Source organism: Ambystoma mexicanum, chromosome 3p (genome assembly GCF_040938575.1).
Source record: "Ambystoma mexicanum isolate Mex_15411 chromosome 3p, UKY_AmexF1_1, whole genome shotgun sequence".
In the NCBI taxonomy this organism is placed as follows: domain Eukaryota; kingdom Metazoa; phylum Chordata; class Amphibia; order Caudata; family Ambystomatidae; genus Ambystoma; species Ambystoma mexicanum.
Window position 1 is genome coordinate 581,735,706 of NC_090925.1, and position 72,089 is coordinate 581,807,794.

Sequence of the window (72,089 nt, forward strand, 5' to 3'; positions counted from 1 at the left end):
AAAGAAGTTAAACAGAAACGCTGCTAACGCACAGCCCTGTTTCGGGCCACGTTGGGTGAGAAGAGAATTTCAGGTGACAATTTTCCATCCAAACTAATGCGAACGCGCATAGATGTCTTAGTATGGAATAGGATGATCAGGGACAACAGTGATGTAGGGCAATCATAGGCCTTCAGTTTTCGGAACAGCAACTCGCGATCAACCGATTCGAATGCCGCCTAAAATCAATAAATCCCATATATAGGGACTGTGATCTCTCAGCTTGCTGTGCCTTAATTACCCTAAGTAACATAATATTAGGAATAGTTCTTAACCCCTTCACAAAGCCCGCCTGTAGAGGGTCAGCCAAATTAATTCGCTCACCCAAGCTTGGAGTTCCCTCAGGATTAGTCAGCAATAGAGCTTTCCTGGGACATCAAGCAGTGAGATGGGTCTATAGCTGCTTGGTTCTAGTCTGTACCCTTTCTTATAAATCGGGATTGTTATCGCTTGAGTCCATGTAGAGGGTAGGCTCTGAGTTTCATTTACGGTCATAAAGATTTTATATAAAACCGCCGCCCACACCTCAGGGAATTTTTTAAGTTCAAAGTTTGACAGCCCATCTGGGCCACAAGCTTTTGAATTAGAGGCAGCTTTAATCAGCTCTACAATGTCCTCTAATTCAAATTTCAAATGAAATTGTCCGTGGGTACAATCCTCCACCCCGCCGCCAATCGAACGATCTCGGGCATACAACTGAGTGAAATGGTCAATCCATTTTTGAGTTTGCACACCGATGACTTGAAAACTTAACTGAGAGCCTACGGCAGCGTGATTCATAATTGCCCACGTTTTTGCTATATTTTTCCCTGCTACTGCTTTCAGTATTTTAGCCCCATCCTCCTGAAACATCCTTGCCCGATGCTCTCTCACCCAATTTCTGTAGGTGGTCTTCAATCTAGTGGCCTGGTTCTTCCTATCCAATAGAGAGCCCCGTTGGACCGCTCTGAGATCTCTACGTAATCTCGCTTTTTTCTCTTTAACTTCTCTATCAAAAACATGCAGATGCTGAGAAGTTTGCTTACCCGTACGACCTTGTTTCTGGCATACCTGAACTTGATCAGGCCGTTCATGCTTATCACCTCTTAACAACAAAGAGTAATCTACATGACCTCTGCCTAATTCTCGATCAAGTGTAATTACCTCCTTCTCCGCCCATCATAGCTTATTACCACATGCATATGCAGCACAAGATGCTCTTATGTACTGCGTGTCCTTTAGCCCGCTTAATGGAGCACACTTCCAATGGGTTTCTAATTTGTTATGATCGCTGAAGTCCGCTTCTATGACTCTAAAATGCACTACAGCTGGCCAAAGCTCCACATTCACATAAATAAAATCTATGATCGACTCACTGTCCCCTTTTTGCCATGTCGGAGCTGGTGGGATGTCCGTTTTAAAGGCTCCATTGAGCATATACAACCCTCTAGCTTTTACAAGAGAGTCCCATCTTCTCCATCTCTTTTTGTTTTTACAACTCCCTTCACTCAAACACTTTAAATTTAAATCACCCGCCAATACCAATCCACTTATCGTGGGATTCATGACCACTAAGTCCAAGATGGTATTTAGATCGTTAAAATAGGTGTCATCCGACATAGCAATTGGGTTCCAGTATATGTTTAGCAATGCGCACACTTCCGACCCAGCCATTACCTTGCCCAGTAACATATAACTGTTCGGGGTTGCCCAATGCTCAGAGGTCATACCGCTCCCCTTTTTGATCGCAATCACCAGCCCTGACATAGGACGTGCCATAACTGGTTTCACAGCCGGATTTAGGAGGATTTCATGATCATCCCAAAGAGGCGCTTCCGTAAGCCAAATCTCTTGCAGAAAAACAATATCATATTTGGCCAAGTCATTCTGATCACTGTTTAAAAGGTGCGAAAACCCCCTAGTGTTCCAGCTTACCATTGAGATCTGGTCCTCCCTCCCCCCATTCTCACATTAATTCATCGTGTTTGTGCCAGTCCTTCCGCCAAGCGAGGGGGTCTCCCGGCACGGTTTCTCTTTGGGATTTCTCTGAATCTCCCCCTCACACCATTGGTATACCGGGGTGATTGCTGGGGAGTTAATGCTCTATCGCCCAAAGGCTTGAGGACAAACCCTAAATGAAACAACTCCTCTCTCGCCTGCCTAATTACGTTCTGGACGACTCTTGATTTCACCCACAAAATCACTGCATTCAGATTAGATGGAGATGGAAATTCCACTTGTGACATATCAGCAGAGACCACATCTCGTAAATTAGGGGTCTCCGAAAAGATTGCTAAAACCGCCCGCCTGATGAGATCATATTGAGTACAGGGTGGTCTTCTGCATGATAAGAGTAAGGGAAATAATATGTGTGTATTTCTCAGAGGGGTTTTGTGTTGGTTACGCTTAACTTGTTTGGTATTAATCTGAAGGGGCACTTCTTCTACTTGTGTTTCCGGACTCTGCATTCTCTTCAAAGCCTTCTCTATAAAGAAATAATTGGCCCCGTTATCTGTGTTAAATCACCAATATTATCATTCTGTACCATGACCCCTTACAGTTGACTGACAGGTTCTGTTGGATGAGTAGCTTCAACTTCCCCGCTCCTTTGAGGAGCCGCCAGGGAATCTGACACCAGATTTGGGTTTACTCGGGGGTCAATGCTTGGATAACAGGGCACAGCCTGTACATCACTATCCAGGCTCGATCTATCTTTCCCCTTTAGTACCGAGTCAGTCTGCTTAGAAAGACACAGCTTAACGGGAGGCGGGGGGGAGCAGGAAGTATTGTCAACATATACTCATCCACCGCTTTCCGGATCTCTGCTTGCTGAAGGGCGAGCTGAGAGTTATACCCCTCATCAACTTGCCCGACTTTCGGGGGAACTATTATTGTGGTTTTTTTTTGCTGGGGAAGAGCCTGATCTATACCATTACATGTGATCGATAATTCATCCACCAGATTATCCAAAGGAGGGTACTCTAAGGGCTGACGGGGCCGGAAGCATGCTGCCCCTTTTCTTCTATCAATGGCTCGGGCTCTGTATTTTTATTTTGGAGGGAGTTTCTCTGATTTATTTTTTTGCTTTTCCTCCAGTAAAGCTGCGTCTGACATCTTACGGTGTAATTGCGCTGCATCTATTTCCTCAAGTGTAGCATGGCGGAGCTTTAGACAATTTTCCCCCTGAACCCTGTGACCTCCCTCTCCCTTTGAATTATCATAGATGACATCTACAAAACACGGAATCACAGACTCCACTCCATTTGTTTGTAAGTTCCCGTTTTTAACGCACCCCAATCGTGTACTAGTGTCAACATCATTCTCAGTCTGCACAGCTGCATTATTCATATTTGGTTTCAACACTTTTGATGGCTCACATTTCTCCCAAATTTTGGCTAATGCGTCGTCATTGGCAAGTTGCCTTTTCATAATTTTCTCCATACATTCAGCCTGCCCAATTAATTTCTGTTCACATGCTACGAGAGCTCTAGACATTGTTGTTAATACCAGATTCATAGCATGTAAGGCAATCCCCCATTCATTCTCCCTTTGAAATACCATGACAGATGTATTCATGCTTTGATTGTGGGTTAACACATTACCCGCATTCCCTTGTTGAATTGTCGATACAGGGTCCATTACTGAGCTAGAAGAGGCTATTGTCCTTCCCTCATCACTACTAATTGAGTGAGGGTCATTTCTTGGGCTCTCTGCGAACATTACTGGTGACGCTGATAAGAGGTTGTCCGAAAAAACAGAGTCATTAGCCTCTAAATCAATCACCACAACATCACCTTTTTGAGGCTCACCGTCAATAATATCAACAACCCCCTGGGCCGCTACTCCCGACACAGGCAAAGATTCCAACAAGGCTGTGTCAGAAATGGAACACTGCTTCCCGAGCCCTACCAGTGGCTGTTTTTTTAAAGGGTCCTCTGTTACGATATTGTCGTGAGTGTTAATTCCTTTTTTAATTGACTCTGGCCGGTTCTCCCCACCCAAGATCCCTTTCGCGGGATGTACCTGGGGTGAATTCCCTGCCTGAGCCCGAAAGGCTGAGGGAGACCCATTACAAAATTTACGGATGTCCACATTTTCTAGGGCCAGTGGTTTAGTGCGTCTCCCTCTGGGCGTAGAAGATATAATGGAGGCATCTTCATGATGACTTGAGCCCCCAACACTCCCTCTCATAAGGGATCTATGGGTCGGCATGCCCGATGTTAGCGTGGGACGCATTCTTGCCTCGGGGCGAAGCGCTGTTTGGCAGGGGAAGGCCCCGGGAGCCTCTCCGCCGCTTCGCATCGGCAAAGCGGGACTCACCGGGACTCCTTCAGTTCACGGTTTTATAGGTCCTCCCACAGCGTTTGCACTGCCCAGACAAAGGGATAAGCGGAGTGAATGTTGATAGAAATATACAGACACTTTAAACAGAAAAACTATCCTTCTTGAGCAGTCTTTGAAGTCTGTTCACCTTGTGGGGCTAGCAGTCCTTCGTAGATCAAAGCCGCTACCAAGTCACTCCAAGTACGGGAAGAGTCGTCCGCGGCAAAGCGGGACTCACCGAGACTCCACCGGGACTGATTCCCTTCCCTCTGGGTTCTTTTCTCACCTTAGTTATTTGTAGGGTGAGCTATCCGTCCTGCGTTTCTTGTGCAGAGGCGCTTGACGTTTGTTGGCGAGCTGCCCGAGTTGCTTCACTGTTGCAGTACGCCTTCATTGGGCCCAGGCCTGTTGTGACCCCGATTCTGCTGGTAGGCAGGTAGATTTGTTAATTGTAAGTCTTTGTTCGGTTTATGGTGGGAATTCGTAAAATTTCTTTATCTCCTACTTTCCAGGTGCGAAAGTCTTGACGCTGCCGTGCCAGATGGAATGGCACGTTTCTAGGTAAGAGAAAGCATGACGTGCAGCGCCTTTATTGTCTTTTAAAGCTAACCTGTGCTTTCTTCTTCTTCTCCTCACAGGCCGCTGTGGTGCTGCGAGTGGATGAGAGCGCAATGAAAAACAGGCCCCCGGAATCCGTTAAGGTAAGTACACCACTGTGCAGTTCTTTAGTATTGAAAGTGACCCTGAATATGTCTCTTTTCCTTCGCAGATGTTGCTGTGGTGCTCCGGATGGAAGCATGGCGTACCGCGATGGAATTCAGGTAAGACTGAAGGAATTCGAGGTTTTGGAAGTGTGGGTTCTAATATTGTTTTTCCCTTTCGCGTTATTGCAGGTCGCAATGTTCGAACAGCAGCTGTGGTAGCTGTTCACCGGAAGTCCATAAGCTAGTACTCACAGGTGAGTGATGTTTCGTCTTCTCTCGGTTTCCACAGATTGCAGCCCATTTGAGATGCTGAGTGCTGGATGGTGTTTTCTCAGGTAAAACAGAATAATCTTGTTCTTGATCTTGCAGGATTATCGGAAGATGCTGAAGACCAGGAGCTGGATACAGTGAGTGTCACGCTGCTGGTTGCAGAATAACACGAAGCATGTTCTGCAGTCAGGGTGTGGTTTACATAGCCCAGGTAAAGTAGTACCAGGGAAAGTAGTTCCAGGCCTGCCACACCCAAAACCCTAGGCCGCATGGCTTGGTTCTTAGAACTAGACTGTGTGGGTGCTTCCATGTTCGATTTAAAGGCCCATGTACATAAATGGGACCTAGTTTGAACAGCCCTTCTTTCCTACATATGAGCCTGAAGCCAAAGGCGCCAGGACTAGCTCCATGAGCCCTTTTGTAGTGGTTTTAAGGCCCTCAGGGTTCTGGTGGGAGCCTGCTTGTGGCACAACTTGTGTCCCCTCACAGTGGTCATGACAGCACTCCCCCCCAAGGCCCCTCTCATGGTATCCTTCCTGTCCGGTCCGGGTTTGGTAGGGTTATCCAGGTGAAACCTCTTAATCAGACGTGGTGCATTAATATGTTCACTTGGTTCCCAAGTCCTGTCTTGAGGCCCCTACCCTTTCCAGTCCACTAAATAGTATAGCTTAGATCTGGTACGTTTCGAATCCAGGATGTTTTTAACTTCAAATTCAGGCTCTCCATCAACTAGCACATGTTTTGGTGGTGTTAAGACTTGGGTTCCTGGTTGTGCCGGTTTTACAAGTGACACATGGAACACCGGATGAATTTGCATGCTTGGTGGTAAGGCTAACTTGATGGCCACCGGATTTATCACCGACTCAATAGTATAGGATCCTAGATATCTTGGACGAAAGGTCCGGGTACCTTTATGGGCACATGTTTTGATGACAACCAGACTTCGGCCCTCATTACAACTCAGGCGTTTAGGGTTTAACGGCGCCGTCAGCGCTGTTAACGCTTAACGCCTGATTACAAGTGTCCCTTTGCGTGTTGGTGTTTAACGCCTGCTTTTAGCAGGCGTTAAAATCCAACCCGCGAAGGGACTTTGGAGCTAATTACGGCACCGTAATTTAGGGTGCCGTAATTAGCGCCTTCTCCATTCCCATTATGCCCTATGGGGGCAAAAATGGGAATGGGGAAGGGCAAATGGTGAATGATGAATGGGGAATTACCGCCCCACTCACCTTGGAATGGGGCGGTAATTCCGCCATCCACCATGGCAGAATCGTAACCTTAGCGGCATGGACCATGGTGCTAATAGCACCATGGTCCTTCGCCAAGGTTGTAATGAGGGCCTTTGTCTCCAACTTGGTAATCGGGAGCTTTCTTTCGATGCCAGTCCGAGAATTTCTTTTGTCTGTCTTTGGCTTGCAGTAAATGTTAATTTGCCCTTTTGAAGGCTTGGGTTATGCTTGTGTCTAGAGTCTGTACCGCTGTCAGTTCCAGGGTCATGGGGGAGTCTAGTTTAGAGGCACGTGGATGTCTTCCGTATATTGAGTAGAACGGGCTTTGTCCCGTGCTGGTGTGTATGGAGTTATTGTATGCGTATTCCGCTATCCATAACAAGTCTTTCCAATTCTCTTCCACTTGATGCAGCATGCAACCTAGATACTGTTCTAATGTTTGGTTTGTTCTTTCTGTTTGTCCATCCATTTGGGGATGATGGCTAGTGGATAATCAAACATCGATTTGTGTCATGGTACAACATTTCCTCCAGAAGTTGGACACAAATTGGCTTTCACAATCTGAGATTAGGACTGAGGGGAAACCATGCAGTTTTATAATCTGTTCAAGAAATGCTTTTGAGAGACCGGTAGCGTTAGGAAGTCTGTTGAATGGAATGAAATGTGCCATTTTAGAGAACAGGTCTACAACCACGAGAATGGTATTAAAACATTGACAGGGAGGTAAGTCCGTAATAAAATCAAGAGAAAGAGTATGCCAGGGAACCGATGGAATATCCAGTTGCAGGGGGCAAGCTGGTTTATGTTTTTGTGATTTATTCTGTGCACATATCCCACAGGATAGAACGAATCGAGCAATGTCCTTATGCCAGGTTGGCCACCAATAATTCCGTTTTAGCAGTTCCGGGATGGCCTTCGATCAGGGAATTGTGATAACCAGACATGACCAATTCTTGCAGATCTTTACTTGGTAGACATAATTCAATTCCCTGAAGTAGGGTAATCCATCCAGAACTGTGTGATGTTCATTTTGGCAATTCCATTTCTGCAAGATCTCGGGGTTCATTAAGGTTCAAATCTTATCTTGAAGTTCACTCAGAGTTAATGTGGTGGTGAGTCCCAGTAGTTTATCACTTGGCATGATGGCAACAGGGTCCATGGAACTGTTCGTTTTCTCTTCAACACCCATACGAGACAAGGCATCGGCCTTCCCATTCCGAACTCCCGGTCGGTATGTTATTACGTAATCGTATTCTGTGAAGAATAGAGCCCACTGCAACTGTTGTGACGATTGGGCTTTTGCTCACTTTAGGTATTGAAGGTTTCGGGGATCTGTGATTGCTGTGATGGTATGTCTTGGCTAGAGTCTTAGCAGTTCCGGGATGGCCTTCGATCAGGGAATTGTGATAACCAGACATGACCAATTCTTGCAGATCTTTACTTGGTAGACATAATCATTCCCTGAAGTAGGGTAATCCATCCAGAACTGTGTGATGTTCATTTTGGCAATTCCATTTCTGCAAGATCTCGGGGTTCATTAAGGTTCAAATCTTATCTTGAAGTTCACTCAGAGTTAATGTGGTGGTGAGTCCCAGTAGTTTATCACTTGGCATGATGGCAACAGGGTCCATGGAACTGTTCGTTTTCTCTTCAACACCCATACGAGACAAGGCATCGGCCTTCCCATTCCGAACTCCCGGTCGGTATGTTATTACGTAATCGTATTCTGTGAAGAATAGAGCCCACTGCAACTGTTGTGACGATTGGGCTTTTGCTCACTTTAGGTATTGAAGGTTTCGGTGATCTGTGATTGCTGTGATGGTATGTCTGGCACCTAATACATGCTGCCACCCGGCTTTGAAGGCTGATTTTATTGCCAACAATTATTTGTAATTGCATAGTTAAGTTCTGGTGGTGAGAATGTACGTGACCAAAGGGCCACGGGGTGTAATTGGCCTGTCTCTGGATCTCTTTGAGAGAGAACTGCTCCCGTAGCTACGCTGGAAGCATCAGTTTCTAATACATATGGGAGATCAGGGCGAGGATGTCGTAAAATTGGCGCGGAGGTGAATCTTTTCTTGAGTTCTTGAAAGGCCTGTTCCCCCTCTTCAGTCCATTGGAATTTTTTGTTGTTTTTAATCTGTAACGATGTGATTGGGTGGACTATCCATGAGAAATCTGGAATAAATCGGCAATGAAAATTTGCAAAGCCGAGCATGCTTTGGGTTCCTTTAAGTGAAGAAGGTGAAGGCCAATTATGGATGGCATCTACTTTGTGTAATTCCATCTTGACTCCCTTTGGCGAGAGAACAAAACCAAGGAACTCAACTTCGGTGACATGGAAGGAGCATTTCTCGAGTTTAGCATACAGTTTGTGATGGCAAAGTTTTGCAAGGACTGAGCGAACATGTTCCACATGATCTCTTTAGGAGTGGGGAATACACTAGGATGCCGTCATTACACACGAGGGCACAGACATCGATTAATTCCTATAATACATCATTCATGAAGTATTGGAACGGTGCGGGAGCATTGCACAGCCCGAAAGGCATTACCTTATACTTGTACAGGCCATACTTCGTGCAAAACTCGGTTTTCCATTCATCCCCTTTCTTAACACGTACAAGGTAGTATACTCCTCTGAGGTCTAGTTTGGTGTAGATTCGGGCATCCTTCACTTGGTCCAACAGTTCCGGGATAAGGGGCAAAGGGTACCGTTTTTTTACTGTGATTTGACTAAGTGCGTGGTAATCGATGCAAGTCCTCAAAACTCCTTCCTTCTTGGTTATGAAGAATAAGGGAGAGGCTGCCAGTGACTTTGACGTGCGGATAAACCCATTAGCCAGGTATTGATCCAGACAGGACTCCAAGTCGAGATTTTCGTTTTCTGTAAGTGCATAAATTCGACCACAAGGAACCTGTGCGCCAGGTATCAGGTCGATCTGACAGTCATAGGGCCTATGTGGCGGTAATGTGTTAGCCTGTTCCTTCTGAAAAACATCTTGATAATCCTGATATTCTTTTGGTAAGGTGTCCATTGGTTCCACAATCCCCGATGCTATTCCTTGAACAGATTTCAGGTTTGGCTGTGGTATAGATTTCAGGTAGCAAGTGTGGGCGCATTCGTTGGAAAAGGTCAGTCTCTTTGCATGCCAGTCTATGTGAGGATTGTGAGTTACTAACCATGGCATCCCTAAAATCAACCGGAACTGAGGAGCTTTGATGAGGTCAAACGTGATTGCTTCTTGATGTCCATCGTGACACAGAAAGGTTAATTCTGCTGTGCATTGGGTTACTGGTCCTGAAGCAATTTCTGTACCGTCAACAGTAATTGCCTTTTCAGTTGTTGGTTTTGTGTTGCCAGATCTCGATCTATGTAATTACCAACTGCTCCAATGTCTATATATGCCTCTATGGCATGCATCCATGATGGTCGTTGGTGATTGATCAAGGTTACTGGTAGGGCGAAATGTGAGATCTGTGACTCATCCTTCTAACTCGACAAGCGGACCTCTACACTTGCCGGGCCTAGTAGTTTTCCGATTCCTTTCCATCATCTTCTTACTCTGTAGTGCCTACCACCTTCCTTGGAGGTTTCACTGGGCATTCTTTGAGGTAGTGACCCAATTTACCGCCGTATATACATAACTGTAGCTGTCTCCTTTTCTCTATTTCAACCTTGGTTAAAGGGGGTCGTACTCCTCCAATCTGCATGGGTTCTGTGGTATTTTCCAATGGACATTGAAAATTATCTTTTGAACGTACGTACATGGCACGATTTTTGAGTCTACTTCGGTCTGTTCTTCGATCCTGTAATCTGTGGTCCAACTGAACTACCAGGTTGATAAACTCTGCACAGTCGTTAGGTGGGTCTACCACTTCAGCAAGGAAATCCTTCAGGTATCCTTGTAGGCCCCGATGAAACAACGTGGTTCTTTTATTTTCTGGCCACCCCGCTTCTACAACCAGTCTATTATAGGTGGCAATATAAGCCAGCAAATCTTGATTCCCTTGGCGGAGGGACAGGAGTTTGTTATCAAGAGCTTGTCCATGCACGTGTCAAGCAAATAACTTTTCCATCTCCTGTTGAAAACCCCTGAAGTTCTACAGTAATGGATCATCCCGGCTCACTAAAGGTACCGACCAGTCTGTGTCACTTCCACTCAGATATGATAACACGAAGGCCACCCTCGCCTAGTCGTTTGGGAAAGCCCCAGACCTACAAAGAAAATGGAGGCAGCACTGGTTCATGAATGTTGCGTACCTTCTGGGGTCTTCATTAAACCGTTTTGGTGGTGCCAGGGGTACTGCTCCCAGCAACGTTATCTGTACTGGATTGACTGATGATGGTGTAGCGACGGATGGGGCGAATCCGGGCAATGGAGCCTGTCCCGCCTGTGTTTGTAGTATCTGTTTGCTTAGTTCATCAGTACGGTCTTTTGTGACTATTAAATCTCATTTTAAGGCATTGGTTTCCTGCCAGGCTGCGTGTACCTCGGCACGTAATTGGATGACACCCAAGTGGATAAGGTTTAAAGGCTTTGTGTTCTGTTATGCTCACCGGATATCACTGGGGGCGTCTGGAGGGCTCTGAGATCTGGAACCCTGGATGCGTAGTTGCCCAGTGCTGAATAATTAATCTGCAATTACAGAAGGGAGGATTTGTGATAACTGTCTCTAATGGGTGAATCTCCCACCTCCCTCTGACCAATTCCATTCCCACTGGGTTCTTTTCTCACCTTAGTTATTTGTAGGGTGAGCTATCCGTCCTGCGTTTCTTGTGCAGGGGCGCTTAATGTTTATTGGCGAGATTCCCAAGTTGCTTCACTGGTGCAGTACGCCTTCCTTGAGCCCAGGCCTGCTGTGACCCCGAATCTGCTGGTAGGCAGATAGGTTTGTTAATTGTAAGTTTCTGTTCTGTTTATGGTGGGAATTCGATAATGTCTTTATCTCCTTCTATCCAGGTGCGAAGGTCTTGATGCTGGTGTGCCGGATGGAGAGGCACATTTCTAGGTAAGGGAAAGCGCGAAGCGCAGCGCCTTTATTGTCTTTTAAAGCTAACCTGTGTTTTCTTCTTCTCCTCACAGGCCGCTGTGGTGCTGCGGGTGGATCAGAGCGCAATGAAAAACAGGCCCCCGGAATCCGTTAAGGTAAGTACAGGATGGAAGTCTCATCATAACTTTTTTCTTGGTGGTGAGGGTTTGGGGATAGTTGACAGGGACATGGAGAGGGTGAACAGGTGCATGTGGGACAATGATAATTAATTTTTTCTTTTATTTGGTCCTCCACAAAATGTTTCTAAAGATTGAATTTTTTGTTCCATGCGTTGCAGAGTATTTTCTAATATCTCTTTTGCTGTATTATTTTCAATGTTTGTATGGTCTGTTAAAAAAATATATATATTTTTCGTACACATAAATTAATGATTATTAATTGTGCGGTTGTTTAATAATGAAAGCGAACCTGAATATGTCTCTTTTCCTTTGCAGATGTTGCTGTGGTGCTCCGGATGGAAGCGTGGCGTAGCGTGATGGAATTCAGGTAAGACTGATGGAATTTGATGTTTTCGAAGCGCGCATTCTAATATTGTTTTTCCCTTTTCTCGTTATTGCAGGTCGCAATGTTCGAACAGCAGCTGTGGTAGCGGTTCTCCGGAAGTTCTTAATCTAGTACTCACAGGTGAGTGATGTTTCTTCTTCTCTCGGTTTCCACAGATTGCAGCCCAGTTGAGATGCAGAGTGTTGGATGGTGTTTTCTCAGGTAAGACCGAATAATCTTGTTCTTGTTCTTGCAGGATTACAGGAAGATGCTGAAGACCAGGAGCTGGACACAGTGAGCGTCATGCTGCTGGTTGCGGAATAACACAAAGCGTGTTCTGCAGTCAGGGTGTGGTTTACATAGCCCAGGTAAAGTAGTACCAGGGAAAGTAGTTCCAAGCCGCCACACCCAAAACACTAGACCGCATGACTTGGTTCTTAGAACTAGACTGTGTGGGTACTTCCTTGTGGGATTTAAAGGCCCATGTACATAAATGGGACCTAGTTTGAACAGCCCTTCCTTCCTAAATATGAGCCTGGTGCCAAAGGCGCCAGGACTGGCTCCAGGAGCCCTTTTGCAGTGATTTTAAGACCCTCAGGGTTCTGGTGGGGGCCTGCTTGTGGCACAACTTGTGCCCCCTCACAGTGGTCATGTCACTAATGCACTACATAGCTCAAGATATCTATTTCAATGTTCCTTGACACTTTATTGTCAAAATTATAATAAGAATCCCTTGTACAAATTTTTCATGAAAAGTAAAGGCGCATGTGATGTCATCAGTGAGGTTATCATTGACATTTGCGATGTCATCTTTGATGTCCTGGGTGTTAGTCTTAGCAATACACGGTGGTGGCGCGAGTTATGGTTGCTTAGCTTACCATAACTGGCGAATTGCAGGGGTTTTTCGGTTTTACTTGGAACCATAACGTCCCTTTAATAATGTTTTTTTACTGAATTTCATAGGTTTTTAGTAGCGCAACTTAACCATAACATCCCTTTAACAACTTTTTTTATTGAATTTCATAGGCTTTTAGCAGCGCAACTTAACCATAATCTCCCTTTATCAAAGTTTTTTTTACTGAATATACATATACATAGTGTGAATTTGATAGATGTTTATTAGGATTCCCTTAGTTTATATACATGTAACATAGAACATGCCGAACTCCTTGATAGTGATTTTATGTCTGCGGACTGTGCGTATGTCCGCGGATGGACTCGAACAACATCAACTCTACCCAAACACTCAGGGGGTATCTTAGATTGTTCTATCATGGCATATAAACACTGAACAAGTTCAAAAAGCACCACATAAACATATTATATGTAATAATAAATAAGAAGTGCAACCTATATATGTAACACTAACCAAAAGTGTGAGTCACGAACAAGGTACTTGTGCGCTATTTATCACTACTCAATCCGTGGAGCACAATATCAATCTAAAGGGTGTTAGCAGCAGTCCAATAACCACCAACCAATCAACATAGGCTGGCGCTAAATTAACAGTTGTATATTGAGAGGAGTAGGATTGCGCTTAACACCATTAAAGTACAAAAAATCAACAATCTGGGTACAGTATTTTAATGAAAATATTTTGAAGAGCAGCCGACACGTGTTTCGACACTTGGGTCGTCTTCAAGGCACACAGAGCTACAAATAATCAGTTCAATGACGATATCCGATTGTATATGCTGAGTGGTTCCCGTCAATCAGGACATATTTTCAAGATAGTTAGTGAGGGATGCCTGCTGCCAGTACCTATCAATTTCTTTTTTGGATAATCTTTCAAGTCTGATAAATTTCTGTTTTAGAGTTTCAGGAGCTGTGAAATTGCTTTTAAAAGCATTTGCGGTACTGCCCCTCAGGGCAAATAGGGCCGCTCTATCCTGGTCCCTATTGGCCATATAGTCAGCCATTATCGATAAAGTGATGGTCAGCTAGCACAAGTAAAAGTGACGGCGAAACAAAAACCAAAAGTGTGGAGTCACAAACAAGGTACTTGTGCGCTATTTATCACTACTCAATCCGTGAAGCACAATATCAATCTAAAGGGTGTTAGCAGCAGTCCAATACCCACCAACCAATCCACATAGGCTGGCGCTAAATTAACAGTTGTATATTGAGAGGAGTAGGATTGCACTTAACACCATTAAAGTACAAAAAATCAACAATCTGGGTACAGTATTTTAATGAAAATATTTTGTAGAACAGGCGACACGTGTTTCGACACTTGGGTCGTCTTCAAGGCACACAGAGCTACAAATAATCAGTTCAATGACGATATCCGATTGTATATGCTGAGTGGTTCCCGTCAATCAGGACATATTTTCAAGATAGTTAGTGAGTGATGCCTGCTCCCAGTACTTATTAATTTCTTTTTTAGATAATCTTTCAAGTCTGATAAATTTCTGCTTTAGAGTTTCAGGTGCTGTGAAATTGCTTTTAAAAGCATTTGCGGTACTGCCCCTCGGGGCAAATAGGGCCGCTCTATCCTGGTCCCTATTGGCCATATAGTCAGCCATTATCGATAAAGTGATGGTCTGCTAGCACAAGTAAAAGTGACGGCGAAACAGTAACCAAAAGTGTGGAGTCACAAACAAGGTACTTGTGCGCTATTTATCACTACTCAATCCGTGAAGCACAATATCAATCTAAAGGGTGTTAGCAGCAGTCCAATACCCACCAACCAATCCACATAGGCTGGCGCTAAATTAACAGTTGTTTATTGAGAGGAGTAGGATTGCGCTTAACACCATTAAAGTACAAAAAATCAACAATCTGGGTACAGTATTTTAATGAAAATATTTTGAAGAACAGCCGATACGTGTTTCGACACTTGGGTCATCTTCAAGGCACACAGAGTTACAAATAATCAGTTCAATGACGATATCCGATTGTATATGCTGATTGGTTCCCGTCAATCAGGACATATTTTCAAGATAGTTAGTGAGGGATGCCTGCTCCCAGTACTTATTAATTTCTTTTTTGGATAATCTTTCAAGTCTGATAAATTTCTGTTTTAGAGTTTCAGGAGCTGTGAAATTGCTTTTAAAAGCATTTGCGGTACTGCCCCTCGGGGCAAATAGGGCCGCTCTATCCTGGTCCCTATTGGCCATATAGTCACCCATTATCGATAAAGTGCTGGTCAGCTAGCACAAGTAAAAGTGACGGCGAAAGAGTAACCAAAAGTGTGGAGTCACAAGCAAGGTACTTGTGCGCTATTTATCACTACTCAATCCGTGAAGCACAATATCAATCTAAAGGGTGTTAGCAGCAGTCAAATACCCACCAACCAATCCACATAGGCTGGCGCTAAATTAACAGTTGTATATTGAGAGGAGTAGGATTGCGCTTAACACCATTAAAGTACAAAAAATCAACAATCTGGGTACAGTATTTTAATGAAAATATTTTGTAGAACAGCTGACACGTGTTTCGACACTTGGGTCGTCTTCAAGGCACACAGAGATACAAATAATCAGTTCAATGACGATATCCGATTGTATATGCTGAGTGGTTCCCGTCAATCAGGACATATTTTCAAGATAGTTAGTGAGGGATGCCTGCTCCCAGTACTTATTAATTTCTTTTTCGCTGTCACTTTTACTTGTGCTAGCTGACCATCACTTTATCGATAATGGCTGACTATATGGCCAATAGGGACCAGGATAGAGCGGCCCTATTTGCCCCGAGGGGCAACCGCAAATGATTTTAAAAGCAATTTCACAGCTCCTGAAACTCTAAAACAGAAATTTATCAGACTTGAAAGATTATCCAAAAATGAAATTAATAAGTACTGGGAGCAGGCATCCCTCACTAACTATCTTGAAAATATGTCCTGATTGACAGGAACCACTCAGCATATACAATCGGATATAGTCATTGAATTGATTATTTGTAACTCTGTGTGCCTTGAAGATGACCCAAGTGTCGAAACACGTGTCGGCTGTTCTTCAAAATATTTTCAGTAAAATACTGTACCCAGATTGTTGATTTTTTGTACTTTAATGGTGTTAAGCGCAATCCTACTCCTCTCAATATACAACTGTTAATTTAGCGCCAGCCTATGTGGATTGATTGGTGGGTATTGGACTGCTGCTAACACCCTTTAGATTGATATTGTGCTTCACGGATTGAGTAGTGATAAATAGCGCACAAGTACCTTGTTTGTGACTCCACACTTTTGGTTACTGTTTCGCCGTCACTTTTACTTGTGCTAGCTGACCATCACTTTATCGATAATGGCTGACTATATGGCCAATAGGGACCAGGATAGAGCGGCCCTATTTGCCCCGAGGGGTAGTACCGCAAATGCTTTTAAAAGCAATTTCACAGCTCCTGAAACTCTAAAACAGAAATTTATCAGACTTGAAAGATTATCCAAAAAAGAAATTAATAAGTACTGGGAGAAGGCATCCCTCACTAACTATCTTGAAAATATGTCCTGATTGACGGGAACCACTCAGCATATACAATCGGATATCGTCATTGAACTGATTATTTGTAGCTCTGTGTGCCTTGAAGATGACCCAAGTGTCGAAACACGTGTCGGCTGTTCTTCAAAATATTTTCATTAAAATACTGTACCCAGATTGTTGATTTTTTGTACTTTAATGGTGTTAAGCGCAATCATACTCCTCTCAATATACAACTGTTAATTTAGCGCCAGCCTATTTGGATTGGTTGGTGGGTATTGGACTGCTGCTAACACCCTTAAGATTGATATTGTGCTTCACGGATTGAGTAGTGATAAATAGCGCACAAGTACCTTGTTTGTGACTCCACACTTTTGGTTACTGTTTCGCCGTCACTTTTACTTGTGCTAGCTGACCATCACTTTATCGATAATGGCTGACTATATGGCCAATAGGGACCAGGATAGAGCGGCCCTATTTGCCCCGAGGGGCAAACGCAAATGATTTTAAAAGCAATTTCACAGCTCCTGAAACTCTAAAACAGAAATTTATCAGACTTGAAAGATTATCGAAAAAAGAAATTAATAAGTACTGGGAGCAGGCATCCCTCACTAACTATCTTGAAAATATGTCCTGATTGACGAGAACCACTCAGCATATACAATCGGATATCGTCATTGAACTGATTATTTGTAGCTCTGTGTGCCTTGAAGATGACCCAAGTGTCGAAACACGTGTCGGCTGTTCTTCAAAATATTTTCAATAAAATACTGTACCCAGATTGTTGATTTTTTGTACTTTAATGGTGTTAAGCGCAATCCTACTCCTCTCAATATACAACTGTTAATTTAGCGCTAGCCTATGTGGATTGGTTGGTGGGTATTGGACTGCTGCTAACACCCTTTAGATTGATATTGTGCTTCACGGATTGAGTAGTGATAAATAGCGCACAAGTACCTTGTTTGTGACTCCACACTTTTGGTTACTGTTTCGCCGTCACTTTTACTTGTGCTAGCTGACCATCACTTTATCGATAATGGCTGACTATATGACCAATAGGGACCAGGATAGAGCGGCCCTATTTGCCCCGAGGGGCAGTACCGCAAATGATTTTAAAAGCAATTTCACAGCTCCTGAAACTCTAAAACAGAAATTTATCAGACTTGAAAGATTATCCAAAAAAGAAATTAATAAGTACTGGGAGTAGACATCCCTCACTAACTATCTTGAAAATATGTCCTGATTGACGGGAACCACTCAGCATATACAATCGGATATCGTCATTGAACTGATTATGTGTAGCTCTGTGTGCCTTGAAGACGACCCAAGTGTCGAAACACGTGTCGGCTGTTCTTCAAAATATTTTCATTAAAATACTGTACCCACATTGTTGATTTTTTGTACTTTAATGGTGTTAAGCGCAATCCTACTCCTCTCAATATACAACTATATATGTAACACATCAACCATCCATTTAAATACCATATGTACTAAAATGGAATACACCAAAACAAAAAAGATATGCTTTCAACATAATTACCTCACAGAAACTGCACAGCTAGGAGCAACAGCAGACCTACACAACAGTAAGAACACAACTTACCAGAAACTTGTAAGTAAACTTAATTTTTCTTATATATTTCTAAACTTTCTGTATTTGGTACACTAAAAGTAATACATTTTTTTAAACAGAAATATGCAGTACTTTGGAATGGCTTGAAGAAAATTTCCCACGTGAGGAAATGTCTGATACTAATGGTAGACACTTCTCTATATAAGCAAATTAATAATCATTAATTTATGTATACGTAAAATATATATATTTTTTAACAGACCATACAAACATTGAAAGTAATACAGCAAAAGAGATATTAGAAAATACTCTGCAATGCATGTAACAAAAAATTCAATCTTTTAAACATTTTATGGAGGACCACATAAAAGAAAACATTAAATATCATTGTCCCACATGAACCTGTTCACCCTCTCCATGTCCCTCTCAACTATCCCCAAACCCTCACCACCAAGAAAAAAGTTATGATGAGACTTCCATCCCTTCATCCCCTCCCATCCATCCTCTCCAATCCCCTAATTCCCCTGAATTTGTGTCAGTTTCTGCTTCCCTGTCTCTCCTAAATTTAATATCTGTATATAATAAAAAAATATTATGTGTAGTTTAATTCAGTCCTTTGTGTTATTTTTGTTTAAAATAGGCAGTTGGGGTATCCGCGGACAGTGCGGGTGTCCGAAATGTCCGTAATTAACCAAAATGGGGGTGTCCTGAGGACACTATACCTGTCCGTACTGTCCGCGGGTAGGATGAAACTGTTCGTAGAACAAACTAGGTGTCCAGAATGTCCGCAATTAACCAAAATGGAGGTGTCCCAAGGACACTATACCTGTCCATACTGTCCTCAAGCAAGATAGAAATGTTCTTAGAACACATTCAGTGTCCGGAATGTCCTCAATTAACCAAAATGGAGGTGTCCTAAGGACACTATACCTGTCCGTTCTGTCCGCAAGCAACAGGGAACTGTTCTTAGAACACACTCGGTGTCCGGAATGTCTGCAATTAACCAAAATGGAGGTGTCCTATACCTGTCCGTACTGTCTGTAGAAAATCTACGCACATGCGCACCACACCCATTAGTCCTTCGAACATTGCACATGTCCGTAACTGTCTGTCTCACTTGTGTCGCACTTTCAATTAGTTTGAGGACCCGAACACTGTCTGTAGAACACCCGCGCGCATGCGCACAACCGTTCCTATGCATCTGGTGTCCTGGGGACACCCGACCCATTCGCGGACGTGTTCGCGACGTCATCATGTGACCGCACCCACGCTGAGCGTGTGTCCTGATTTGCGGACACTGTCCGGGTGCCCGAACATTTTAAAAGTACTTTTTTAGACAATCCCAAGTATTTTACAGTACAAATTCACCATTGCACATGTCCCAGACAATGACCCTGGCTTTCTACATAATCGTTGGTACTTTTTTAGCCTTTTTGGGGTTTTCGATCTGTCCTCGGAAAGCACGGCTGTCCGCAAAGCACGCACCGGCACTTCTATAAAAGGTCACACCCCATAGCTCATCCTCATTGTGCTTCTAACTACCTCACAGAGCATTGTCTATTTTGGATTTTGGTGATCTTGCTGATTTTGCTGCTCTTGCTGCTTCCCATCATCAGACCTGATGGCATCTGTGGTTGCTGCTGTTCCAGCTGGTGCTACTAGTGCCTCAGCACCACCCCCACCCCCTCCACCACCAACACCTCCCCAAGGGCCTGCAGAGGGGAACAGGCTTGAGGTTGTATAGGAGGAGGATGAAGATGATGAAGATGATGAAGAGGATGAGGTAGTGGAAGTCCCTACTACCAGCACTCGCCCTGAGTCTTGGGTGTGGCGGTTGTTTACCATTCATGGTGATGTACCAAAAGCACGTGCGAAGAAGGTCACCTGCAACCAGTGCAAAATGGTGCTGATTCGTGGGAGGGCTGGTTCGTACAGCTTTGGTACGAAATCCATGAAGCAAGACCTAAGGTCATTCCACGGTGGGGCCATTTGCAAGGTAGTACCTTGTGATAAACATAGTAGGATGAGTTCCTCTACAACATCCTCTGTTTCTGCTCCTGTCACCAAAGGAGACACTCCTGTGGGACAGTGCATCCCACCAGCTGCAACACAGGCCATCCATGATGCTGTTGACCCTTACCTTTCGGGGGTCACAATATTGTGTATGTACTGTGACGCAGTACTCTGCAGGGGGGAGAGTCTTGGGATGCTTTCGAGACTGCAGTCATGGAGAATGAGAAGGTCTGCCCACTACCTAAATAAGGCCCACCCTACATCTTCCTCTCTCCACCTGCCCTTTCTTATCCCTGTGGTTGGTGCCCCTTCCTTAACCTCCTTTCCCCCCCTCTCCTAATGTGTCATGTGTAAAAAAAAAAAAAAAAATAAAAAAACAAACTCCCCCACCCCCAAAAAAAGGCTCTTTTCAGAGCCGCCTTTCACAGTTTAAAAAAAGAAGTGGCAAATAAATGGAGCAGGGCGACAGTTCGCGGACATCTAAAATTTTAGGGTGCTGCCCTATCATAACCATTGCACTTTTCTCTAGGAGGAAGTGGTCACTCTGAAAAAAGCCTTTTGGTGGTGTTTGTTTGTGTTTAAAAAACTTCAAATGGTCAACACCTACTGCAAAATGGATGGCTGTAATTCCAAAAAAGGTTGCAATGCATTTTGTAAATTTGTCAGAAAAATTTGATTGCCAGCATAAGTAAGATGGACTCCATCTCTGCGAAAAATGTATGTGCTACGAAACATAATATTTTCATTATGAAAAAAGGACATGCCAACATCTCTTAAAAAGGCGCAAACCGCCTTATTGATATTGTGCCTTGCTTTCTCCATTTGTGGACCAAATGAAGAAGAACACAGCCACATTTGTCTCTGCGCAATACGAGAAAAAATTACTTGAGAATTTGGAAACATGTCCATGACCTTCCCAAGTCCTTCTTGCATTGCAAACTGCAAAGAAATTCTAGACACATGTCCTAAACTGTTCCCTCCACAATGAATTATAATTATGTCTGGATGATGCTGTGTCTCAAAAGTAGCACAGAGAGGTACCAAGTCCAGCCACTTCATTCCACGCACTCCATGCCAATGCACCTCCACATGAGGGAATACAAGATCTGCAGCTACTCCACAGCATTCTGCATGCACCTCCAACCAATGTATCCATAAGTCTCCCAAAATCCAGAAAATCTGTTTTCTGAAACACACAGTCATAGCTATCTGTTTTTCTCTGAGAAAAAATACTTTCTGACAAACTCTCTCCTTACACAACACACCCAGCAAACTTTATTGACCAATTCCTTGTTCTGCTCATTCTCATTTGCATGCCTCTCCACCCCAAAATCCCCGTATGTAATACGCGCTGTCTGCGGACTACCGCTATGTCCACAGACTTATTGAAAATCTGAGCGTGGTGAATTTAAATTTAAAAAGTGTGCCCCATTTCCCCTTTGAGGTTGGCTCTGAAAAGAGCCGGGTTTTTTGGGGGTTTTTTGCAGATGCTTGACAGATACCTGTTATTTTGTATTTTTTCTTTTTTCTTTCTTACTTTACTCCTAAAATCTTCACATAACCTTCTCCAAAGCAACCCTTACATTCCAGAACAGCATGGCATTTCCCATGAAAGATAAAGAAATGCCATCTTCTTTAAAATAAACAGCATTACTGGAATCAATATTCTAAATATTACAGAAGAACATACCCGCTCTAAGCATGAAAGCACACATGTCTCGGTCGATTGCACACCTAGAAATGTTTTGCTGAGGACAAAAAACAGAACTATTGTCCCATATTGCCCTTGGTACTAATCCAGAAAACATAAGTTTGGCATTTGGAAAGATGTTCATTACTGCTTGAACCAAGTGTTCCAAATCTTCCAACAAAGTAGGGGCACTGACATAGCCCAGATGTAAAGCAATATAGTGCAAAACTACCAAATGGGGACTGTTCATCCTGCCCATAGCTTCACAAACTTGTACAATTCCCTGTACATTGCAATCAGGCACAGTGATCCACACCACCTCCACTCCTTTAACATCAGGATTGTTTGCCACATGCCTGCATTGAGCATACTGCTGTAAGCCATGCACAAACATATCTCCAAGCACCAGCACCCTGACTTTCTCCACCTATGCCATCTTCACTACACACAGTCTCTTTCAACACAAATCCACAACCTCAACACCCGATTGGGCAATCTCTACAGTCCCCTTTACATGCTGGATTTTCTGGAAAACCCTGGATGTGGCACACCCTGTCCGCGTAACTCTTAGAAGCCCTTCTACCCTTTCCACTTCACTCTCTCTGCCATTCCCTCATTGGATACAGCTAGGCAGTCACACAACCATCCAACAATCACATCCAAGACCTCCACATCTAACTCCATTATCAGAGTTCAGCACTTCAAATGTACTGTTGATCACTCTGAGTACAAGTCTCATATCATTGGAAAGCACCTACTACAAAAACTACTGTACAAGTCTCCAGCATATCCACATGCACGAATGCAAACTACAGGTATGCATATGTTATGCACAGTAAATGTACAACTCGTATAAATGCATGTAAACAGAGTAACTGCCACTTAACCTATACAACCTATAAAATGAACTTACTATTATTTTTCCCATCTGCTATAATCAACTGTCACTTCCAAACCTGTCTGCTATCAAAATTCTTTTTTTACACACACAACTATATAATATTAAAAGATGATAGAAATAACAGTATAATTGTAGAAAAACACTTAGTAGTGTATTATAAAATTACACACAGCCAGGATAAGTTCATGCATCTTTATACACTCACACAGATAGACACTTTCATTAAAAAGCTCACAGCTGAAATAACACCACTCCCTGTACATCACATCCTTCTGCTTTATTACCCACACCTCCACAAACGCATACATTCTATGCTTTTCTATACGGTTTCTGCCATTTACCTTACAAAAATTGCAAAACAAGTACATCATTATTTCTTCTATTTCCTAACATGCAATAGTACAGCCCTAAGAAACCAAGTGAGTTTCATATACTTAGTATTAAATATAAAGGCTGCACACAGTCAAAGGAAACTGCATGCACACACTATGTTCAGTTATCAAAAAAGAATACTACTACAAAAACATAAAAATCAACGTCTAAATTAACATCAGTGCTATAAACACACAAAATTACTAACTTCTTTCTTTTACATTGCAGTGAAGACCACTCTCCTGAAAAGCAGCAGCATCTGAAGTACAAACAACAACTCAGAAGAAACCTGCTCATTCCAAACAAAAAAAGTAAGTACAATACTACCATAATATTCTTACTGTTATTCAAACAAACTGTGGGGTTGATTCATGGAATTTGTGTGCCAAAATGCAAAGATTTGTGCACCATTGTGCCCACAAATCCCCATTTGTTAAACAGGGATTTGCAGGCAGAATGTCGCACAAATCCCCATTTTTCGGTGCACAAATGACATAACACAGCCCCTAGAATGTTAGTAATGAGAACAAAGAACTGTTTTAACTGTTTCATTCTATACCGCAGAACTTTTTATAAAAGTATCGCAAAAACTGTGGACGTAACATACAAAATACAAGACAATGAAGATTCCAAATGGTTTGAATTAGCTCTCTATCTTAAAGCAGAACAAAATAAGAAATAGCTGACCCCATAATACTTTGCAGATACTGCACTACAAAACTTGACAACAACCAAACTCCTTCACATGCTATCACAAATAACTTGGAATTATTCCCACTACCAAAACCCCTGCAAAAAACTCAATTTATAAGGGCATCATAATTCAAACAGTGCACCCATTTCAAGTAATAATACGCCTTCAACCAAAAACAGCAAAAGTACCTCCCTCTGAATTAGTGAAAGGCATTTGTGGCAAAGTACGTTATTTACCATTAGATCTGAAAGAAAATGTGCACACTCAGAGTGCAACGTCCAGCAGAGCAATCTTTAATTGTCTTAGTAAATGGTGTACCTACAAAAGACAACAAAATGTCGCAACAACTCGCAGACTTACATAAAGTTAGGCAAGCCTGCAATATCTAAAATACAATAATGAATACTACAAAGAAATTAATATTGAAGAAAACTTGAGGGAAACCACTGAAATAATTCAAGAGTCACCAGAAACTGGTCAATTTGAACTTCTAGATCCTGTTACAGTAACCAACATTTTAGACCATTATACAATTCATCCATTACACTCTAAAGACACCATAGATGATGCACTAGAAACGTACCAAATGCGACAAACCAAAGGATCACCAATCAGCATATGGGAAAAAAGTATAGAAGCACGTGCTTTTCCTCTACTCTTTCCTACTGGGAAAGGAGGAAGGGACGATGATAGACCCACTCAAATAACAGTATCAGAATACCACTTGTTACGAATGTATTCTGAAGATCCCAGATTTAGACAAAATGTGGAATACATATTCCACCTACTCTTTGAAAGTGAACTAGCAACTCTGTGCTAATGAGTTGCACACACATTGAAATCAGGTACCCACTTCCAAAATATTTCAGCTACCCAATTACTACAAAAAGTACAAAAAAAAAATGAGGTTTTAAAATCATGCATTACAAATCTGTTAGCAAACATGCATGGTAATAAAGAGTACTGATTCCAAAGTCACAGAGATGTATGTTGTATGATAAGAAACCCGGGCCCACCTACTTGGTTTGTTACATTAAGTGGTGCAGAATATGCATGGGAAGATTTACATGATTTCCTACGCATATCAAACAAAAACAAACATAGATATACTAACACCTGTAGAACTGTGCTCTCTAGATCCTGTTAATGTTACAAGATATTTCCATCATCGCTTCATTGCTATGCTACACTTTATTTGTAATAAAACTGTTCCTCCCCTTGGAGAAGTGCAACACTTCTTTTGGAGAAAAGAATACCAAGCCAGAGGAGCACCACATATACACATGCTTTTAGGTATTAAAGATGCTCCTAAATTTGGTCAAGACAGTGATGCCACTGTTTTACAGTTTATCAAAAAATATGTCACTTTTGAAATTCCATCAGAAGTAACAAATAGTGATCTTCATGCACAAATTGTACAATTTAATAGACACAAATGTGGGAAATATTGTCATTGCAAATATAAAAACAAAGGGAAATACTAACCAAATGCTGCTTTGGTTTCCCTAGACCAATTACAGAAACAGGTGAAGTGAACAACTTCATGTCTTCAGTTAGACATGGGGCCTGATCACGACTTTGGCGGTAACGCCGGTGGTATTACCACCGGCGGTATAAGCCCTACCGCCGAACTCCCCGGTGCTAATAGCGCCGGATCATGAGTTCGGCGGTAATGTAATTCCTCATTCCCCATTGAGCCCATTCGGGAATGCCCCATTCCCCATTGGGCTCAATGGGGAACATTTGCGCTCTTACCGCCCGCGGATTTCCCGCCGGCGGTAATAGCGCAAATTTTCAGCGGATTTCCCCCAGCCAAGAGCTGGGGCGAAATCCGCCGAAGTCCTGATTTGGCGGACCCTTAACTCTGGCGGTAATAGCGTGACCGCCGGATTTAAGGGTTACCGCCAAAGTCGTGATGAGGCCTATAGTGTGAAGGGTAAATAGCACAGCGGCAGCGTGCGCGTCTTGGAAGCAAGACGACACAAAGCAACAACAGGTTCGATCCCCGGGTCCGCGCTTAGAAACCTCCGAGTGTTTAAGCGCGTTATAAATACGTAACTAAGACAAAGAAAAAAAAACCTAATCTTAATATGTGTTTCCTCTGTAACAGCGCCTCGATGCCTCATGGGCTGCAAGTGCGCTTAACAAATGCAAATAAATAAATAAATAAATAAATAAATAAATAAATCACCCAAGAACACATATTACATAAACAGAACAGAAGAAGCAAAATATATCAATGATTACAATGCAATAATTGCCCTCTTATGGAATGCAAACATAGATGTGCAGTACATTGCATACAATTCCACTGCAGTTGCACAATATGTTGCAGCCTACTTGACCAAAGCAGAAAAAAACAGAGCTTCAAGCCCTCTGGGAAGACCTATCATCGGACACAACACTGTCTCAGAAATTGTACAGTTTAGGCATAAAAATGCTCTCTCATAGAGAATGTGGCTGCTATGAAGCTGCAGATCGTTTAACCGGTACTGCTTTTTATGGAAACTCTGAAAATATAGTATGCCTAAGTCTTGGTCCTGCTAAATCTAGAAAAAGAGTTCTCAAATCATATGACAACATAGAAACAATAGCCAAAAATGATCCTATCAGCCAAGACATTTTGAAAAACAATTTACTAGACAAATAATACCCAAACAGTAGTACCACTTTGGAAACCATGTGTTTATACCACATAGCACAAAAATTCACATACAAAAATAATATAAAATGCAATGAAAATAAAGGTAGATACAAAGTGACAAATTGTGAAGGCACCTTAGTGAAACTTACCAAACAAAGCTTAATTAATCATATCAAATTGTCATTAAAAACTCAACATAAAGAACTATATTACATGTCCCTGCTACAACTGTTTAAACCATGGAGAAAAGAAGAACAGTTACTAGATATCTATGATTCTTATGAAGACGCTTTCAAAGCAAATCACAAATCAAAGCACTATAACCAATGTAAACTTTACAAAGTACAAAACAATGTTGCACAATGAACAGCAACACGAAGAAGAACTCCAGGCCGAACAAGATAAGGACACTCCCAACAGTAGTCAACTTTCTGTAACAGAAACCCAAGAACCACTGCGACAGCCACTAATGGCAAATGAGGCAGAATTAGCTGTGACAGAAGTAGAAAATACCATGTCTCACTATGAAGAAGCTACAGAAGACTTAACTGTACTGCAATCAAAACTGAACAATGAGCAGCATAGCATTTTTCAAGAAGTAACAAAAGAAATTGCACATGGTGTACAACATGAAAATAAAGAATGTACCTGACAAAATTACAAACCTATACTACTATATATCAGTGGTCAAGCTGGTTCAGGCAAAACATTCTTAATCAAAATCATCAGTAAGTTCCTTCAACAATTAACAAACAACAAACTGTCAGCTGTTGTAACTGCCCCCAAGGGTTAGCTGCCTACAATATAGGTGGTGTCACTTTACACCGATTACTACTCCTTCCAGTAGAACATCAAAACATATTAGAATATTACAAACTTTCTACAGAAGCTGCAATGTAACTACGCAGAGTGTTAAAACAAGTGAAAATGGTACTAATAGATGAAGTGAGCATGGTCTCCAACCTAATGTTGGCTTTGATTCACCTCAGATTACAAGTACTCAAAACAAACTATGAAGAGCGCTTTGGAGGAAAACACATTATTGTTTTCGGAGATCTTCTTCAATTGACACCAGTGAAAGGTGAACCTATTTTTAAAACCTTAGGACACAAACTCTGCTGTAAAACTGTTGGCAGCATAGGAAATGTTAACCTTTGGCAACATTTCCAATACAAATAATTAACAGAAAACATGCGCCAGTCTGCAGACCTCACATACGCCAACATGTTAAAAAGTATTAGAGTTGGTGTACTACCTCAAGAAGCACAATCAATATTAAAAACCCAGCACATCCATGCACTGTATGGCCATAATTCATGTGCTTCATGTAATGTAATGGAAACATTAGCACTCACAAATGTCACTTGTATGTCCTTGATGCCAACTCTTGCAAGCTGTTCAAAATTCATTGAAACAATGTTGAAAAAAAGAAATGCAACCAATTATTGAAATTTGCTCCACAGACAAACTGGACGTACATGGTATGATACTACCCATGTGTGAAAAAGCCACAACAAAATTAAATACCTTAGAACAGCTGGTTTGGAGAAAATATTAAAATTATCTTTAAACTGTAGAGTAATGCTTAAACGTAAACTTGACATGGAGCAAGGACTAGTTAATGGAGCACTTGGTACAGTTGTTGGCTTTCAAACATACCCATGTGACAACAACATTCAGTTTGTCAATATTCTCTTTGACAAACTATCAGAAGTAAAAAGGATAGGACTCGATTCCTTCTTTTCAAAGACATGTGAGTATGCAGAGAGCAATTTTTTCTAACTCTAGCATACGCAGTCACCATTCACAAATCACAAGGTCTTACCCTAGATAAAGCATTGATAGATATTGGAAACACAGTCTTTAAAGAAGGCATGAGCTACGTAGCACTATCACACTTATGTACACTTGATGGTCTATTTCTAATCAACTTTGATGCAAGTAAAGTGAACGCTGATATTCCTTGCATTTTAGAATACAATAGACTGTGTTCACTGTACACCCCCATCTAAAAACCTATCCTGTTCCACAGAAAGGAAAGTGTTGTAAAAGAAAACTACTTCAAACACTGTTGTATTTGAATGGTGAAATTCACTATAAACTCACAAGAAGATCCACAAGAATTTCTGATGTACTTACTACAATTACTGGAAAACAAAAACATACCTATAAATGAAATCTTCTAGATTTCATACATGTAAAAAACATACATGCACTCTCTGCAACAATGTGGCACAATAACAAATCCCTATATGTATCCATACCTAACTGTGAATCCGTTCCATTTCAGCAAATAGTACAAAATGCAAACCAATGACAGATTATGTACTACCTGCAATTCAGATAATCACTCCACCTTACAAATACAAACACATAGTAAATACGTAATACTAATGCTTTTACATTACAATGCAGATGGTACCAAAACAACTGTAAGCTTGACTGGATTCACACATGGTCAAATATCACTTGGTAATAAAACCTTCACAACAATAGATATAATCTACCACGCAGGAGCCACAACCAATGAGGGTCACTACACTGCATATATAAAAAAGAATTGTGGATGGTACGAATGTAATGATAGTACCATTACTCTAAAGCAGAGATTAACAGCAAATCTTATAAACGCTTATTTAATCTTTTTAACACCAAAATGTAATAACTAATCTGTACATAAACATTAACAAAACTTCAATTAGAAAACTGTAAACAGTTAGAATACGCCAACAGGTATCTAACTGCCCCAAGATACTGCAACAACCAAACAAATAAATCAATACCACTAAATTATAAGAAGAAATAAACAGTTAGAATATGCCAACAGGTATCTAACTGCCCCAAGATTTTGCAAGAACCAAACAAATAAAACAATACCACTAATAACTAATCTATGCATAAATATTAATAAAACTTCAATAGGAAAACTATAAACACTTAGAATACGCCAACATGTATCTAGCTGCCCCAAGATTCTGCAACAACCAAACAGATAAATCAATACCACTAAATTATAAGAAGAAATAAACATTTAGAATACACCAACAGGTATTCTAACTGCCCCAAGATTTTCCAACAACCAAACAAATAAATCAATACCACTAAAATATAACAAGAAATACACAGTTCGAATACACCAACATGTATCTAACTGCCCCAAGAATCTGCAACATCCCAACAGATAGATCAGCAACCTGAGAATATAAATAAAAAACTGTAACCAATTACAATTTAACAACAGGTATCTAACAATCTGCAACAAGCCAACAGATAGAACATTAGCCAGAAACAACAAGTAAACATTTTGGCCATGCACCCAAGACTCTAGGCTCTGGCCACAACCACTGCAGCATATCACACCCATAGATTACACCCATAGAATCAAACATTTTAACTGGCCATATGGGCTACTGCATTGCATTTTTTATGTCCGCGGACAGCTGCGGTGACCGCAGATATGACAAAAACATCAGGGGTGCCTGCCACCTAAACAAAATACAGCAATTGACCCATCTCTTACTCCCCCACCCTCCTAAAGCACTTTTACACACCAACACACTTGCCAAAGTTGTATTTCTCCCTGTTCATCGCCGTGCTTTCCAAGATGGCAGGCGCATCAAAACAATACGACGCACCTCACGCTTCATTCCAGCCAATCAGAGACCACGTTGCGTGTCCGCAGACATGACGCAAGCCGATTAGTCAATAGGTGTCCTGTCCGTGGAGCAAACAGGGAAGTGTGTCCGTAGAGCGGACACAGATATCACTATTTTTTTGTGATCTACTTTTTGGTCATTTTATACTTTTTGGTAATTTTAAAAAAAACTACTGGATGGATTTTCACCAAATTTACAAAAGCACGCTTTCAGGACCAAGCCGGTGCTCCTGCCACAGATTTGGTGCAAATCCGTCCAGCGGTTTGGGCTGTACGCATGAGCAAAGTTTTTTCCCCATTCAGTCTATGGGAAAAAAGACATTTTGGGACCCCCCTATAACTTTGGTTGGTAATTCATAAGGTCACTTCTGTCCCCCTTCTTAAATATCAAAATTACCACTGATAACTTCAAGAAGGGGGCGGTGGTTGGTCCTTGTGACTTATCATTGAAAGGGCTAAATGTATAGATAACTGTCTTCTTTTGAATGTGAAAGGCATATTTGTATCAGATGGAATGAGAGGTATGCACGGTATAATCGATTACACAGACCTCTATGATGTGTATTTGTAGATGCGTAATTGCCCACTTTCTTCCATTGCAGAGTCCATGTGATGGCATAAGATTGCGTAGTAGCATAATTACAGCATGTACTTTCAGCTTTAGCTCGTGAGGAGGCATTCGTCCTAGAGTGTTTCGTCCTTTAGAGACTGAGATGTTGAGCTGGTAATTAACTGTTCATTGACATTGGAACCGATGTGCCCTCTGCGAAGAGAGGTGGAAAGAAGTAACTTGACATTATTCCGAATGTTTGCGATAGTGGATGGTGAAGATGATTGCGTAGAGCCGTGCTCATTCTGTTTGTTAAAATGATAGTTGCTGTTGAAGTGGAAGGGCACACAGAGGTGCACTTTGCCATTTGGACAGCAGAGGCAACCTAACAATGATACATTACATCAGCTGAGTACAAAAACATACCTAAGTGTTATATATATTTATTCAATGAAAAAACATTGTTAAAGGGATGTTATGGTTAAGTTGCACTAATAAAAACCTATGAAATTCAGTAAAATAAACGTTGTTAAAAGGACGTTATGGTTACAAGTAAAATACAAAAAAAGGTCTGAAATTCACCAGTTATGGTGAGCTAAGCAACCATAACTCACGCCACCACCGTGCGCTCCTAAGACTAACACCCAAGACATGAAAGATGACATCACAAATATCATTGATGACATCACTGATGACATCACATGTCTAGCCCCTTCTTTTTTGTTCACTGCCATATCTAGGCCAGGTGGTTTTATTTAATGACAGTCAGAAACTTAACTTTTAAAAGGTATTACATTTATAGATATTGCTATTCTCACATGTTCTTACACTACTTTCCTTAGAATGTAATTGCATCTTATGATGTACATATATAGGGGAAGAAGCAGGCCTGAAACACAGCAATCAATTTTGTGTGTGAATACAATCATGTAGATTATACACATTTGCTATTGATACTGCCTCTTGTTTGCTTACTTTACTCTCCATATATAAGCCCCATATTTGTATGCATTGTAGTCTATTTATGTTTTGTGTGTAGTAGAAATATGTAGTAAGTGATGCATTATTAGCTACGGAAAAGTCGGATACAGAAGCGTTCACCGTTTTCACCTGCATCATCCTGCTGTAGGAAGGAAAATTCTTTTCCAAGACAGCCAACATGGAAAGATAAGGCGGGGCTCCATACACAGCCCCTCTTCCCTTGCCATGGCAGCCTACAAATCCCTATGAACATATTACCACAAGCACTTTTTTCCCTTTCAAACCTATCCTACCTTCGAATAACTTTACCACCTAGCCGGTCTCAGGTAGACATAGCTACTTTAACACCATTTTATGTCCATAGCGGTCATGGCCAGTAGCCAGATTGTGCGCGTCATGACTGTATGTCATGACCCAGACAACCTGGCTACTGCCCACGGCCACAGGCTATACCTCAGTCACCAAAGTTATATGACTATTTTTTTGTACCTACATTATTACACTTGTCAAAAAATAAAACAGGGGCACATTTGCAAAACTATGCTTTAATGTCCTTGCCAATGCTCCTCACGAGTTTGCTCGAAATACACCCATGTTTTATTTTTTAAAAAGTGTCAAAATGCATGTACATACAATAGTCATAAAACTTAGCCCCCACTTGAGAAAATTCATTCAGTCTTTACACAAACATTGAAGGTTGGGTCTATAATCTTTCTCAAAACCTTTGTCCACATTCGTCAAATAGCAACAAAGTTATAAGCCATCTAAAAATGTTGAAACCCCCCCTCTAATTTCATCCCCTCTTGAGAAAATCCCATCAAACTTTAGAAAAACATGTATATCTAGATCCAAAATCGTTTTGCCAAATGTTGTGCAGATTCATCAAATGACACCAAATTTATATGCCTTCACAATATGTTGGGACACCCCTCTAATTTTGACCCCTCTTGACATAATTCCACAAAACTTTGCAAAACCATCCAGAATTAGTCTTAGAATAAAATTGCAAAATTACATGCAGTTTCATTGAGTGGCGCAAAAGTTATAAGCCATCCAAAAACTGATTTTCCCCAACCCTGTAATGTAGAAATGGGTACAGATGTCCTAGGACATCTGAAGTGTCCGTGAACACCACAGGACTACCCCAGGACATCTGGAGTGTTCGCAGACTTTCGGGGAGTGGAGCAACCCATTTTTTGGCTTCTTATGGCCATATCCAATCTAATCCTCATCCCCCCACATCCCATAGATTGTTTGTTGAGTTTGACAAGAACCCCAAATAAGTCCGCGAATCCAAGATGGCGGCCGTTTCAGGAAACCAACGCATTTCACGTTTTCTCCCCACCCAATCAGCGGCCGCGTCCCTGATGTCCGCAGACCACGCAAAAGTCTGTCAATTTTCTGGCAAATCAGAGGCCAGTCCGCAGACAGAACAGCCAATCAGAGGCCAGTCCACAAACCAAACAGGGAAGTGAGTCCACGGAACGGACATAGATATCACTAATTGTTTTGCCTTACGTTTTAGTCATTTAAAAAAAAAACTATTGGACGGATTTACACCAAATTAACAAAAGCACGCTTTCGGGACCAAGCCACCGCTCCTGCCGCACATTTGGTAAAAATCCGTCCAGCGGTTTGGGCTGTAGGCGCAACAGAATTTTTTTCCCAATATGTCTATGGGAAAAAAATTATTTTGGGACCCCCCTATAACTTTGCCCCTCCTTGACCAAACCTCACCACACTTTGCAAAACAATTCAGAGTGGGCCATATACTTTTTTTTTTAGCAAAGTTTGGTGAGGATTCGTCCAGGGGGAGCAAATTTAAAAGTTATGAGCCACCCAAAAAGTGCTCTTCCTATGGGTTTAGCAATTTAACCATAACTACATGGCTGCTACTGCAGGCCATGTAATATATTATATATATATATATATATATATATATATATATATATATATAAAATGGTCGAGGTAGCGTCCATGTAGTTATGGTTAAGTTGGTGTTTCCCTAGGAAGAGCATTTTTTGGGTGGCTTATAACTTCGCTCCCTCTGGACAAATCCTCACCAAACTTTAAAAAAAGTATATGGCCCACTCTGAATTGCAAAGTTTGGAGAGGTTTGGTCCGGGGGGGGGCAAAGTTATAGAGGGGTCCCAAAACTTTTGTTTTTTCCCCAAAATAACTTTGCGCACGCCTACATCCCAAACCGCTGGACGGATTTACACCAAATTAGCGGTAGGAGCGGGGACTTGGTCCCGAAAGCGTGCTTTTGCAAATTTGGTATAAATCCGTCCAGTAGTTTTTTTTTTAATGACCAAAATGTAAGGCAAAAAAATTAGTGATATCTCCGCTCTGCGGACGGTCTTCCCGGTTCGCTCCGCGGACAGTGCCCTGATTGGCCGAGCGCCTTGCGCGATATCCGCAACATCCGACGTGTTAGCTGATTGGACGGCGTGGGGCATGGAACGCATCAGATTTTTGGTGGTGCCCGACCTCTTGCATTCGCGGACGACCATGGACAGCGAGGTGAAACTTGGTTTAAAAATTGTATTTAGTGGAGTGTGTTGGTGTCTAAGAGTGTTTGGGGAGGGTGGGGGAGTATGAGATAGGTGCAATGTTGTATTTTTTTATGTGCTAGACGCTTTTGTTCTGTTCGATTTGTCTACAGACAACACAGCTGTTTTGAAATGTTCGTAAATAAACAGAATGGATTCAGTGTCAAGTTGAAAGTGTTCTAAGAACAACCGTGGGGTCCTGGAATGTTCGCAAGGGGTGTCCTGAAGACATTGTCTTTATTATTTGTTGACAAACTGAAAGTGTTCTAAGAACACTCGCGGTGTCCTGAAATGTTCGTACATAAAGAAAATGGGGGTGTCCTGAGGACGCTGTCCGTATCGTCCTCTGGCAAGTTGAATGTGTTCTAGGAACTTCCTTGTATCCGCGGACATTAAAAGGGTTGCAATGCTTGAATCTATGGGTGTAATATGCTGCGGTGGTTGTGGCCAGGGTATAGAATGTTGGGTGCACGGCCATTTGGCCATGCACCGAAGACTCGATGCCCTGGCCACAACCCCCGCAGCATATCACACTCATATGCCATGCACCCAAGAGTCTATGCCCTGGCCACAAGCACCGCATCATATCACACTCATAGTGGCTTATAGCTTTGGGTCAAAAACAAATTTATAAGGAACAATGTTATAAGCCAGTATGGGTGTGATATGCTGCGATGGTTGTATTTATCATGTTATACTTACTATTTGGTTTAGTAACGGGAGTCCATGTTTTTCTTGTTCATTTCTGTGATAAAAGAAAATAGCATGTTAGTATTAGTATTTTATAAAGACTTATTAGATTGTACAAACAACATTTTCTTCTTTTTTTGACCCTCATATTTAGTAGATGACAAACCAGAGTACTGTGCAATTTGCTCAGTTTCTGTGTTTGTTGCTAAAATCATTGGGTCTGTGGGAGAAAAAAAATCCAAGGTGGATTAAAAAGAAACCTTTTTCTGTTATGCTACAGTTTATTTGTTTGTTTGTTTTCAGTGTTTACTTGTTGTTTCTGGCTAATGCTTTATACATTGGATTGTCCTAGTTTTTGGGAGCAGTAAGATATTAGGTATTTGTTTGGATATTGTAAAATTTTGGAGCAGTTAGATACCAGTAGGCGTATTCTAACTGTTTATTTTTTTATATAATTTCGTACTATTCATTTATCTGTTTGGATTTTTGTAAATTTTGGGACAGTTAGATACCAATTGGCGTATTCTAACTGTCTATTTTTTCTCTATTTGAGTGGTATTCATTTATCTGATTAGTTGTTGTAGCATCTTTGGGCAGTTAGATAGCTTTTGGAATATTGTGACAGTTTATATTTTTTTACTACATGTGTACTTAAGGTTTAAGTACAGTTTAGTTATCAAATTTTGGTTTTAAGAACATTAAATAAGCTTTTGTAAGATTTGCTGGTAATCTCTGCTTTAGAGTAATGGTACTATCATTACATTCAAATCATCCACATTTCTTTTTTATATATGCAGTGTAGTGCCCTGAATTGGTTGTGGCTCCTGCGTGGTAGATTATACCTATTGTTGTGAAGGTTTTCTTACCAAGTGATATTTGACCATGTGTGAATCCAGTCAGCTAGCAGTTGTTTTTGGTACCATCAGCATTGTAACGTAGAAGCATTAGTATTACGTATTTACTATGTGTTTGTATTACTAACGTGGAGCGATTATCTGAATTGCAGGTCGAACATAATCTACCATGGTTTGCATTTTATACAAGTTGCTGAAATGGAACGGATTCACAATTAGGTATTGATATATACACAAAGCGTTCATTGGGGATATGTTCTTGTGTCACATTGTTGCAGAGAGTGCATGTATGTTTCCACAAGTATGAAATCTGGAAGATTTCATTTATAGGTATGTTTTTGTTTTCCAGTACTAATAGTAAGTACATTAGAAATTCTTGTGGATCTTCCTGTGAGTTTATAGTGAATTTCACCATTCCAGCACAGTAGTCCAATTGTTGTCTTATTACATAAACGCTATACATGTTGTCAGGATTGTTTGCTGCGTTTATGTGAAGTACTAACATTTGCAAACACAATGGGTCTGTACTGTGTACGTAAATGTTCTCAACAATTGGTGGTAATTGAAATAGAATATTCATTGGTACATTTGCGTAGCAACTTACATCAACCATATTTGAGAGTTTAAATGGACCAGGTAGTTCTGTCTGCTTTTTTTTGGAGTTTGTCTTCCTTCTTTGAAGAAGTACCTGGTTTACTTTCCCTAATTGATTCTTTTTGATTGTGGCACTTGATGAAGTATTACTGTCTTTTACTGTCTTTGGAGGATTTGCAGAGACATCCTGTTGCTTTTCTGTTTGATTTATTTTTCTTTTATAATGTTTTACTTTTTGTGGAACAGAATATGTGTTTAGATGGGGAGTGTATAGTGAACAAAGTCTATTGTATTCTATAATGCAAGGAATATCAGCGTTTATTTTACTTGCATCAAAGTTGATTAGAAATAGACCGTCAAGTTTACGTAAGCATGATAGTGCTACCTAGCTCATGCCTTCTTTAAAGACTGTGTTACCAATGTCTATCATTGCTTTGTCTAGGGTAAGACTTTGTGATTTATGAATTGTGACTGCGCATGCAAGAGTTAGAGAAAATTGTTCTCTGCGTACATACATGTCTTTGAAGAGAAGGAATCGAGCTGTTGAGCATCCTATTCTTTTTACTTCTGAAAGTTTGTCAAAGAGAATATTGACAAACTGAATTTTGTAGTCACGTGGGTAGGTTTGAAAGCCAACAACTGTACCCAGTGCTCCATTAACTAGTCCTTGGTCCACGTCAAGGTTGCGTTTCAGCATTACTCTGCAATTTAAGGATAACTTTAATATCTTTTCCAAGCCTGCTGTGTTTGAGATGGATTTTTCTAAACTATTTAGTCTTGTTGTGGTTTGGTCACACATGGGTAGTGTCGTTCCATGTACATCTAGTTTGTCTGTGGCGCTAATTTCCATTATTGGTTGCATTTCTTTACTTAACATTATTTCATTGAATTTGAAACAGCTTGCAAGAGTTGGCATTAAGGCCATACAATTGACATTTTTGTGGGCTAATTGTTCCATAACATTTGTAGCACATGCATTATCACCATAAAGTGCATGAATGTGCCGGGTTTTCAATATTGCTTCTGCTTCTTTAGAAAGTATACCAACGCAGATAATTTTTAAGATGTTGGCATAAGTGAGATCTGCAGATTGGCGTATGTTTTCTGTTAATTCTCTGTATTGGAAATGTTGCCAAAGGTTTACATTTCCAATGCGGCCAACAGTTTTACGGCAGAGTTTGTGTCCTATGATTTAAAAATAGGCTCACCTTTTACTGGTGTTAATTGAAGAAGATCTCCGAAAACAATAATGTGTTTTCCTGCAAAGAGCTCTTCATAGTTTGTTTTGATTACTTCTTGTAATCTGAGGTGAATCAAAGCCAACATTAGGTTGGACACCATGCTCACTTCATCTATTAGTAGCATTTTCATTTGTTTCAATACTCTGTGTAGTTCCATTGCAGCTTCTGCAGAAAGTTTGTAATAATCAATTTGTTTTGGTGTTCTACTGGCAGGAGTAGTAATTGGTGTAAAGTGACACCACCTATGTTGTAGGCAGCTAAACCTGTGGGGGCAGTGACAACAGCTGACAGTTTGTTGTTTATCAATTGTTGAAGGAACTTACTGAGGATTTTGATTAGGAATGTTTTGCCAGAACCAGCTTCACCACTGACATACAATAGTATAGGTTTGTAATTTTGACAAGTGCATTCTTTGTTTTCATGTTGTACACAATGTGCAATTACTTTTGTTACTGCTTGAAAAATGCTACGTTGCTCATTGTTTAGCTTTGATTGTAGTATAGTTAAGTCTTCTGTTTCTTCATACTGACACATGGTGTTTTCTACTTCTATCATAGCTAATTCTGCCTCATTTGTTATTAGTGGGTCTCTCAGTGGTTCTTGGCTTCCTGTGACAGAAGGTTGACTATTGTCAGGAGTGTCCTTATCTAGTTGGTCCTGGAGTTCTTCTTCGTGTTGCTGTTCATTGTGCAACATTGTTTTGTACTGTGCAAAGTTTAGATCAGTTATGCTGCTTTCATTTGCTTTGAAAGCGTCTTCATATGAGTCATAGTTATCTAGTATTTCTTCTTCTTTTCTCCATCGTTTAAAGAGTTGAAGCAGGGACATGACAATTCGATATGATTAATTAAATTTGGTTTGGTGAGTTTTACTAAGCTGCCTTCACAGTTTGTCACTTTGTATTTACGGTTTTGTTCATTAGGTTTTATATTATTTTTGTATGTGTAGTTTTGGGCTATGTGGTATAGACTCATGGTTTCCAAAGTGGTACTCCTGTTTGGGTAGTATGTGTCCAATAAATTGTTTTTTAAAATGTCTTGGCTGTTGGGATCATGTTTGGCTATTGTTTCTATATCTTCGTATGATTTTAGAACTCTTTTTCTAGATTTAGCTGGACCAAGACTTAGCCATACTATATTTGCAGATTTACCATACAATGCAGTACCAGTTAATCGATCAGCTGCTTCATAGGATCCACATTCTCTATGGGACAGCATTTTTTTGCCCAAGCTGTATAATTTCTGAGACACTGTTTTATCTGATGACAAGTCATTCCAGAGGTCTTGGAGCTCTGTCTTTTCTGAATTGGTTAGGTATGCTGTGACATATCGTGCAACTGCAGTAGAATTGTCTGCTATGTAGTGCACGTCTATGTTTGCATTCCATAACTGGGAAATGATTGCATTGTAATCATTGATATATTTTTCTTCTTCTTTTCTTTTTATGCAATATATATTTTTAGGTGACTTACCTTCAACACTATATTTTTAGGTGACTTACCTTCAACACTATGTCTAACTGAAGACACGAGGTTGTTCACTTGACCTGTATTTGTAACTGGTCTAGGGAAACCAAATCGGCATTTGGTGTAGTATTTCCCTTTGTTTTTGTATTTGCGACGACAATATTTGCTACATTTGTGTCTTTGGAATTGTAAAATATTTGCATGAAGATCACTATTTGCGGATTCTGATGGAATTTCACAAGTGACATATTTTTCAATAAACTGTAAAACAGTGGCATCACTGTCTTGACCAAATTTAGGAGCATCTTTAATCGATAAAAGCATGTGGACATGTGGTGCTCCTCTGGCTTGGTATTCTTTTCTCCAAAAGAAGTGTTGCACTTCTCCAAGGGGAAGAACAGTTTTGTTACAAATAAAATGTAGCATAGCAATGAAGCGATGGTGAAAATATCTTGAAACATTAACAGGATACTGTGAACAAAGTTCTCCAGGTGTTAGTATATCTATGTTTGTTTTGTTTTCATTTGATATGCGTAGGAAAGCATGTAACTCTTCCCATGCACATTCTGCACAACTTAATGTAACAAACCAAGTGGGTGGGCCAAGGTTTCTGATCATACAACGTACATCTCCATGACGTCGAAACCAGTACTCGTTAGTACCAACCATATTTGCTAATAGATTTGTAAGATTTGCTTGTAAAACCTCATCTTTTTGTTGAACTTTTTGTAATAATTGTGTAGCTGTCATATTTTGAAAGTGTGATCCTGATTTTAATATGTGTGCAATTCCGTAACATAAAATTGCTAGTTCAATTTCAAAGAGTAGGTAGAATATGTATTCCACATTTTGTCGAAATCTGGGATCTTCAGAATACATTCGTAATGAGCGATATTCTGATGCTGATATTTGAATAGGTCTATCATCGTATCTTCCTCTTTTGCCAGTAGGAAAGAGTAGAGGAAAAGCATGTGCTTCTATACTTTTTTCCTATATGGTGATTGGTGATCCTTTTGTTTGACGCATTTGGTACGTTTCCAGTGCATCTTCTATGGTGTCATTAGAGTGCAATGGATGAATTGTATAATGGTCTAAAGTATTTGATATTGTTGCAGGATCTAGGAGCTCAAATTGACCAGCTTCTTGTGTCTCTTGAATTATTTCAGCTGTATCTTTCAAGTTTTCTTCAATATTAATTTCTTTGTAATATTCATTATTCTCTTTAAGATATTGCAGGGATTTTCTAACTTTATGTAAATCTACCAGTTGTTGCCAGTTTTTTTTGTCTTTTGTAGGTACTCCATTTACCAAGATAATTAAAGATTGCTGCATTGGACGTTGCACTCCTAGAGTGTGCACATTTTCTTTTAGATCTAATGGTAAATACACTACTTTTCCACGAATACCTTTTACTAATTCAGAGGGAGGTAATTTTGCAGTTTTTTGGTTGAAGGCGTGTTATTGCTTGAAATGGGTGCACTGTTTGAATTATGATGCTCTCATATAAATTAAGTTGTTGAAGGGGTTTGGTAGTGAATATAATTCCAAGTTATTTGTGATAGCAAGTGAAGGAGTTTGGTTGTTGTCAAGTTTTGTAGTGCAGTAACTGCAAAGTATTATGTGGTCAGTTATTTCGTATTTGTTTTCTTCTATAAGGTAGAGAGCTAATTCAAACCATTTAGAATCTTCATTGTCTTCTATTTTGTATGATAGGTCTACAGTTTTTGTGTTACTTTTATAAAAAGTTCTGCGGCAACATACACACACGTGGTTTGGTACTTCAGCTGAAGTACTTTCAAATTTTAGTATTTCTTTATTGTATGTGTGTAGTGAAAGGTTGCTATGTGCAGATTTCTTTCGAAGTTGGTTTACAGCTAATTCATGTTGTAAGTGGGTTTCACTTCCAAAATATTTTGTCTGGATATAGTCGATTTCTTCTAGTAGGTCTTTTGCTGTACCATGTAGAAGAATGTTATTTAAATTGGCTAGTGCTAATGCAGGACTTTTAGCATAGTACAGTTTATAAACGAGATTTCTTATACTTGAATGATGTGTTGATATCCTTTTGATATCATGGAAGGGTGTTTTGCAAGTAGGTCCTGTAATGCAGGCCAATGAATGTCCTTGTAGTCCTGTGTACTTGCGTACTGGACAAACATCCATATTTTGCAGTAGTTTAATTTTGATTTTGTCTTTGCTTTTCACATATTGATTGAGGAATTGGCGTAAAGACTTGAACATTTTTTTGGGAATGTTACACATTGACGTGCATGCCATTTGTACACTAGATGTTCTGATTCAGTTGAATGGAGGGGTAAATCTACGTTTTCAGGGCATATTTTTGTAAAGAGTACTTCTTGTTCCATTATCGTATTATTAACTTTTTCATAACCTCGACCACTGCTATTTATAGCAATTGTATTTGTTTGCTTTTGTTTGTAGGCTTCTTCATTAAAGTATGGTTCTGTGCTTGTAGTGTGACTCCATTCACCTACACAGATATTTAAGAAGTTATTTCTGTTGACATTTCGTTTATTGAGAAGTCTTTTTTGTAATTTAGTTATTAGTTTTGTTAGTGGTTTCATTCTGTTTAACACTAAAATAAATGACTTTCTTTTGAGAAGAAGTGCACTGTCTATCAACGCTTCTAAGATTACTTTCCTACGATAGGTTTGAAGTGTTGAACCTGGTTTCTCACCTGTTTTTATAAGATTTTGAAGGACTTTGTGACGGAACATTTTGGCTAAAATACTTTTCTTGGTATGCTTACTTTGTACTATATCAAGATTAATAGAAGAAGTTTTATTTGTAGTGATAGTTGATTTTCTGTTAATTGTTTTTTGGGTTGTTTTACTTTTTGATAGAGGAGGCAAAGTTTTTGTACTAGAAACTTCTTCTGTTTCACTACATGACTGTATTAGCTGTTGTGTTTCAACTTTTTTTACAAATTCTGCTATAGATGGATGTTTATGTTGGAGACTTTTCTTTTCATTTGCTCTACTTCTGCGTTCCTTTCTACAGAGTTGCTTTTTGGTAGGCATGCTTTAGGGTCTGTTGAAAAAAATACAGAAGGTATGGGTTGGGGTGTTCTGTAATGCATGTGTGTTGTGTGCATGAGTGTTTCAGTGAGATGATAAAGATGCATGTAATGGTGTGTGATTGTGCATTGGGAAGTACAACTACTAGGGATGGGTATTCTTGAATTAATGTGTAAATAAACTGGGGTCCATATGACAGAAAAAAGTAAGCCAGTGGTGTGGAGAAGTATAAATAGTATATCTAAAACTATACAATTAAAACAGTTGTTTCTTCTACAACATCTAAATTGTAGTGGCTTAGTTGGGTAATTTGTGTGGTGAAAAATAGGAATTTGTGGGCCATTCTGCCAGTAAATCACGGTTTAAGACGGGAGGATTTTTGGTCAGAATGGTGCAGAATCTCTATTTTCAGGCACAGAAGTAGCATGAATTAACATTAGAGTGTGTTTGAGTAATAATTCAAATATTATGGTAACAATCTACTTACTTTTTTTCTAAAATGAGCAGTTTGCTTCTTAGTTGTTCTTTGTAATTCAAATGTGGCTGCTTATTTTCAGGAGAATGGTCTTCACTGCAATTGTAAAAGAAAGAAATTAGTAATTCGGTTTGTATATAGCACTGTTTTTAATTTAGACATATATTTTTTAAATTGAAATGCTCAGCGCCTTCCTCAAAACCATTAAAACTATCTTATGACTAACTATAGGAAAGAAAATATCTTTACTATGGCTTGTCAAAATCACAATGTACCACTGTATACCACTATTCCTGTAACTAAGCTTTTCCACGTAATAGTGAGTCCATGTGATAGCCTGCTTTTCCACGTAAGAGGGAGTCAATGTCATAGCCTGCTTGTCCTATATAGATGTAAGTAATTATATAAACGAAAAAAATGAAAACCAAGTATGTGTTTGTACAAATATTATTCTTTGAGATTTGATGATAGAGTGTGCATGTAATTTTGTTTGATCATATGTAGTCTATATATTTTATTTCAAAAATGTTAGTTTAACATTATTTGCGTGTGTGTACGAAGAAATTAAACGGTATAAAGGTTTGTAAATCACAGTTAATTTAAGGAGAATTAAAAAATTATCGTAGATTCATTTTACAGATTATACAAGGTAAAAGTCGTTTAGAAAATGTGTTCATGTGCTGTATAGAAAATATGCATACCTGTAGTTTGTGTTCATGCATATAGATATGGACGAAGCTGCAAGTAGAAATCTTGGAGACTTGTCTAGTATTTTTCGTAGATCGTGCTTGCCAATGGTATGAGACTTGTAGTCCGATAGATTCACCGTACATTTGCAGTGCTGATCTGTGATGATGCAGTTACATGTAGAGGTCTTGGATTTGATTGGTGGATGGTCATGTGATTTCTTAGCTACATCCAATGAGGGAACGGCACAGAGAGTGAAGTGGAAATGGTAGAAGGGCTGTCCATGATACGATATTTTCGTGGACATGGCGGTAGTTCTAGGACACAGCATATTACATCCGGGGAATTTGGGGGGGGGGGGCATGCAAATGAGATTAAATGTAGCAAGGGATTGGTCAGTAAAGTTTAGTGAGTGTGTTGTGCTAGGAGAGGTTTTCTCAGATATTCTTTTTGCTGAGAGAAGAACAGATAGCTATGGCTGAGTGTTTTAAAAAACAGATTGTGTGGATTTTGGGAGACTCGTGGATACATTGGTTGAAGGTGCATGCAGAAAGCTGTGGAGTATCTATAGATCTTGGAATCCCACATGTGGAAGTGCAATAGCATGGAGTGCATGGAATGAAGTGGCTGGACTTGCTACCTCTCTGTGTAACTTTGAAGATAGAGGAACATCCAGACATAATTGTAATTCATTGTGGAGGGAACAGTTTAGGACATGTGTCTGGAATTTCTTTGCAATTTGCAATGAAAGAAGGACTTCAGAAGATCATGGACATGTTTCCAAACTCCAAAGTAATTTTTTCACGGATTGCGCAGAGACAAATGCGGCTTTGTTCTTTCTCATGTGGTCCACAAATGGAGAAAGCAAGGCGTAATGTCAATAAGCCTGTTTGTGCCTTCCTAAAAGATTTTGGCATGTCCTCTTTTCACAATGAAAATATTATGTTTCGTAGTACATACATTTTTCGCAGAGATGGAGTCCATCTTACCTATGCTGGCAATCAGATTTTTCAGAGAAATGTACAAAATGCATTGTGACCTTTTTTAGAAATGCAGCATGCATTTTGAAGTAGGTGTTAAGTATTTATAATTTTTGACATACAAACACCTCCCAAACGCTCTTTTCAGAGCCACCACTTCCTCCCAGAGAAAAATGCAATGGTTGCAATAGGGTAGCATCCCAATTTTTTTATGTTCGCGAACTATCCGCGGACTTTCAAGAAATAGAAAGGGCCTTGCATTATTAATCTTAACTTCTGTTTTTTTAACTGTGAAAGGCGGCTCTGAAAAGAGCCTTATTTTTTTAAAAAAAGTTTTTGTTTTGTATTTCTTTTGGTTTTTACACTCGACACACTAGGAGAGGAGGGGAAAGGAGGGGAAAGGGGGGACACCAACCACAGGCATAAGAAAGGGCGAGCTGAGAGAGGAAGATGTAGAGTGGGTTTTATTTGTGTAGTGAGCAGTTCTTCTCGTGCTCTGAGACGATAGTCTCAAAAGCACTGCGAAGTCGCTCCCCCTGCAGAGTACTGTGTCACAGTACATACATACAACTGTGACACTCGAAAGGTAAGGGTCATCAGAATTCTGTATGGCCTGTGAGGCAGCTTGAGGAAGACGCCGTCCCAGAGAGGTGTTCCTTGTGGTGACAGGATCAGAAACGGAGGATGAAGTAGAGGCAATCAACCTACTACACTCTTCGCAAGGTACAACCTTGCGAATGGCCCCAATGTGGAATGAGTTCAGGTGTAGCTTCATGGTCGTAGTCCCAAAGCTATACGAACCATGCCTCCCGCGACTGAGTACCATTTTGCACTCATTGCAGGTGACACGGTTTGCACGAGCCTTAGGACCATTCCCATGAACGGTAAACAACCGCCACACCCAAGAATCACGCCGAGGGCGGGTAGTAGGGTTTTCCTCTACCTCATTTTCATCATCCTCTTCTTCCTGCTCTGTATCCTCACTCCTGTTCCCCTCTTCAGGCCTTGGGAGGTGGTGGTGGTGGCGGGGGTTTGGGTGGTGCTGAGGCAGATACAGCACCAGGTGGCAGCAGTGGAGCCACAGAAGCCATCAGGTTGAAGATGGAAATCTGCAGGTTACAGCAAAAATCTCTGTGCTCTGTAGAATAGCCAGAAACACAATGAGAATGAGCTCTAGGGCGTGGTCTTTTATAGGGGTACCTGTGCGCGGTTCGCGGACATGCACGCCGTCCGCAAGACAGCTCGAACACCAAAAAAGGTTCAAAAAGTCACAAAAACTATGTGGAAACTTAGGATTAGTATGTGGGATTTGTGGTATGTTGAGGTTTCAATGAGAAATATTGTGGATTACTTGGAAATGTACTTTTAAAGTGTTCGGGGACACGAACAGTGTCCGCATTCAGATCATGCGATCAGCGTGGGTGCGTTCACATGATTGTTTCATGAGCATGTTCGCTAAGGTAGCAGCCGTCCGCAGAACACCCAATGTACGGACATTGTTTTGCGCATGCGTGTTGATGTTCTGCGGACAGTGTTCGGGTCCTGAACTAATTAAAAGTGTGCCAGACGTAAAATGAACAGTTACGGACAGCCGTTTGTTCTTAGCACAGTTTAATTTACTTGTGCACAATACGGACAGACATAGCGTCTCAAGCACACCTCCATTTTCGTTTATTTACGAACAATTCAGGACACCACAAGTGTTCTTAGAACAGTTTCAACTTGATAGCGAACACTACGAACAGGCAGAGTGTTCTTAAGGACACCTCCATTTTCGTTTATTTACAAACATTTCAGGACACTACGAGTGTTCTTAGAACATTTTCAACTTGCATGAGAACATTACGGACAGATATAGTGTCCTCAGGACACTTACATTTTCATTTATTTACGAACATTTATGAACAACCGCGCTGTCCGTGGACACCTAAATTGGTTTTACCACAAAGAAGTGAAAGTACTTACAACACAATATAAAAAAGTAACTTTATTTAACATATATAAACAATTTATGACTGAGAAGGTGGGGCAGAAACGGAAACAAAACCAGGAGAATTAGGGTTTTCAATATAAGTGGGATCAGGTGAAGAAGGGATGGAATTCTCATCAAAACGTTGTGGTCCATGGAGAGAGTTTGGGGTTAAATGAATGGGATATGGTGAGGGAGGACAAGTACAGGTGGGACAATGGTATATTGTTGGTGCTTTTAGGTGATCTTCCACAAAGTTCTTTAAATCCATAAAATTTGCCATAAGTTGGTCCATTTTGTGGGTAATGTATTCAAGAGTGTTATCCACTGCTTCTTTTTCTTTGGAAGTTGCAATTTTTGTAGGGTCTGTAAAAAAAAAAAAGTATATGTTGAATGTATACAAAATAATATTTATAAATTGGTTTATATAGTAATGTGTGTACCATTAGGTGGACTATCTTCTAACATTTCGTCTTGTTGGAAATGCTCCTCTAGCCAGTCCAGAGTACTACACATTTCTGTGAGAAAACAAAAAAGTAATATGTTTTTTTTTCTAATATAGAAAGTTTATAAATATATGAGTAAAATGAAGTGCACTTACTATTTCTGGTAAGATATGTAATCAGTAGTCTATACGTCTGGCTTGCTGTTAGTTGTGGAGTGTCTGTGAGGTAATTATGTTGGAAGCCACTTTATCTTCTTTTGGTATATTTCATTTTAGAACATATTCTATTTAAATGAATGGTTAATGTGTTACATATATGGGTTACATTTCTTAAGTATTACTACATATACTTTGTATGTGTGCTGCTTTATGAATTTGTTAAATGTTCCTATGTTATGATATAACAATTACACATACCCCCCCCCAGAGTTTTTAGGTGCTGGTACTGTTGTCCGAACATGTCCGCGGACCGTCAAATTCAGTAGAAAGGGTTCAGTATGTTCCATATTAAATGTACATAAAGTCAAAGTTATTATTGTTAAGTTGTGCTACTAAAAAACTATGAAATTCAGTAAAAAAATGTTGTTAAAGGGAAGTTATGATTAAGTTGTGCTACTAAAAACCTATGAAATTCAGTAAAAAAACGTTGTTAAAGGGACATTATGGTTAAGTTGTGCTACTAAAAACCTATGAAATTCAGTGAAAAAACTTTACTAAAGGGACGTTATGGTTTAAAGTAAAACCGAAAAACCCCTGAAATTTGGCAGTTATGGTAAGCTAAGCAACCATAACTTGCGCCACCACTGTGCACTGCTAAGACTAACACCCAGGACATCAAAGATGACATCACAAATGTCATTGATGACATCACTGATGACATCACATGTGTGTGTAGTTTTCATGAAACATGTGTACAAGGGATTCTTATTATAATGTTGTGAAAAATGTGTTAAGGATCATTGCAATAAATATCATCTGGCATTCAGCCTTCTACATATCAGTGTCACGTGCATCCATGTTGCATCACAGTTGCACACTTGTCAATTACACACACATGCACATGCACACAGTGCAGATACATGCAGCAGGAACCACCATCCATGTGTGACACCACAACCATGCTAACATACATACACAAACATTAAAACATGTGTGCTACCACACCTGCATTTGCACAGCATGCTTACCAACACATACACCATCGATGTGTCTCACGCCTTAGAGGACTCACATGTGGCAGCCTCACGCCCCTGTTTATACACATCCCTACCTGGCCCTAGGAAAACACATGTGCAACCTGCACACTACTGGCACACCACCACACGAACAGCGTCCAATCAGTATGCATGTACACTTACCGCTCAACTCCAGATGGGTCTGCCTCTCAAGGACCTGGACATGGAGCACTGGGCATATGTGTTCCAGGACCCTCATCTGGTGGTCGGACAGGTAGCCCCGGCACCCCTTGGCATCCGCTGCCTTCAAGAGGCGCCGGGCCTTGTTGATGGTCCTGGACCTGAAGTCCTCCCAGCGCTTCTTGACGTGTTGTAAGTCGCGGACTGCCACCCCCTCCGCGTTGATGGCAGTCACGATGTCCATCCAGATCCTGGTCCGTCCTTCATTGTCGGCGCGCGAACTTCCAAAGAGGGCAGGACTTGCTCCACCAGGACACCAACTTCCCTGGCACTGAAGCTGGTGGCCTTCTGCCTTTCTGGCTGGGGGTTGCCAGTGGTGCCAGATGGTGTTGTGCCCGACATGGCAACGCCAGAGGCAGGAGTGGGTGGGCAACTGGGTCCTGGGGCTGGGCTGTGGAACGATGGTATCCCAGTCGAGAGTCTTGAGTTCCAGCAGGGGTCGTCACAGCAACTGCACCCCTGGCTGACATGCAGGCAGCAAATAGCAGGGCACGTCGGCAGCAGGCAGTCAGGCAGCAACAGATGGCAGGTGGGAGCATGCTTGGGGCTCTGGGGGGCATTAATTCGGCCTTCTGTGCAGGAGCATGGTCTTCCGTGTGTTGTTGCCTGGCCAGCTTGATACGGAGTGATTTGGCACGTGAAAATCTTGCACGTCAGCGTGTAATTCGAGGAAAGGCCCTTCCCGCGTAAGCGCGTCAGCACACATACGCGGTGTCATTGGACCAAAGGCCCTTTGCGCGTAAGCGCTTCTGTGACGTGACTCGCGCAGGCGTTTCCCTCGTGACGTGGGCACAGTGGTTCAGCGTGCGTGAAAAAACTGCACGTCCGCGTGTGGATGCGTGTAATCCGAGGAAAGGGCCTAGGCGCATAAGTGACGTGACAAGCGCGGGCGTTTACATCAACACGGGTGCATGTTCATCGTACACGTCCATAAAGTGCACGTCCGAGTGTCAGCTCGTGTAATTGGAGGAAAGGGCCTTAGCGCGTACACGCGTAAGTGACGCTGTACGTGTGGGGCGCTTTAAAAGGTACGTGTAGGACCCCATTCCCTTGTACATGCTTTTTGTGGAGAGCGAGTGGGTGAATTCTGTACTTCTTGTCGGTTCACAAGCGATTACTTCACAGCGTTTCAAGTTCGTACTCCCTGTTACCTCTGACAGCGTTCTTTATTTTTTTTGGGCCTGTTTCCTCAAACAGCGGTCACTTCTTATTTTGTCCTGTCTTCTCAGACAGCGTACAGTTAATCTTTTGGCGAGGGTGTTGCCTACACGCACATGTGTGTTTTTTTCATGTTATTTTTCCAGGCAGACGGTGAGTTGTGCATGCATTTACCAACTGTGCTTGCCCCGTGTCGCGTACCCCTTCAGAGGTCATTGTAGGCTGCGTGTAACATGCGTATGCTTGTTTTTGTGTTTCTGGGTGCCACAGCGTAGTGCGGGTTCATTTTTCCACGCACGTGGTCTACGAGGGGTTGCGTGCACATTACTTTTTGTTTTTGGTGTGCCTGTGCGTTGCGTGACCCGTCATCTTCCCCCAGGGGTCACAGACAGCCTTGCTAGAGCACTAGGGTACGAATTCCATCTAGTACCCTACCCCTTTCACCCACAATTGCCCAGGACAATTGTTTACTGCAACTCCCATACGCACAACAACATCAGTCATGGTTGGGAGGCGACCTAGCGGTAAGGGAGGCAAAGGTGGCCGACCTCCAAAAGGTGGGCGTGGAGGGCGCGGTGGGGGATGTGGCCAGAATTTGCAGGGTGCCCCTAGACCCCCATGTGTGGAGGACCAATCAGGGACACCCATGCACCCCCATGGTTGAGGGAAACGTGGCTGACACCATCCCAGCTCAGCCCTTGTTGGACCAGCCCATTGTGGCACCTGAGCCGGCACAGGATGACTTCCAGGTCAGCAAGTCTAAGTCACGTGTTTCGGTACAAGTTAGTGTCACCAGGCCACATGGATCTGGGGCAGCGATGTCATCTGCTGCCCCAAGTAGGCAGGATGGGGAGGCTGCAGGGGCAGCTGCAGCTCTATCCACCCCAGCTCTGAGTCTCCCAGGTTGGACAGCGTCAGTCCAGGTCCATCAAACTGACGTTACCCCTGCCAACATCACACTTCAGCCAATGCCTGCACCAAGACCTATGGTCATTGTTCCTTCGCACACTCCCAGTACCCAGTCCACCTGCGCTTCTGCCCCTACTGACCAGAGCGGCGCAAGCCACTCAGGCTCTGCTACACCTTTGAGGAAGAGGAAGAAGGGTGCTCTGGCACTACATGCTGAGACCTCAGACACGGCTACACAGTCCGGCATGTCAAGGAAGCCTAGCTTTAATGACCCCGAACTTGATGCACATGTGAGCTATGTGTCGGCACATAGCCGCGAAATGTTGGTGACTGCAGCCGCGAAATGTTGGTGACTGCAGGGTGCAAGACCACACCTGGTCAACATAGGGCACACTGGCAGACCATCGCTGTACCTGATTACCTGTATCGAGATATACCTGATTATGACGCATTGTCCGTTGAGTGCCCATGCGTGTGTGTGTAATCCATGTGTATGTTGTTTGGGTGACGGGTTCTGATTAAGTGCCAGGTGAGGGTGTGTACTCCTGAGTGTTATGGGTCACCCATTTGCTTCCTCTCATACATTCACGTGCCCTGGATTTGGGTATGACTGTATCCCTTCTGCCCACAGTTACCAATCATGCCCACATTAGTGCATTTTACCTTGAACTACTTGCAACTACATTGTTCAGATTTTGTAAGTGTTCATTCAGGCTGATTGTTTCCACTCTCCCATTTTTGGTACGCATTATTCTGCCCTATTGCAACATATGTGATACGCTTTGGTCATTGTTTACAGCCCACACTGGGCCACTATTTTTACCTGGTTATGTTAACGATTACACCATTCAGGCCGATGGAGTATTGGGCTGCAGACATTTTTTGTTAGGGCCTGTTTGCATGTGGAAGATGAAAGATGTTTCCTGTAATGTTGAAGTGACCAACCATTGATCGGCCCACAATGACTGTGTTATTGTACACTGGATGTGTTTCAGTGTGTGGCACATGCATATATTGCAACACTATTCAGCATCAATCTTCGCATCATGTCGATGTGACATGGATGTGTGACAGTACTCATTCACTGACATATTGCTGTAGTTTTGTAATTTACAGTGGCTATGCTACATGACATCTGTGTGGTGGCATGTGTCATGTATGTGTATTGGACATGCCACTCACAGCCTGATGTGTGATGCCAGTGCTACCCAACATGCTGCAAATGTGTTGCTTTTCCATCTTGCTCTCCCCAGTGTCTTCCTTTTTGGCTCCACTTCCAACTCTTTGACAGTGCATGCATTGCAGGGTTATAGTCATGTGGGACATGTGTAAATCATGTACTGGATCTCTGGCTTGTCACAGACTATGTGTGTGCTATGGTGCTCATGCCTGTTTCCATTTGTTGTCTTTCATGTTTTTACAGGTGGTGACGCACTTGGTGTTGTTGAGGTTGAGGAGATGGTGCAGACCCAGGCGGAATCTCAGGCATGAAAGGGCACCAGTGGGGGACGTGGTGTGGTGGTGGGTGAAAACCCAATGTTACTGCAGACCAAACTGTCCAGGGGTGTCTCTGGGTGCACCTCCCCAGACCTCTATTCAGGTGCTGAATCGGATGATGAGACTTATGTGCAGTCGCAGGTAAGTGTTTCTGGCAGGGATTCTGTTCTGTCCAAACCACCTGGACCAGGGGTAGAACCCTCTATGGGGATGTCAGTGTTGGTAGGTCCGCCTTTGGCAGTTACGGATGCAGGGTCACACTCCACAGCATCTGATCCTGTTCCTGGGCCAGCAGATCAGAGGGGGAATGCAGTCCTGCAGCCTCAGGCAGTGCCAGCACAGCAAGGTGCAGATTGCTTTGCCCCGAACAGGTGTGGTGCCCGTCGATGCGGTGGCCGTGCGCCACCAGGCAATACTGTATGGGAAAACTCCATGTACGGTATGGCAACCCAACAGCCAGCATCAGTAGAAATTATGGCTCAGGCAATGGAGAGGGTGGCCACTTTCATTATCCCCCTGAAAGGCAGATGGAGCAACAACAGCAGGCAACAGACTCCATTTGCCAATCACACAGGGAAGACATGTTGGCGTCCAAAAGGGACCAACGGGCGGCACTGGAGACTCTGCGCGAATCCATATCGGTAGAGTCACAGGGCCACAGGGAAGCCCTGAGGGTGGAACTCCATAACCTCAGGCAGAGTCTGCTTGAACTTGAAGCTTCCCGAAATGTTAGGGCAGAACAGCAGCTGGAGCAGCTCACATGTTCGCTCTCAGCTGAGCTGCATGCAACACGTGAGGAGATCCGGGCATCACGCGAGGCCATGCGTGCAGAAATGCAGGCAACCCGTGATGTGCTGCATGGGGATCTCCGCACTTTAATCCTCCAGAATCAGACCTTCCAGACCTGCATGCTTGCTGCCATGGAGGACCATACCAGGGCTTTATGTGGGCTGCGTCCCATAGTGCCACAGCCTCCTGATGCAACAGCGGAGGATGAGCAGAGCGACAGCAGTTCTCCCACAATGGCATAGCCATGCAGGCCATGAGCCCAAGAAGTTTTTTTTTTTTTGCAACATCCACGCAGGTGGGTGTTGGTGTGCACCCTGTCCTCAAACCTCCTGGGTGGCCTCCCCCACCTCCCATGGCCCCGACATGGCCATTTTTGTTTTTTTTTGTTTTTTTTACAGTTTGTTGGCTTGTGTGGCTCCCGTGGGCATCCACTGTATTCCGGCTGAGCACAGGCAGGCTTGTCCTGAGTTTGGGTTAGATGCTTGGTTTTGTGAGACACACACCCCTCCTGCTTCCCGTTTCCATGGGCTTGCAAAGGGTGTGACCAAGTGACAGTGAATTACATGGTGACTTTGGGCTCCCATGAGCTCTGTGGGCAGTCTGTAGTCAATACTGTGTAGACATCCCTAGTGGATATTGTTGTTGTATTGTACACTGCATGGTGTATTGATATGTGCTTCTGCATCCATGTCTTCCTCCTAATCTGCAGGTTCCTTCCTCATGTCTTCACAAGGCCGTCTACTTTGCAGATGCAGTTCATGTTGTATGCAGTACACTGAGACATTTGCGTGGTAGCAACACTCTACAGTTGTAAGGGGTCGATGTGCTGGCGTATTTAGGTTGTAAGACTACCACTACTTGAACTTAGTACTGTCAAGTTTTTGCATTTTACCATGGTGTGTTGCAGCATTGTGTTGGTGGTAAGTATTTGGTAATGTGTGCTGTTAGTTATACATTTCTGGGAGCATATTGTGTGTGGGCAGTTTCCATTAGGGACAGTGTACTTTGTGACACTTGTGTCAGGTCTTGTGCATTGCTTTGTTTGCTTTCACATTGCATGACATGCCATGGTGTGTTTGGTGGTGGAGCTGGGGAGGGGTTGGGTGACATAGCGCTGTTCTCATGTTGTTTTTAGCAAGGGGGTAATGAATTTAGCAGCATAGATGTATGTCTTTTGATGACACAGCATTGGTGGTGTTTGGGTAGGTAGGGATGCACACAATGTAATACTTCCAGGTGACCAATCTCAGGATGGTATGGTTGTGACAGTTGAGTGTCCCTTATGTCATCATCATTGATTGTCAGCTGGTACGTGTCAGGGCTGTGTGCACTCCACAGGGGTGTGATTTTATGTGAAGTAATTAGCCACCAGGTGCGTACGGGCTGCCTCACCACGTGCCCTATCCCCTGCCATGCGCAGCGGGCGTGCATGTTGTTGGGGATGTGGGGGCACCACCATGTCCACCGGCAGGCCCCAGCGTGTTGCAACGTTGTGCAGGACACATGCTGCCACTATGATCCTGTACACTGCTAGGGGAGCATATAACAGCTGCCCACCAGAGCGGTCAAGGGAGCGAAAGCGTGACTTGAGCACTCCGAATGTGCGATCCACTATGCCCCGGGTTGCAATATGGGCTGTGTTGTATCTAACCTCGGGTGGCGTGGTTGGGTTCCGAATTGGCGTCATCATGTGGGTGCTCAGAGGGTAGGCACTGTCCCCTGGGGAGGTGGTGATGGGTATCATTAGTGGGCTTGTGACATTACTCAGTATCTGACATGCATGCATGTGCAGTGGCATTTATACTCACCAAGCAGCCATGTATCGCCATGCCGCCCAGTACTTTATGTCCCTGTTTAGGTTTGACATTCTGTAAATGAAACTGTCGTGGGTGGACCCTGGATAGTTGGCATATACTGAGGTGATGATTCCCTTGGCATCACATACTACCTGCACGTTGATGGAATGCCAGTGCTTGCAGCTTATATAGATGTGCTCAGATGCCCTGGGCGGACGTAGAGCCACATGGGTCCAATCAATGGCACCTAGCACTTTGGGGAATTGTTCCACCCCGTAGAAATCCTGGACGGCAGCCTGCCTTTCTGCAGGTGTTCTGGGCAGGTATATGTGCCTGGGGACTGATGGGAGTGCAGTTATGATGACCAACACCTGGTGTAGGCGGCATGACAGCGTGGCCTGTGACACCCCCCACTATAGCACTTGTCCGCTGAAATGATCCAGTGGCCAAGAAGTGCAGTACATTGAGGACCTTCTCCAGGGGGCTCAGTGCTTGGGAGCGCAGGGTGGGTGATGTGAGGTCATCCTCCCACTCACTCACCAGGTCGAGTATTATGTGAGGTGGAAACAAGTACTTCCCATACACCTGGTCATCAGGCATCCCAAAAAGGCTGGTTCAGGGTGTAAAAATTCTGGGCCTGACTATCCTCCTCCTCCTCCTGCGGTATCCCACGACCACTGCTGCTAGGAACAGTATATTCATCTTGGCATCTGAGCTTGTTTGTTGTTTGCGTGAACTTTTATGCTGCGCGGGTCGACATACGCCTGCTTCCTGCTGGCGTATGTGTTTTCCGGATTAGCGTGTCTTTTTTGCCGCATGCATTAGCCCCGTTCGATTCCATGAAACCGTGTTGAAGACGCGCGTGTGGGCGTTCCGCGCATTTGCCTCCTGTACTTCCCCCGTGACGCCCACATTTTCACGCATTGTTCCCCATTCCACGTGTTATGCCCCCTGTTCCGCCTACTTTTTTTGTGTGCGCTTTTGCTGTGCGCTTTTGCTGTGCGCTTAGCGCACGCTGTTTTGAGACGTGTGCGCCAGCGTGCGCCACGCAGAATTTTAGCGCACATCCAGGGATTTACACGCACACAGACTTCCATGAATCGCTGTACGCGGGTTTCACTGCGATTTTCGCACTTGCACTGCGATTCGCACGCTTTTGCACACTTGCACAATTTCAGCGCACATTAATTCCATGAATCGGCCTGTAAATGTGTTATCAGGATTGTTTGCTGCATTTCTGTGAAGTACCAATATTTGCAAACACAATGGGTCTGTACTATATAAGTAAATGTTGTCAAAAATTGGTGGTAATTGAAATAGAATATTCATTGCTACATTTGCGTAGCAACTTACACCAACTATATTTGAGAGTTTAAATGGACCAGGTAGTTCTGTATCTGACTGCTTTTTTTGGAGTTTGTCTTCCTTCTTTGAAGAAGTACCTGGTTTACTTTCCCTAATTGATTCTTTTTTGCTTGTGGTACTTGATGAAGTATTAGTTTCTATTACTCTCTTTGGAGGATTTGCAGTGACATCCTGTTGCATTTCTGTTTGATTTATTTTTCTTTTATGACGTTTTACTTTTTGTGGAACAGAATATGTGTTTAGATGGAGGGTATATAGGGAGCGAAGTCTATTGTATTCTAAAATGCAAGGAATATCAGTGTTTACTTTACTTTCATGAAAGTTGATTAGAAATAGACCGTCAAGTGTACGTAAGCGTGATAGTGCTACATAGCTCATGCCTTCTTTAAAGATTGTGTTACCAATATCTATCCTTGCTTTGTCTAGGGTAAGACCTTGTGATTTATGAATTGTGACTGCTTATGCAAGAGTTAGAGAAAATTGTTCTCTGCGTACATATATGTCTTTGAAGAGAAGGAATCGAGCTGTTGAGCGTCCTATCCTTTTTACTTCTGAAAGTTTGTCAAAGAGAATATTGACAAACTGAATTTTGTTGTCCCGTGTGTATGTTTGAAAGCCAACAACTGTACCCAGTGCTCCATTAACTTGTCCTTGGTCCACGTCAAGGTTACGTTTAAGCATTACTCTGCAATTTAAGGATAATTTTAATATCTTGTCTAAGCCTGCTGTGTTTGAGAATGATTTTTCTAAACTATTTAGTCTTGTTGTGGCTTGGTCACACATAGGTAGCGTCATACCATGTATATCTAGTTTGTCTGTGGCGCTAATTTCCATTATTGGTTGCATTTCTTTACTTAACATTATTTCATTGAATTTGAAACAACTTGCAAGAGTTGGCATTAAGGCCATACAATTGACTTTTTTGTGGGCTAATTGTTCCATAACATCTGTAGCACATGCATTATCGCCATAAAGTGCATTAATGTGCCGGGTTTTCAATATTCAGAGAGGCGTAGGACACTCAGGATCCCCACCACCTTCCAAGCGGAAGAGGAAGACTGCTCGTCCAGTACAGGCTGATGCCCCAGACACGGCTACACAGTCCGGCACCTCGAGGAAGCCTAGCTTCAGTGAGGCCGAACGTGATGCACTTGAGGAGTATGTGTCCGCACATGACCGGGAAATGTTGATTACTGAAGGGTGCAAGACGACACCTGCTCAACGTCAGGCACACTGGCAGACGATCGCCGACATCATAAGTGACCTTGGAATCGTGAGGCGCACAGCTAATGATTGCTACAAGCGCTGCAATGACCTGAAGCGCAGGGCAAAGAAAAAGCTGGCCTCAAGTCATGGCGCTACTCTAGTGACTGGAGGTGGGTCTCCAGCAGAGGACATTGAACTCACTCCACATGAGTACGTTGCTGGGACCTACGTCACAGAGGAACAGATCCAAGGCGTGGGAGACCTGCCAGATTATGAGGCATTGTCCGGTGAGTGCACATGCATGTGTGTGTCATTCATGTGCATGGTGTGTGTGTGAGGGGTTCTGATTGAGTGCCAGGTGAGGGTGTATGTGCCTGAGTGGTTTGGGTCACCCATGTGCTTCATCCAATACATTCTGCGCACCAGGATTTGGGTATTGCCGTATCCCTTCTGGCAACAGTAGACATTTAGCCCAACATCACGCCAGTTGCCCTTGAAGTGTGATCTTGCCACAACATTGTTGCATATTATTCTGTGTTCATTCAGGCTGATTGTTTGCATTCCACCACTTTCACTAGGCATTTCTCAGGCCTATTGTCACATGTGTGACATGGCTATGGTACATGCCATCTGTGTGATGGCATGTGTCATGTATGTGTATTGGACATGCCAATCACAGGCCAATGTGTGATGGCACTGCTAGCCAGCATGCAGCAAATGTGTTGATCTTCCATCTTGGTGTCATCAATGTGTGCCATTTGCCTCCCCTTCATACGCAGTGACGGTGCATGCAAGGGGGGGTTATAGTCATGTGGGACGTGTCAATGAAGTACTGGTTCTGTTGCTTCTCAGCCCTAATTGTGTGCCATGGTGCTAATGCCTGTTCCCATTTCTTTTCTTTCATGTCTTTGCAGGGGATGACGCACTTGATACTGCTGGGGTTGTGGAGATGGTGCAGACCCAGGAGGGGTCTCAGGGCCGACCGGGCACCAGTGAGTGATGTGGTGTGGTGGTGGGTGAGAACCCTCACTTGCTGCAGACCATTCTCTCAAGGGGTGACTCTGGGTGCACCTTCCCCGAGCTCTATTCAGGTGTCGATTCAGATGATGAGACCTATGTGCGGTCGCAGGTAAGTGTTTCTGTGAGGGATTCTGTTCTGTCTGACCCACCTGCACCAGGGGTAGAACCCTCAATGGGGATGTCAGTGTTGGTAGGTCCGCCTTTGGTGGTTACGGATGCAGGGTCACACTCCGCAACATCAAATCCTGTTCCTGGGCCAGCAGATCAGAGGGGGAATGCAGTCCTGCAGCCTCAGGCAGTGCCGGCACAGCAAGGCGCAATTCGCCTTGCCCCAGACAGATGTGGTGCCCGCCGACGCGGTGGCCGTACGCCACCTGGCAATACCGCATGGGAGCAATCCATATACGGTATGGCAAACCAACAGGCAGCAAGGCTGAGATGATGGCTCAGGCCATGGGTAGGGTGGCCACTTCCATTGTCCCCCAAGAAAGGCTGATGAAGCAATTACAGCAGGCAACAGACTCCATTTGCCAGTCACACAGGGAGGACATATTGGCGTCCAACAGAGACAGACGGGCGGCACTGGAGACTCTGCGGGAAGCCATTTCTATAGAGTCCCAGGGCCACACAGAAGCCCTGAGGATGGAACTCCGTCACCTCAGGGTGACTCTTGTTGAGCTTGAGGCTTCAACTGACACGAGGACAGAACAGCAGCTGGGGCGTCTCACAAGTACGCTCTCAGCTGAGATGCAGGCAACTCGGGAGGAGGTCCGGGCATCCCGTGAGTTGTTGCATGGGGACCTCCGCATGATTATCCTCCAGAACCAGACCTTCCACACCTGCATGCTTGCTGCCATGGAGGACCAGACTAGGGCTTTGCGTGGGCTGCCTCCCATAGTGCCACCACCTCCTGATGCAGCTGCAGAGGGTGGGGAGAGCGACAGCAGCGATTCTCCCACAAAAACAGGTGGGTTTTGGTGTGCACCCTGTCCTCGGACCTCCTGGGTGGCCTCCCCCCCGGCCCATACATGGCCATTTTTGATTTTTGATTTTTGATTTTTGATTTTTGAATTTTGAATTTTGAATTTTTTTTCAGTGTGTTGCCTTTTGTGGCTCCCATGGGCATGCGCTGTATTGTGGCTGGGCACATGCAGACTTTGCCTGAATTTGGGTTAGATGCTTGGGTTTGTGAGACACACACGCCTCCTGCTTCCCGTTTCCATGGGCTTGCAAAGGGTGTGCCCAAGTGACATTGACTTACATAGTGACGTTGGACTGCCATGTGCTGTGTGGTCAGTCTGTAGTCAATACTGTGTATACATTCCTGTTGCATATTGTTGTTGTATTGTACACTGCATGGTGTATTGATATGTGCCTCTGCTTCCATCTCATCATCCTGATTTGCAGGTCCATTCCTCATTTCTTCACAAGGCCGTCTACTTTGGAGATGGAGTCCATGCTGTAAGCAGTGCACCTACACTTTTACGTGGCGCCAACACTGTAGAGTTGGAAGTGGTCGAAGTGCGTGTATTATCAGGTAGTGAGACTACACATTTTTTGAAATTCGTACTGTCATGTTTATGGTAGGCTTGAGGCTTGAGGTTAATCTGTATTATTGCTAAATATTTGCTCATGTGTGTTGTTGGTCCTGCATTACTGTGAGCATTTCATGTGTGGCCAGTTTCCATTAGGGACACTGAACTTTGTGACACTTGTGTCATGTTGTGGGGATTACTTTGTTTGATCTCACATTGCATGACATGCCATGGTGTGTTGTGTGGCGGTGCCGGGGAGGGGTTGGGTGACATGGCACTGTTCTCATGTTGTATTTTGCAAGTGGGTATTCATTTTTGCAGCATAGAAGTGTGTCTTTTAATGACACTGCATTGGTGGTGTTTGTGTAGGTAGGGATGCACACATTGTAACACTTCCGGGTGAACAATCTCAGGCTGCTATGGTGTTAGGGAGAATTCTCTGTTTAGGCTGAATTTCCTAACCTAGTGAATCCCCCAGCAGCTTTGCTGGATTTCTGGAGTTTGTTTTTTTCCATCCTGCCAAGAGTGAGACTCTTTTTCTCCCACTCTTGGACATGAATGTGATTAATTCCTTTGAATGTCAATGTGTTCTTTGGGCTATGGGGTCTTTTACTCCATAGCGTCTCTTATGTTTTTCTATGTGTATTACAACGCACCCTCCGTGCCGTAACACTGGGGCGTCCTAGAGGATCCCCACCATAGACTCCATACCCGGGGACTGACTACTGTCTCCCCGGGCAAGTAAAGTCACCATTGGCTTTGCTAGACCTAAATTTACTAACAGAACTAGTACAAACCATCCTATTGTGGACGTTCTAGTAGGGGTAATTCGATTACTCCGGGGTCTGTTACTCGAGGGGGCACTGTCCCGTCCCCCCTCGTCGAGTTTTGGCTGGTGGCAGTGGAAACTACTTTTTATATTCGACCCTGAATATAACCCTATGGGATTCTTCCCATTGTTGGAGGTTAATACTTTTTCTCGTTAAATCTCTAACATACCACCGGTTTATTTATCTTAAATAAATCTATTGGTTGGTATTTTCTGCCAGAACTCGTTTTTTAAAATGGCGTCTGTGTTCGTCTCTGTGACTCCTAAACCAAAGTTTGAGCCCTTCGTTCCACTTTTGGCGGGCTTCTGCACAGAGGCCCTCCAAAGTGGTGCCATTCTGTCTGGGTACCACAGGGGGTGTGGGAGGGGGTTTAGGCACCCTGGACTGAGTTGCCTTGCCAACTAAAGTCACACTCTGGTGTGATTGACCCAAGTGGTGAGCCACCCCGCTCACCACTTAGCATGTTTTGATTGACAGCTAGGCTGAATGAATCGGGGTTTTCTGCATAAAAGCAGGGCTTTTGGGACTGGATCTTCAGAAGTCGCCACAGGACCTAAGAATCCGATGAGGGTAAAGCTGAGCCGACCTGCAATGACGACACCTCCGGTGGAGCCCTGCTGAACCGACTCACCACTTCCCGACGACAGAGGAGATCTCCCCGCCGGAGAGTCTTCTTCCCCTGACTGGTGGGAACAACCAGTCCCCTTTGCTTTTTCTTCGTTCCAGGACGTAGTGGTCGAATTGCCTGTGCAGAGCACCCCGGCAACCGGATAGCCACTAACCCCTGTACCGCGACCAAAAGGTGGTGCCTTGTGACGGAGCACTCCGCGGCTGGTCTCTTCCCTGGTGGTGCAACGATCTTCAACTTTCCTTCAACGACAAGATCATCTCTTCTCTTGGCAAAGCCCCGACGTGCATCCACCACCAGGAACTACTGCCCCCGCCGGAGCTGTCTCTCCACAAACAAGGTACCGTGTCCGCCTGGCTTCCCTTGTGTCGGTTAGTGTGAGGTGTCTGAATCCTCGCCTATCCATTGGGTCGCCTCCAAGCCTTCTTAACTTTCTGTTCTGAACTGGTCCAATCTTTCCATAACAATTTGCGACAAAGACTCGAAGTGCATTTCCACTGTGATACTTTTTTGGGACATATCGCCTTGCCTCTCTCCGAGTGGGCCTGGACTCTGAACTTTGCGATCTAAAGTAGACCCTGCCTTACTTGCCTTGCATTTGTTTGTAAAAGTATTGGTACCGAGTTAATTTCATACCCTGCCTTTTCTCTCCCGTCCTAACGAATACTAGAGTGCCATCTAGGTTAAAGCATTCACCTCTGTCTGCAAATAAGTGGTGCCGTTGGACCTAGACTTGTCGAACTATTGTTAGGGGGATTGATTTACTTATAGTAATTGTGATTGAAGTTGTTTGCCGTATTAGTGCCAGAGTGTTTTCCATAGATGTGTTTTTATAAATAAATAACTATATATCTTTACACCGAAGCCTTGTTCCGTGTTTGCTTGTTCTACTGTGTAAATTGCCCTATTTTGTATACTCCACATACTGCCTAACTCTTCTTGAGGGAAGTCTGACTGCTCAGCCACAGCTACCAAGTGAATCTGTGTGGTACAGACTGCTACCAAGTGGGTTTACTGCCAAACACATGTAGTCCTAAATCTTTTGCAGTGGTCCCAGAGGGAACTGCACAGGTTTCCGCCTAACATATGGTTGTGACAATTGACTGTCCCTGCATTCATCATCATTGTCTGATTGAGGCATCATTGATTGTCAGATGGTATGTGCCAGGTCTGTGTGCACTCCACAGGGGTGTGATTTCTATGTGAAGTAATTAGCCACCAGCTGCTTATGGGCTGCCTCACCCCGTGCCCTTTCACCTCCCATGCGCAGCGGGCGTGCATGTGGTTGGGGATGTGGGGGCACTACCATGTCCACAGCCAGGCCCCGGCGTGTTGCAACATTGTGCAGGACACATGCTGCCACTATGATCCTGCACACTACTGGAGGAGCGTATAACAGCTGCCCGCCAGAACGGTCAAGGGAGCGAAAGCGTGACTTGAGCACTCCAAATGTGCGATCCACTAGGCCCCGGGTTGCAATATGGGCTGTGTTGTATCTTACCTCGGGGAGGCATGATGGGGCTCCAAATTGGCATCATCATGTGGGTGCTCAGAGGGAAGGCACTGACCCCTGGGGAGGTGGTGATGGGTATCATTAGTGGGGTAGTGACATTACTCTGTATCTGACATGCATGCATGTGCAGTGGCTTTTATACTCACCAAGAAGCCATGCATCACCATGCCGCCCAGCTTCCATGTCCCGGTTTAGTGTTGACATTCTGTAAATGAAGCTGTCGTGGGTGGACCCTGGATAGTTGCCATATACTGAGGTGATGATTCCCTTGGCATCACATACTACCTGGACGTTGATGGAATGGCAGTGCTTGCGGTTTCTATAGCTGTGCTCAGATGCCCTGGGGGGACGTATAGCCACATGGGTGCAATCAATGGCACCTAGCACTTTGGGGAATTGTGCCACCCATAGAAATCCTGGGCGGCAGCCTGCCTTTCTGCAGGTGTTCTGGGCAGGTATATGTGCCTGCGGACTGATGGGCATGCAGTGATGATATCCAACACCTGGTGTAGGCACCGTGACTGCGTGGCCTGTGACACCCCCCCCCCACTATGGCACTTGTCCGCTGAAATGATCCGGTAGCCAAGAAGTGCAGTACATTGAGGACCTTCTCCAGGGGGGTGAGTGCTTGGGAGCAGAGGGCGGGTGATGTGAGGTCATCCTCCCACTCACTGACCAGGTCGAGTATTATGTGAGGTGGAAACCTGTGCCTCCCATACACCTGGTCATCAGGCATCCCAAAAAGGCTGGTTCTGGGTGTGAAGATTCTGGCCCTGACTATCCTCCTCCTCCTCCTGCGGTATCCCACGGCCACTGCTGCTAGGAACAGTATATTCATCCTGGCGTATGAGCTTGTTTGTTGTTTGCACGCACTTTTATGCTGCGCATGTCGACGTACGCCTGTCTTCTGCGAGTCGACGTATGCCGGCTTCATGCTGGCGTACGTGTTTCCGGATTGGACCGTCTTTTTTGGCGCGTTGTAGGCGACCGTGTTAATCTTCCCACCACAGGAATACACGGAGCCCGCTCTCCCAGGCCCAGTTGCGTGTGAAACTTCCCGCGCATCCCTGAAATACACGTACCCAGCCAATCGTGTGTGGAACTTCCCGCGCACCCCGAAATGCACGTACCCTGCTGAAATCGCGTGTGGCACTTCCCGCGCACCCCTGAAATACACGTACCCAGCACAATCGCATGTGAAACTTCCCGCGCACCTCTGAAATACACGTACCCGGGACAATCGCGTGTGAAACTTCCCGCGTACCCCTGAAATACACGTACCCAGCCCAATCGCGTGTGGAACTTCCCGCGCACCCCGAAATGCACCTACCCTGCTGAAATCGCGTGTGGCACTTTACGCGCACCCCTGAAATACACGTACCCGGCACAATTGCGTGTGAAACTTTGCGCGCACCCCTGAAATACACATACCCGGCACAATCGCATGTGGAACTTCCTGCGCACCCCGAAATGCACGTACCCTGCTGAAATCGCATGTGTGTCACTTCCCACGCACCCCTGAAATACACGTACCCAGCCCAATTGTGTGCCGAACTTCCCGCGCACCCCGAAATGCACGTACCCTGCTGAAATCGCGTGTGGCACTTCCCGCGCACCCCTGAAATACACGTACCCAGCACAATCGCGTGTGACACTTCCCGCGCACCCCTGAAATACACGTACCCAGCACCATCGCGTGTGAAACTTCCCGCGCACCCCAGAAATACACGTACCCAGCCCAATCACGTGTGGAACTTCCCGCGCACCCCGAAATGCATGTACCCTGCTGAAATCGCGTGTGGCACTTCCCGCGCACCCCTGAAATACATGTACCCAGCACAATTGCATGTGAAACTTCCCGCGCACCCCGAAATGCACATACCCTGCTGAAATCGCGTGTGTGTCACTTCCCGCGCACCCCTGAAATACACGTACCCAGCACAATCGCGTGTGACACTTCCTGCGCACCCCTGAAATACACGTACCCAGCACAATTGCGTGTGAAACTTCCTGCGCACCCCAGAAATACACGTACCCAGCCCAATCGCGTGTGGAACTTCCCGCGCACCCCGAAATGCACGTACCCTGCTGAAATCGCGTGTGGCACTTCCTGCGCACCCCTGAAATACACGTAACCTGCTGAAATCGCATGTGGCACTTCCCGTGCACCCCTGAAATACACGTACCCAGCACAATCACGTGTGAAACTTCCCGTGCACCCCTGAAATACACGTACTCGGCACAATCGCGTGTGAAACTTCCCGCGCACCCCTGAAATACACGTACCCAGCCCAATCGCATGTGGAACTTCCTGTGCACCCAGAAATGCACGTACCCTGCTGAAATCGCATGTGGCACTTCCCGGGCAACCCTGAAATACACGTACCCAGCCCAATCGCATGTGAAACTTCCTGCGCACCCCTGAAATACACATACCCGGCACAATCACGTGTGAAACTTCCCGCGCATCCCTGAAATACACGTACCCAGCACAATCGCATGTGAAACTTCCCGCGCACCCCTGAAATACACGTACCCGACACAATCGCGTGTGAAACTTCCCGCGCACCCCTAAAATACACGTACCCAGCCCAATCGCGTGTGGAACTTCCCGCGCACCCCTAAATGCACGTACCCAGCTGAAATCGCGTGTGGCACTTCCCGCGCACCCCTGAAATTCACGTACCCTGCTGAAATCGCATGTGGCACTTCCCGCACACCCCTGAAATACACGTACCCAGCCCAATCGCTTGTGGAACTTCCCGTGCACCCAGAAATGCACGTACCCTGCTGAAATCGCACGTGGCACTTCCCGCGCACCCCTGAAATACACGTACCCAGCCCAATCACGTGTGAAACTTCCTGCGCACCCCTGAAATACACATACCCGGCACAATCGCGTGTGAAACTTCCTGCGCACCCCTGAAATACACGTACCCAGCACAATCGCGTGTGAAACTTCCTGCGCACCCCTGAAATACACGTACCCGACACAATCGCGCGTGAAACTTCCCGCGCACCCCTAAAATACACGTACCCAGCCCAATCGCATGTGGAACTTCCTGCGCACCCCGCAATGCACGTACCCAGCTGAAATTGCGTGTGGCACTTCCCGCGCACCCCTGAAATACACGTACCCTGCTGAAATCGCATGTGGCACTTCCCGTGCACCCCTGAAATACACATACCCAGCCCAATCACGTGTGGAACTTCCCGTGAACCCAGAAATGCACGTACCCTGCTAAAATCACGTGTGGCACTTCCCGTGCACCCCTGAAATACACGTACCCAGCCCAATCACGTGTGAAACTTCCTGCGCACCCCTGAAATACACGTACCCGGCACAATCGCGTGTGAAACTTCCTGCGCACCCCTGAAATACACGTGCCCAGCCCAATCGCGTGTGGAACTTCCTGCGCACCCCGAAATGCAAGTACCCTGCTGGATGCTTCTGTTGGACACTTTTATTTTCATTTGCTCTACTTTTGCGTTGCTTTCTACGGACTTGACTTTTGGTAGGCATTCTTTAGGGTCTGTTGAAAAAAATAAAGAAGGTATGGGTTGGGGTGTTCTGTAATGTATTTGTGCTGTGTGCATGAGTGTTTGAGTAAGATGATAAAGATGTATGTAATGGTGTATGATTGTGCATTGGGAACTACAACTAGTAGGGATGGATATTCTTGAATTTATGTGCTGCTAAACTGGGGTTTAGATGACAGAAAAAAGTAAGCTAGTGGTGTGGAGAAGTACAAATAGTAAATCTAATGTATACAATTAAAACAGTTGTTTGTTCTATAATATCAAAATTCTAGCGGTTGAGTTGGGTAATTTGTGTGTCCAAAAATAGGAATGTGTTGGCCTTTCTGGCTGTATATTGCTGTTTAAGACATGGGGATTTTTGGACAGAATGGTGCACAATCTCTATTTTTAGGCACAGAAATAGTATGAATTAACTTTACAGTGTGTTTCACTAATAATACAAATATTATGGTGATATTCTACTTACTTTCTTTCTAAAATGAACAGGTTACTTTGTAGTTCTTCTTTGTTCTTCAAATTCGGCTGCTTCTTTTCAGGAGAATGGTCTTCACTGCAATTATAAAAGAAACACATTAGTAATTTTGTTTGTATATAGCACTGTTTTTAATTCAGACATTGATTATGTTTTATTGAAATTCTCAGTGCCTTCCTCAAAACCATTAAAACAATCTTATTTACATGAGATACGTTGCACCAGTTCAATACATTTGATATGTTCTTAATGAACAAATTGTATTGCTATGACTAACTGTAGCAAACAAAATATCTTTACTATGTCTTGTGAAATTCATAATGTAACACTGAATACCACTATTTCTATAACTAAGCTCTTCCAGGTAACAGTGCCTCAATGTCATGCTTAAATTAAAATAATTAATTAAATAAAGAAATTTAAAAAAATATGAAGTCAGTTTGAAAATGTGTTCATGTACTGTACAGAACATATGCATACCTGTAGTTTGTGTTCATGCATATGGATATGCATGGAGCTGCAAGTAGAAATCTTGGAAACTTGTACAGTATTTCTTGTAGATGGTGCTTGCCAATGATGCGACACTTGTACTCAGAGAGATTCACAATACATTTGCAGTGCTGATCTATGTTGATGCAGTTAGATGTAAAGGTCTTGAATGTGATTGGTGGATGGTCATGTGACTTCTTAGCTAAATCCAATGAGGGAATGGCACAGAGAGTGACCTGGAAATGGTAGAAGGGCTGTTCATGTTACGATATGTCCGCGGATATGGCGGTAGTTCGCGGACATAACTTGTTTCCTAATTCTCAAGTAATATTTTCACGGATTGCGCAGAGACAAATGTAGCTTTGTTCTTCTTCATTTGGTCCACAAATGGAAAAAGCAAGGCGCAATGTCAATAAGGCAGTTTGTGCCTTTCTAAGAGATTTTGGCATGTCCTCTTTTCACAATGAAAATATTATGTTTCGTAGTACATATATTTTTCGCAGAGATGGAGTCCATCTTACTTATGCTGGCAATCAGATTTTTCCGAGAAATGTACAAAATGCATTGTGACCTTTTTTAGAATTACAGCATTCATTTTGAAGTAGGTGTTAAGTAGTCATAATTTTTTACATACAAACACCTCCCAAAGGCTCTTTTCAGAGCCACCACTTCCTCCCAGAGAAAATTGCAATGGTTATGATAGGGTAGCAACCCAATTTTTTAGATGTTCGCGGACTGTCCGCAGACTTCTAAAAATACAAAGGGCCCTGCTTCATTTATTTTCACTTCTATTTTTTAACTGTGAAAGGCAGCTCTGGAAAGAGCATTATTTTTTTTTTGATTTATGTTATTTTGTATTTTTTTTGTTTTTTTTATACATAACACACTAGGAGAGGAGGGGAAAGGAGGGTAAAGGGGGGGACACCAACCACAGAAATAAGAAAGGGCGAGCTGAGAGAGGAAGATGTAGAGTGGGTTTTTTTTGGGTAGTGAGCAGGTCTTCTCATGCTCTGAGATGATAGTCTCGAAAGGACTGCAAAGTCTCTCCCCCCTGCAGAGTACTGTGTCACAGTACATACATACAACTGTGACCCTCAAAAGGTAAGGGTCATCAGAATTCTGTATGGCCTGTGAGGCAGCTTGAGAAAGACGCTGTCCCACAGAGGTGGTCCTTGTGGTGACAGGATCAGAAACGGAGGATGAAGTAGAGGAAATCAACCAACTGCGTTCTTCGCAAGGTACAACCTTGCAAATAGCCCCAGAGTGAAATGACCTCAGGTGTCGCTTCATCGTAGTGGTCCCAAAGCTGTACGAACCATGCCTCCCGCGACTGAGAATCATTTTGTACTCATTGCAGGTGACACGGTTCACACAATCCTTAGGACCATTCCCATGAATGGTAAACAACCGCCACACCCAAGACTCACGCCTAGTGCGGGTAGTAGGGATTTCCTCTACCTCATTCTCGTCATCCTTTTCTTCTTCCTCTGCATCATCACTCATGTTCCCCTCTTCAGGCCCTTGGGAAGGTGGTGGAGGGGGTGGGGTGGTGCTGAAGCAGGTGCAGCACCAGGTGGCAGTAGTGCAGCCAGGGATGCCATCTCGAAGGTGTAATCTGCAAGTTGCAGGAAAAATAGCTGTGCTCTGAAGAAAAGCCAGAAACACAATGAGAATAAGCTCTAGGGCGTGGTCTTTTATAGGGGTGCTTGTACGCGTTTTGCGGACATGCACGCTGTCCGCAGACAGATCGAAAAAAAAAAGTTTCAAAAAGTTTCAAAAAGTATGTAGAAACTCATGATTAATAGAACAGGCTAGGGCTCGTTAGTAGCTAGTGTGCTAGTTAAAACCAAAATTATTTGTACTGAGGTGGCCTGCTGCTCTGGTAATCTTCCACTGATGTCCCCTAACAAACAACCGTACACATAAACATGAGTTAAAGAATGGAAGGTGATCACAGTGCGCAGATCCAAGAGAAATAAAAATTCAAATTATTGTATTGATAGTCCAAAAATTGAAGATTTGGCTTCAAATCCAATTTATTGGTCCAATTTGTTAGTAACTAAACAGCCGACACATGTTTCGACCTTTCTGGTCGTTCTCAAGGCTGTGAGTTAATCAACATATGATATATTCATATAAAGATCATGAACAATCAATTTCAAACAGGGTGCAACAAATGACAAAAATAGGGTGGTGATCCAAGATGAAACAAGAAAAAATGAAAATAGGGATAAATTAGAATATCCTGTGGTGAACCATTGTATGGATAAATAAATAATATATAATGTGCATGTGGGAAGTTGCAAACATACCATAGTTCCAATGCTGTGATTGTCAGAAAAATGTGTCTAGCAACACTGTTGCCGCCTAAAATGATAAAAAGGTCACCGATTGAATGTGTATCTCTATTACTTGTTTAATGACAAAACGTAAGTATCATTTGAGTTTACTTGCATATTGATTGAGTAAGACCAAAATAACTTACCCTCGAGGGGGTATGTATCTTTATATTAGTCTGAGTAATCTAAAAATAAATAGAAATACCTTCATAAATAAAGATTGACCAAAAAAGTCCAATCAATCTGTAATAGCTCGATGGCCCCAAGATAAGGTCTACCTCATGCAGGTAGCTCCATAAAAGGGAGTTCCGGGGTCAAATCCTCATCATCTGATAGAAATCCAGCATTTAGAAAGTAGCGCCGTGCGATCTCTATATGAGCTAGCAGAGTTCAGCTCAAGCACGGCTGTGCGTGTGACATCACGCACAAGTTTTGCGAGTGATGTCACGCATGCACGCACCCGCGCTGACGTACGTCAGCATCATTCCAATGTGATTGGATCTTCCGGCACACAGTCATAGCAGAAATATTACGTGCCGGGTAATCATATTCACGTGTGCAATCACCAACGGTGTTGGTATATGTTAATGTTAACACATTGAAAAGAAAAAAAACTCTCATAAAGGACTATGATGCGTTTGTCATTTATAAAACGCATTGGGTATATATGTTGTGTAAATCTGTACAATGTAAATAATAGACTGTTGAAAAAAAGAAACGCTCGTAGTAAGTTATACCGAAATGGTAATTAAGTAAGTGCTTTGTCTGTATGTATTGATATTCAAACATGAAAGGCAGGTAGACAGCATTTATTTTTATAAGGTCTGAGTGCAAGTTCCCGCATTATAGATTTCTAAATGGATGATCAAATCACAATAGTATCATTAGATTCATAATAGGAGGAGCAGAGGTTGCTAAAGCATTTCCTGGGAACCTCAAATAGATAACTCTTTTGCAATGAGTGATGAAAACGGATGTAAATCATTGTAAAAATCTGCTTGATGTACAAAGCATAAATTATAATGCTGACTTGTTTACATTTACAATTATATTCCATGGTGAACTGTTTGGGGTGTCTGTATTCAAAATGAAGGTGCCGGCAGACAGCGCACAGTGTCAGACATGACAACCTCCATGCGCTGCCACACCAGAATAAACCACCCAGGTGCTCTGAAAAAAGTGGTACCTTTTTCTGGGAGGAGCAGGTTGTCTGCCTCTACTCCATCTTCCTCAACCACTCCTGACCCCACACAAACTACTGCTGTGGGGCAGAGGATCTCACCGGCTGCCTCGCAGGCCTTACCTTTCAAGGGTCACAGTACTATGCACGTACTTCGATGCACCAGTCAGCAGGGTGGAACAGTTTCGTAGTGCTTTTGAGGCTGATTCAAGGAGCATGAGAAACAGTGCCCTTCATCTTAAATCTAAGGCACGGCCAACATTTTCCACTGTACACCTGCCCCTTCGTCTCTGTGGTTGGTGCCTCTTCCCTCCCTTCCCTCCACCACCTTACCTCGCCTCACCTGAATTTATTTTTGAAAAAGCCCAAAAATACAAAATCACAACCCCCGCTCACCCAAAAACAGGTTCTTTAGGAGCCAGATTTCACAGTTAAAAAATAGACCTGTAAAAAAATTCAGAGGCCCTTTGCAGCCTGCATTGTCCACAGCAGTAGTCCACGGATATCAGGATAACTCCAAGATGGAGTAGGGGAATGGAAATCATTTTAATTGCTTTTTGTGCAGAAATGGTGGCTCTTAAAATAACCTTTTTTCTCTTTTGGAATTTTATATATAGAAACATGTGATTGCCCACATCAGTTAGTTGCACTCCATCTCTTCAAAAAAGTTTGACAATATCAAATGTAATATTTTCATTATAAAAAGAGATCACGACAACATCCCAAAAAAGGCACATACAACTTTCTTCACATTCGTCCTTACTTTCTCAAGTTGTGGACAAAATTAATTCAAACGCATCCACATTTGTCTCTGGGCTTTTCAGGAAAAAAATATTTTCGAATTTGGAAACAGTTATTTCAACTTGGCAAATGTATCCTTCATTGCGAACTGTAATGATATTCCGGTAACATAGCCCAAACTATGCATCCACAGTGAACTACAATGATGTCCAGATACTTTAAGTGAACCGTATTGTCACAAAATGGAAGTCCACCCACTTCATTCCTCGAACTCCCTAACATGAAATTTCAAATTCATTGAATCCAAGATTTTCAGACACTCCACAGGTCTCAGAATACACCTTCAGCCAGTGGATCCAAGAGTCTTCCAGAATCCATACACTCTGCTTCCTGAAAGACATAGCCATAGCCATCTTCAGTGCACTTACCAAACAAAACTCCTGCTACGCTCTCTTCCTGTACATCACACCAAGGAAACCTAATTGGCTGATCCCCCGATATCTTAGGACATCCATGACTTTCCACAGTCTCTGCAGTCCCCTTTCCAAGCCAGGTATCCTTAAAAGACTCGGATGCCACGTGCAGTGTCTGTGGACTACAGTAGTGACCACAGACAACAATGCACAGGTCAGCCCTTTTACCCTTTCCATTTACTTACTCTAATACTCCCTCATTGGCTGCTTTGAAACAGTCACACATCCATCCACCAATCACATCCAAAAACTCTACACCTAACACTGTCATCTTAGATCAACTTTTCAGATGTACACTCGAACTATGAGAGTACATAGCTCCTTTTAATAACAGCCGTCTGCATCAAAAACCTCTATGAAACTCTCAAAGATTTCTATTTCCACATTCAACATGATCTGCATCTAACAATAGATAGTAAAGGTATGCTTATTTTGTTAAAAGTATGTTCTTCAACTCTTTAATAATATATATATATAGAGGGTTCCTGCTACTTACCCTGCAATAAGCTTATCAATAAGCATATTCTCTTTATTAACCACTCCCACAAAATCCATGCATTGCAGCACTCAGCAGCTGATCACATCAAGCCGCAAATGCTTACAATGCTGTGTGTTTACAAAAATGTATTTT